The sequence below is a fragment of the Protopterus annectens genome, chromosome 4.part0, assembly GCF_019279795.1.
Source record: "Protopterus annectens isolate FY-2018-M chromosome 4.part0, PAN1.0, whole genome shotgun sequence".
Lineage (NCBI taxonomy): Eukaryota > Metazoa > Chordata > Ceratodontiformes > Protopteridae > Protopterus > Protopterus annectens.
Genome location: NC_056733.1, coordinates 1718381088 through 1718453176, shown reverse-complemented (window position 1 = coordinate 1718453176; position 72089 = coordinate 1718381088).

Here is a 72089-nt window from a genome sequence, read left to right as displayed (position 1 = left end):
ACAGTACAGTGTGCTGATATAATTGTGGGTATATCCCAGCATGCCTGATGCAGTAAGGGTATGATTGTCTTGTACTGTTTTCTACACCCATGGTAAGTACCATAGTGTATCATCTGCACATGTTTGCATACAGGTAGTAAGGATGTCAACAGAAGGCCACATACATAGGTAGCACAGGGGATACGGTAATGAAAGTATTGGTATGCAATGATGGACATGTAAACTGAAAGTGGCATGTTGCCCACACTGGACTCTGCAATGCGGATGTATGAGGATGTTGATATGTGTGCAGTACTACACAACTGGTACAGGACACACAGGAGCATCCTAGCACTGCAAGCTCACACCTCATACCATGCTAGACAGCCCCAACACACAAAACTAACTTTCACAGGAGGGAGAGTCCCCATAAATGTCAGGGATACTGTGATGGCTGGACAGGTAGCATACATCCTACTAAGTATGGAACCAGTGAGTGAAGGCCCAGGGTCTGTTATTTGACATGTGTATTAGTGCAGGTATGAGCACCTGGGTTTCCGTCCGGTTATTGTACATCCTGATGGTACATGGTCTGTACACTTGTGTGCGCTGAGACTGGACCCTGGCCATCTGACATGTGTATTTCCATGTACATGTGTATAGTGCCTACATATTTGCACTGTTACCTACTGGAAGTGGTACAGCTTGTTTGTTGTACAATGGACTACATGCAGCCCTGCTTACTGTAGCTTTGTTTGCATGCATGTTTGCTTGCATTTACCCTGGAACACTGATTCCACCTGCAATGCAGATTTACGGAGCCTCTGTGGATTCCTAGTGACATCTGCATAGCTTACTATATGTATGTTCATGTCTCACTTGACAGAACGTCACTGTTTGTCCTGTTTGCATGTACGTTGCCTGTGACACATTGCATATGACTTACCTGGCATTTGACCACGTGAGCAGTCATATATGCCAGCGCTAACTAATCACAGGCACTACACCCTCACATACTCACCTTCTGTACCTTGTTCCCCATTGGCCCTATGTGCTGTTAATCACCATGGCAATCACAATACTATGGTAGCATGTGCAAAGGTCACTTGTCAGTCACCTCTATGGTACAGTTGTGGAATATGTGAGTCATGTGGCAATGTCACAGCTGCCACATGTACACAGTCAACCCTCTCTCCTACCCATGAACGTACAACACATGTGTGAGATGCAACCACATAGCCAAACTGGGGACTAAGCACTCTGAACCCAGTACTGGCATAACCTGTCAGGTGGCATGAAATACTACAGTGACTACAATACCAGTCTGATGTAGACCTACACTGACAGCAATCCAAACACATGAACACACTGGGGCATTCTTGGAGCCTCAGAATAGCATCCTGCCTGAGCAGCAGACACCTCTGTAGCTGGCACACAGGCATACGTTAAGCCGGAACACAGCACGTGCAACCCATAGCACACAAATCCTGTGTGCCAAACAGTCACAGTCTGTACGGCTAGACAACACACCTGCTACAGTTGTGTTGGGTACCTTTATTGTCCGGTACAGTGAGGTCCCGCTCACCAGGCTGGGCAAGGTGAAGGTCACAGTGATATGCCCGTGGGGCACTATGGTCCACTGCATAACACAAGCATACAGGTCAGTCAGAGGCATGGACACATATGAGTCAGTCATTGTCCGTGCCACTATGGCTGACCTGTGATGTACCTCCCTGGACTACATGATAGGGAACATAGAAGGGCTCTCTGGGCATGTGGCATAGGCTGGTACGACCCTGACCTTGGTTGGCATCATACTCTCACCAAAAATGTTGCAGTATTACTGAATGCTAATGAATTACTGTAGCTACAACACTCTAGCTGAAAGGTTCCTAGCATGTAGTCACTGCATTGCTATGGAACAACTTGTTACCACTCCCACAACAGGTGAAAACATCAACCTGTTCATCAACAACATGTAGACTATATGCCCCAGACCAGATGTGTATCCCTCGATGCTAGGATGATACCATATACAACTCACACTGTATATACACATACCACATGCAGCACCTGCACAGAAAACCACAGTCATAATGTTATCCAGTGCAAATACCATGTATTCACATGTAGCAGGCGTCAGACATGGGAACTATTGAAGGTCACAGGTATATATGTGTAGTTGGCACACACATCATATGTGTGCATTGCCATTACTGATTTAATTGATGTCATGCATTATTGTGAACAACCCACACACATGGGCATTCTGTGTGACAAAAACACGTGGCATTTGTGGAATTCAAAGCCATAACTAACTGTGCTATGACAGTAGTGAGAGGTGCAGTAGCAGAGCGTGCTATTTGCATTATTGTGAGATTTGCCCTCTTCTGCTGTACTTGTAGGGTGCTGACATCATCTCTGTTTAGAGATTAGAATATGCAGCAGCTGGTGTGTTGTACTGGTTGCCAAAAGGGTCAGTTCTCTCACACATATAATTGCACACACCCTACTTCCACTGCCCCCACACTTGCAGGATTCAAACCCCTACCTAACTATGTTATGACACTAGGACAAGCTGCAGTAGCCAAGTGCGCTATTTGCATTACTGGGAGGATTTTCTTCTCCGGCTGTACTTATAGGGTGCTGACATTATCAGTGTTTAGAAAGAGGAATGTGCATCATGTAGTGTGTTCTCCTAGTTACCAAAAGGGACATTTCTGTCATACAGAATTGCACACACACTAACCCCCATCTACACACACTAAGCATTTGCAGGATTCAAACCCCTACCTAATTATGTTATGGCACTCAAGATGGACACATTAGCAGAGCGCGCTATTTGCATTATTGGGAGGTTTGTCTTCTCCTGCTATACTTATAGGGTGCTGACATCATCAGTGTTTAGAAAGGGGAATGTGCATCCTGTAGTGTGTTCTCCTAGTTGCCAAAAGGGACATTTCTCTCACACAGAACTGTACACACACTAACCCCCCTCATCTCAACACACATACTGAGCATTTGCATGATTCAAACCCCTACCAAACTATGTTATGACACTTGAGACAGACGCATTAGCAGAGCGCGCTATTCACATTATTGGAAGGTTTCTTTTCTCCAGCTGTACTTATAGGGTGCTGACATCATCAGTGTTTAGAAAGGGGAATGTGCATCCTGTAGTGTGTTCTCCTATTTGACAAAAGGGACATTTTTCTCACATAGAACTGTACACACACCAACCCTGCTCACCCACACTGAGCATTTGCAGGATTCAAACCCCTACCTAACTATATTATGACACTTGAGGGAGACGCATTAGCGGAGCGCACTATTCAACTTACTGGGCATCTGTTCTGCACCTGCAGTATTTATAGGGTGCTGACATCATTATTTCTACAGAGGTATGTACATCTATTACTACCTGTCAGGTGGGGGATAGCATATATATATGCAATTGCAGCCACCTACTTCAGGGTCAGATATGCACATCAGCACTGGCAGGTTATGTTTTATACCATGCTTCGTGACCACAGGACCTGTAACACACAACACAACCAGTTCAGACTACCCCTCCCACATCCAGGACACACACTTTACTTCCCTGGGAACAGTGCCAAGATATGAAGGTGTTCACATACACCATTCCAGTTGTTAACATCAGGTACAGGTATATTGTGTGTGGGAACTACTCAGGCTTCTACAACATTACCCTATAGCCACTACAATTTGTGTGTCCATGTGCTATGTCAGGACCACTCACCACAGCCACAAGGGGGAATACATATTGCACCTGACCATCTGCAACATGGGTACTCACTGTTCCACACCAGAGGTAGACCACCATTGTTGGTATCTGACCATACCCACCTTTCCCTGGACATCCATATCCCATCCCCATCCCCAGGCAAGGTTGTCACTGCAAACAAAGTGTATTTATCAAAAGCAGACTTTGCACTTGTGAAGACTGGGGTGGAAGGCTTCAAAGGACCCATGCTGGGGGAGTATACAGGCCACTCTGCATAATCCTTGACAATTGCATTCTATGAGCATGTGGAAGGTTTGCATTGATCATGCTATCCCAAATATACCCATGACTCCTCCACAACAGGACACCTGTCAAGTGTATACCAGCCATATATGAGCTGTCCAACAGACGGAGTGAGCTAATACATTGCAGAGCAGTTGCCACAGAGGGAGGACATCTCTGAACAGTACTGGCACGACACTTCAATCCCTCATAATGATCTCGACAAAGTGTTGACAGTGAAATTGTCCAGACACTGCAGATAAGGCTCCCCTCAGTCTGTTATTGACGCCCACTTACTGTTAGAGGTCCTCACCAACCCTCTTCCAGCAAACACCAGCTACATGGATGTGGCATAGCAAATTCAACACCTGGGATCTCCACTGTGTCCCTGCTTGACGGAGGCACAGCACACTAGCCTCAAACGGTGCCTTATGTGACATACTTTACAGTGGCACAGTAGCCTACTGTACTGGGGAGGCAGACGCCAAGCACACTCTGGCTAATCTTTCATTCCCTACGGCAAACAGCCTAGTATTGACCTCTACACCCATATGTTTAATTGTCAGATGCACAATATTTGTTGCTGATAGACTGTTTGCAGGTCATTATTGCCATAGTATTCCCTGTTTCTATGAACAACTTGTGTATCTGTGGAAGATGTTTGAATATAAGAGGGATCCACTATATCACTTATGTCTCTGTAGTCATTTAACTGTGTGCACTGGGCAGATTGCTGTAATGTTCCTGGAATAACACGTACAAATACCAGATATGTGTGTCCAACTGCTAAACTGAGATATGGCCTAAGTGTGTGAGCATGCCCAGTTCAGGCTTTCCATGGCATGTTGTCTGACATATGTCTCATTTATCAAAGTGTGCGAGCATGCCCAGTGTGAGCTTTCCATATGTTGAAATCTGCAGTCCACCACATTTGTGGATGAGTGTGAACTTCAACAATATCTCACATTTATGGTTGTGTGTTGGGTGTCATGTTGTATACTTACTGGCCAACTGCTTTGTGTCTGAACACAACAGGGATTATACTGTGCTTGCAGGGTTTGCATGGGATACTTTGCATACAGTTGTCAACATCCTTTCATACTGACCAAACACTGTAGTACCGTATAGTGTACTGGTTCAGTACTTTCACTGAGGTGGACAGTATCCTGGGCTTTAGTCCTATCACTGCTTTAAATTTTCATAGTGAGCAAAACAGACTGGTTAGGGGCCAGTTGTCCACATATGACCATGTTGCATTACGTTCAGATATGGACTGCTTACACCAGGCTTGTCCAACATTGGTAGTGTATTCCACAACAGAGGTGGACATTGGCAAACACTAGTGATGTGCCCTAGGCCATTTCTAATGCTAGTCAGAGAGTGTGTTTGTCCTTCGACACACATTGTAACTGGAGTTTGCCATGACATATGTCATGGTTAGTATACTGTGCCTCCATCTACCCGTGACATAACAGTGATACCCAGGGTAAACCTACCATCTCCCATCCACTCATCAAGATTCCTCTTGAGGAGAGTCAATGAGTGACTCTCTGGCTAACCTGTACTGGGAGTTTACGCAAGAGTGGGGGTGGCTTCTGTGTTATGGTTCAATCAGTACAGCATGTCTTATGTATGTCAGTGCTGGGGTTCAGGTCTCTCATGTGCATAGCTCACTGCCATTCAGATTGTACAAGGTGCAGCATGTTCATTGATTCCAGCTTGGACATGGCTTTATACATCAGGCACAGCTTGCCTCTAGGCGGTCAGTATGGCACTGTGTGGAGCTGCAGTTTGTTTAATCAGGCAACACATGGCATCTGTTCAAGCTCTTTGATACTCCTGGTGAGGTACTTTTGGGGTCTTTCCGGTTGATGGAGGTGTCTGCTGAGGTACATCCCACAGGGGCCATTGTACTCAATTGTGAGGCTGATGAAGGATGACTGCAGAGCCACAATGACCTCCCCTGATCTAGATCTGACTACCTTCATGATTAGGTGGGTATATGGTATGTTTCTGTAACCACTACAGCCACATGCTTGTCCAATGCAAGATATCTATCTACCTGTGTCCCCAGGTCTCCTATTACATCTTAAGTACTTAATGGGTTAACACATATGTGGTAATTGGTGGGCACTTACTGTATATCCACAGGGGTTGACTATACACTTTTCTGCAATTAGCTTGCTGACATGGCTATGGCACCAGTTGTCTGTTTCTATGTGGCCCTTTTGTGGGATGCTTGTGTCAGCTGGAGGGTCAGATATGGTGGCCAGTTTGTAGTCCTCTGCAAACTTGTTCAGACACAGTCCTTCCATGTTGGCCTGCACCTATGGGACATATATACCAAACAAGGGAGGTCCCAGGACCGAGCCTTGTGGGATGCCAGTTGTATCTGGTTTGTAGTCTGACATGGCTGCAGCATTTCTGATAATGTCAGTTCTATCCTTGGTCTGGTTTGCAACCCCTCTACTGACATAGGGGTTTATATTTAAGCTGGTGAGCTTATCTATAATGAACACGTGGGGTATTGTATGGAAGCCTTTTGCAAAGACCAGCTAGGCTGTGTGGACCACATTCCCCTCATCAATGGCCTTAATGACTGTTTCAAATGAGTCAGACATGTTTAAGGGGCAGGACCTGCACTTAAGAAAGCCACACTGGGAAGGGTCTAGTGTCAGTAGGTCCCCAATATCTTTATGTCTGAGGTACATGCTGATCCTTTCCATAGCTTTGCAGACCAAGCTTGTCAGGATTCTGAGGTGGTAGTTTGCAGTATCCATTCAGGCAACACCTTTGTGGAGAAGGACCACTGTTGTTGTACACTGCTCTTTGGGTGCATATCCTGTGGTAAGGCTGACATTGAGCAGTAGTGTTATTTGGCGTTCCATTCTTCTTGGAGTCCATGTTGGACTCAGGCCAGGACACCATCTCATACCATTGATGCTGTGTGTTTTGCTTTGTAGATGCTGGCTGTTACCTCAGCATCTGCAATGTCAGGGGGCCAGCACTCTGCTGGGATAGATATTTGGCATTTTGGGGGGGGGGGGTTGCACTGCACCTGTCAGGTTGGATGTTGGCAATGTGTGTGTGTTTGGTATATTGTTTGTAATATTTGAGTGATTCAGAGCATATCTGTGAATTCCCAACAAGGTTCCTACCATCAGTTAAGAAAGCCTTGTGATTATCCTTAGTGTCCTGTACAATTTGTATCTTCATAGGTTCATAGGTTCATACTAGGCTATCCACCCTAGGGCATTTATAAGCCTAGCCAGAGTGTGTGTGGCTTTCGCCACCCCTTGCTATGTGAATATTATGGCCATTTAGGATTTACTTTACTGTGCCTCTGTCTGGACGTGACACAGTGAAGACCCCCAGTGTACATGCACGATCACCCATCCACTTGGCAAGATTCCTGTTGAAGCGAGTCAGTGAGGGGCTCTGCCTAACATGGAGTGGGATTCCATTCCAGGGTGTAGGGAGCCTCTGGGTTATGTATCTGTCCCTCCAGCACATCCTATTTCATTATGTGTTGAGGTTGACATCTCTTGCTCACACAGCTCTGATGGATTAGGGTTTTCTGGGGTGGAGCATGTCCATTAATCCTGTGTTGGACATGGCCTTGTACAACAGGCATACAACCCCTCTGTGTAGGCAGTATGTGACTGCATACAGCTAGGGTGTCTACAGCCAGGCAGCATATGACATATATTTGAGACCCTTTATCCTCTTGGTGAGGTACCTTTGAGGTCTTTCTAACTGCTGCAGGTGTCAGGTAAGGTACATCCCAAATGGGGCATTGTACTAAATTATGGGCCTGATAAGAGAACAGTATAGGGGCACAATGACCTCTGTTGACGTAGATGTGAATCCTTTCATGATAAGGTGGCCAATATAGAAGGTCTTCCTAGCCACATTGTCAATGTGAGTGTCACATGACAGGTTAATGTCCACTTGTGTCCCTAGGTCCCTGATTACTCCTTCCATACGTAATGGATTACCACCTATGTGGTAATTTGTGAGTACCTTGTTTGGTATTTGGTGAGACATTCATACTGTCCAGTGTCTTCAGGACGGCTGAGTGGGGTTCCTGTGTGTGAGAGTGTAGTCTGTAGCATGCTACAGACAGTACAGTAGTTTCGTCTATGGTTAGTTGCACATGGGTGGTCTCCGATGCTTCGTGCATTGTCAGTTACCTGGACGTGTGGGTATCTTTGCTGAATATGGATACTCCCCCTCCTTTTATGGTTTGGTCCAGGTTTTGGGGCCATAACGCATGATATGAGGTATAACCTGGTAGTGCTGGTGTGCTCTCAGGAGCCTTGCTGCAGGTTTCTGTCACTGCATGGACACCGATGTTCCCCATACTGGGGAGGGCCTCGGGAGCATGCATGTTGAGGTTTAGACAACTAGCATTGGGCAGCATTACCTTTATGTTTCTTTCCAGTTATGTTTTCTAGGGAGGTGGGTTTGTCTTTTCAGCCTTGCCTACAAAAGGCTCTATGGAGGTGGCAAGAGCCTTAGCCAATATCCAGACGCCCAGGGGTAACAGGTGCAAGCCATCCCTGGCAAAGCAGTGTGGCTTGTCAAGCATGACATCCCAAGCAGACAGACATTGGATCCCCTTGGAATGACACCAGTAATTGTGCCACTTGTTAAAGCTGATCATTCTGTATTTTTACTGTGGCATCATTCTTGGTGAGGGTAGGATGCTGCACAAGGTCAGTGTCATACCGGCCTGGACTACATAATCAGAGAGCTCATCTATGTCTCTTTTCATGTAGTCCGGGGAGGTACGTCTCAGGTCATTCACACCAGCATGGACAATGACTGCATCATATTTGTACTTGCTTTGGGGTGACCTGCGTACTTGTGTTATGTGGCATATTGTAGCAGCCTACAGGCAGCTTACTGTACCCTTTCCCTTGTTCAGTCTGGTGAGCGGGACAGCAGTGTGTCTGCCTATGGAGTCACCTATTACGACTGTATCAGGCATGTTGTTTCTCCTTCTGGCCTGTGACTGTTTGGCACACCAGCTTTGTGTACTATGTGTTGCATGCACTATGTTTGGAGGTAGTGGTTGCTTGGGTGTCTGCTTTGGAGGCCTCTGTTGATGTGGTGTGTTTGTAATTAGAGCCTCCGGGAATGTTTTTCTGTGTTTATGTCTTTGGTTTTCAGTTGTGATATGTCTATGTGAGACTGGGTTTATGGTGTGCGTGGTTACCTTCTCCTCCTGACTAGTTTTGACAGTACTGTGTTGAGAGATCTCAGCCTCCGGTTTGGATAAATGGTTGCATCTCTCACATATATTTGTATTTCTTGGGGGGAGGAGAGGGTTGTCTGTGTACATGTGGCAGGTGTAACATTGCCTCAAGATTCACAGATTCAACTTATTGTAGCTGGCCTTAGTGGATTGTATGAGTGGACATATTTTATTGCCATAATACTGATCAGGGATTACTTCCATTTATAGGTTTGCTCTATCATGTAGTAGCTTCCTCATTCTCTTGCATGGTTTGGTAATGGCTGGGGTCCGCCATGCCAGATGCCATCGTGTATGGCATTGTGTCTTGGTTTTATTTGGGATTGGATAAACCATGCATTCCTGGCAGTGTTCATGGAATGCCTGTATAATGGGTTCTGAGGTGTAGCCCATATTTTGCACATGCACAGGGCCTTTAATGGATTCCACATCAGTTTGGAGGAGTGCAACATTTGCTTTACACATGTTTTTCACTGTGGTTTTCTGGCCAGGGACTGTGGTCAGGATGTGTATATCCGGTGTGATTACTCTGTGGTCTGATCTTACCAGTGAGGGATACACTTCTCATCTTGCCATCCAGTACCCATATTGCTGATTATCACATCCAGTATGCTTACCCCTCTTGTGGGAGTGGTACGTTGTTCCTAAGCATTTTGGTTTATGGATTCTAGGAACCTTTGTCCTAGGGTGTTGGAGCTAGAATAATGCTCCCAGTCTATGTTTGGGTATTTTCAGTACCCCAATATAATGTGGTTTGGAGAGCTTGATATATTCATGTATTCCAACATAGGCCAAGTGCAGTTCCTGGTGTTGGGACGGTAGTCTGTAGCAGGCTGTAAACTGGGAGGCAGTTTTAGCCACTGTTACTTGACCATGGCTAGTCCATGCTGCTTCTTGTTGTGGTACCAACATGGGGGTGTGGTTATCCTTGACAATTATTGCTAGTCACCCTTTTTTGTAGCTTGTTCCATGTTTTGGGGCTATACAGTACAGTATGAGGTGTAACCTGGTAGTGTTAGGGTGCTGTTGTGAGCCTTTACCCAGTTCTCTGTTACAAAACAGATATCAACATTATCCATGCTGGGGCAGTTTAGACTGCATGCATCTTACTGTTTAGACTTCTGGCATTGGGTAGCATTACATCTAGGTTCTTATCCCTTGTGATACCTATGGAGGTGGGTTTGTGTTTTGAGCCTTACATATTCAACGCACGCTGGGGGTAACAACAGTCTTTGCCAGTATCCATAAGGCCAGGACTGATAGGTGCATGCCACCCCTAGCAGTTGGAGCATCATGTCATGCTCAGCATGTCATCCCAGGCTGGCACACATTGGATCCCCTTTAACTAGCAGCAATACTTCAGCCAATTATTGCAATTGATTATCTCATCTTCATATTGTGGCATCATGCTTGGTGAGGGTAGGATGTTAGTCAGGGTCATCAAGTTTGCATATACTACATGGTGTTACATTGCTGAACACATGGCAAGCATGCCTCAGGTGGTGCTGCAGGGCTGCCTATGTTGGATGCACATACTACACTCCCTCTACATGTTTGAAAGCAGGTTGTGTCAACTTAGGCATCCCTTTTACTATATGTGTGAGTTGGAGAGAAGTTTCATTTCCAGGGTCCCTACTGAGCCAGTGTATGTGCTATGCGTTGCCACTTTGCCAAGGCCAAGGCATACTGGGCACGCCTCCTTCTGCCTACTGGGGCAGGCTCAAGTTGTTTCTCCTCCAAGTCACGCTCTGCCTGTGATTGACTTGGCAATGGTGGAGGGCTGTTTGGCCCAGCTTTATGGTGATCCTGCTGCAGCTGTTTTCACAGAATCATATTATGTAGCATAGCACATACCATGACAATTTGGGTACATGTAGTTGGTGAGTACTGCAAGGCTCCACCAGATGTATCCAGGCACCAGAACCATGACTTGAGCAGCCCAAACACATGCTCGATTACATTTCGTGTTTGTGCATGTGCCTCATTATGGTGTTCCTGTTCAGGTGTGTGTGCATTTCTGATGGGTGTCATCAGCCACGGCTCCAGTGCATATCCAGCATCCCCCACTAAGTGACCATGCGGGATGTCCCCACTGGAAAATGTCTGGTACAGCTGCATCAGATGCCAGATATGGGAATCATGGTAGCTTCCAGGGCAGCCAGCACACACATTCATTATTATGCCCTGGGCATCACACACGACCTGGCAGTTGATGGAGGGGAAGCCCTTGCAGTTAATGTAGGCTCTACCCCACTCACTGGCTGGTGCTTTGATGCGTATGTGCGTGCAGTCTATTGCACCCACTACCTCAGGGTATTCTGCTATTTGCTGGAAGAGACGCATATTGCTGGCCAATACCTCACGGGCATTGGGAAAATATAAATGATCACTGACATGTGCTGACATGGCATCCAGGAACTGATGCACTACCCTGGAGGCTGATGCCTGTGTTATCCCCATCATATCACCAGTTGGTCTCTGGAAGGTACCTGTTGCTAGTATTCTTAGGCCAACACATACCTTGGTTTCCACTTGGATGGGTTCCCCTCTGTTGGTTCTGTGTGTGAGGCTTGGCCTGCACAGCTCAACAATTTGCTGCAGGAGGTTTCTGTCCACTCTATAGTGCTCCACTATCTCCACCTCATGTAACCCCTGGTAGGTGACCCTGGGCCTGTACACTCTTCTCCGTCTCCTCACTGTGGGTTGTCTGGCAGCATTTGCATTGTCACCACCCTCAGCAAGTTGCCTAAGTCTCCTTATGACAGCTATGGCAGCCCCTAGCATTTCTGCTCTGAGTGAAGCTTTTTCAGTTTTCACTTCTAATAACCTACACCTGTCTTGCAGTGTCTCTTGAGAGAAACATCCTGCACTGCTGTTTGCAGAGTCTGAAGTGCTGGGCTGGGCTAGTAATTTGCCTGTGTAATTGCCTGCTTCTAATTGTTTTCACCTGTTAGCTCCAGCAGTATTCCCTGCTAGCTTCCTACTATTTCTGTTGCTTCCTTTTTCCTTTCTGTTTCCTCAGGGGGGAGCAACGCGCATACCAGCGGAAACACACTCACAGTGGCTTACACGCACGCACACATTCTTACACAGTTCAGAATCTACTTATTCAGGTTAAAACACGCTCACACCAGCGCAAACAGTCTTACAAGTCTGCCAACAGGCTCTCACATGCTCCATCTGCCTTACACGCATGCACACTGCCCTACTCGCGCCTCCTGGCATGCACACGTGCACATGCACACCCAGCAAGAAACTTTGGTGTTGGCTACAGTGTACACCTTCCATTTCTTGACTTTCCCATGCTTATCTTGTGGCACTCCTCTTTCCATGATATGTGTCTGATATTTGTCACGTAACACTGTCCTCCAATGAACTGCATTTCCTTCTGCCATTCCCTCCAGTGATGTCACCTATCTCCTACTCTATTCCTTCCCCTTATGTAACTCTTACACTACTCGGAATGTGCTCATTTGCTATGTGACAGTGGGATTTAGTATCCTAACACTCATTTACATAAGATTGCCTACTAATGCTTAGTTACATGTCTTAGACTCAGCTTCCCCCCTTAGCAACCACTAAACGGAGGCCATGTTGTTTTTGCTCTGCTGGTCCCTGCATTGTAAATACATGTATTGCATAAAACCCACATTTGTGGGTTTATAACCTTCATTTTTATGTTTTATATAGCGCAGCCCATTTGCACGGGGCTGTGCTGCATTTAAACATTGGCGGTCGCCGAAAAAAAAATACATTTTTATCATATTTGCATCGGGGTACCTTGCCAATGGCCACATATTTGGCCATTGGCATGCTGCCTGACACATATGCACCCTTTATTTGGAGCTGACATGGCTCCATTGTGTTATTTGCAGAAACGTACTCAGTTATCAACTGAGTACATTTCTGCAGCTAACATGACACTTACATGGGCTGGTTTGAGCTTCGTGGATCGCTAATCTACCTAATTTGCATGCCTTTCGGCTGCAAGTGAGGTGATTAGCATATCCACGCCCAGTCCATGTAAGAGACCTTTTAGCTGGTCTCTTACATGGAATTTTGGGCTGTTCCTGGATTGCGAGGGCTGCATGGAGTCTTACACTACTCTTAGACTCCGTGCAAGCCTTCGTGAATCCTGCCTTGTGTGTGTTTAATTTAATTGAGAGCACAGTAGCCTACAGATACAAGGTTATGCTGTGTTTCCACCTTTTAAAGTGTTAAGAAATTAGTTACAGCTCCACAGCAGTTCTCGGTCAGTGTTGATTGTTTTTCTTAAACACAAACTTGTCTTTGCTGAATCTTGGCTCATTAACAGCAGTACAAAAGCACTCCCAGCCCACACTCTTGTTTCCCCCTCCCCCTTCCCTGTTTATTACCTTAAACTAATCCCAAAGCTAATAAATATTACCTGTGGCAGGCACCAATTTTAGATTTTACACAGCTGGACTGGGTCTGAAGCACTAATAGCTCCCTTCCAATCAATATCTTAGAAAACCTTTATTACCTGATTTAGCTTACTAAGTCCTTTGCTACCTATTAAAGAGTACCTCAGTGGAAAACTGCTCAAGAAAGCTTAATGCTTTATGTGTGAGCTCTTGAACACAAAATGTCTTACCAGGGCATAAAAGTGAAATTTACTCTCATAGCCATAAAACTATAAAACGTAACAAACAAGACTTTTTAGACAAATTGTTATAAAAAGGAGTAGAGGAACCTAATAGAAAGTAAGAAAGAACCTACTTTTAGCTCCAGTGCACTCATGCAGTATACACAGACCCTTACTACCTTGTGGTCTGGTTTGGCCCTGCTCCGCTCACCCTCACTGTGCTTGGGCTTGCTCCACACCCCACCCTACCCCCAAATTCCACCTGCCCCCAGTGGTGCTAAATATATAGTGCTACAACCACACCCCCTCTTTCTTCAACCAACCAGCTATATCCATGTCATCAATAGGCTCTCCAGTACTTAACATTTCTATCCTAGCTTAAAACGTTTAAAATGGGGACAAGTCAACCTCAATAATCCCAATGTCGCTTCCAATGAAACCACTTAAAATACTACCACTGTACTCTCTGCTACCATTTCTGCTTGTCCCATATCTTCTTACTGCCTATGAATATAATATATACCCAGGTGTCCACTAACCAAAAGGCCAAACCTCCACTTTTATAGCTCCACACAAGCTTGAACACTTAACACATCCCCTCCCATCTATCTCCTTACTTACTAGGTATCAGCATCCCATTAGAACAAGATGTGCCAACCCTAAAACCAAAAGATACCAAAGTCTATTAATTAAAATCTAGAAGCTCACAATCAGATTACAATGCAACTTAAAAATGTATGGAGATATCCACCGAAATCCTGGCTCATCCTCATCCACTGGCTTTAGGTCCTTTACTAACTGTCCCACTACTACACAAATCTTAGACAAATTCCCAAACTCACTCTTGATCAGTCACCTAAATATCAGATGTATAAACAATAAGATTCAGCACCTACATGCCCTTGTTAATGCTCTTTCCCCAGACATACTATGTCTTACTGAAACCTGGCTAAAATGTTCTACTTCAGATAAAGAATTTATACCACCAGGCTATAACATCCTAAGGCTTGATCGAACAAAAAGAAAGGGAGGTGGGGTAGCTGTTCTGCACAAATCCATGCATGAAGTGTCCAATAATGCCCTGCAAACATCCCTGTTTGGTAATGCTGAAATTCTTATCACTGAGCTCCACATTAATAAGAACAAATGTATACATCTTATCTGTGTGTATATTCCCTCAGGCAATAACACAAATACCCTTAAAGATATCTTACATTGGTTATCCAGCAATTACCCCCAAGAAACCACTTTACTTGGGGACTTCAACATAGACTGGAACATGTGTTCCTCAAAACCCCCCACTCACCACATAAACCTTCACAGATTTTCACAGATCATATCCTCCCCCACTAGGATCATTAAACCCAACAATAAAGCAAGTATTCTGGATTGGATTCTTGTTAACACTCATCCCCTCAAATACAAGAGTGGGACCCTGCCTGATGACATAAGTGACCACCTCCTCACCTATTTAATCAGGCAAAAACTGATATCCACAACCAGTCCATTTTTAAAACAATAAGGAACAATAAGAATTTCAACTGCACAAATTTCCAAAATGAACTCAAATCTTGCAATTAGTCACTTCTGAAACAATTACCACTTGAAGAAGCAGTAAATTACTTTAATAGCAAATTCCTATCCTTCCTTGCCACCCATGCACCAGCACGGACTATTAGAACCAAAACAAAAGTTGCTCCTTGGCTCTCAAAAAATAATCAGACATAAAATGTTACTTAGAAATAGGGCTTGGGCCACTTCAAAGACAACAAAGAAACTCATAGATCAACTTAGATACAGACAGCTAAGAAAAGAAATAAAAAATATACACCACATTAGACAAGAAAAAACTATTACTGTCATCTACATGAAAAACACCAAAATAAGCCACAAAAGTTTTGGGTAGGTATAAACAAACTCCTTAGCCAGGACAGTCCTCCACTACTACCCCTTTGGATTCTGACCAAACCCCCCCTAGCAGAAATTGCCAATACCTTTAACACCTTCTTTACAACAACCATCCAGAACCTAGCTAACCAATTATCCCCTTGGTGCCCATACTCTCCAGCCACTAAACCCTGGTCCCAACTCCCCTTTAACTTCAAGCCAGTTTGCACATCTTTGGTCCTAAAATTACTTAAAAAACTAAAGTCTACCACCTTGTCAGCTGATCTCCTCCCTGCAGAATATCTACAAAAAGCTGCAGATGCCATAGCATACCCCATTACTATCCTGATCAATAGAACTATAACTGAAGCATCCATTCCCTCCATCTGGAAGATATCCCATGTCATCCCACTCCATAAAGGGGGAAGCTCTACTGAACTTTCAAACTATAGACCAATAATTATTATGTCACCCTTGGCTAAAATTATAGAAAATGCATCCACAATCAACTTCTGAACTATCTTATCCATAATAATCTTCTAGCCAACACCCAACATGACTTTAGACCATTCCATAGTACAATCTCAGCCCTCCTCTCTTTCTCTAATGTCATTAACCAACACTGAAACAATAAAAAACTTTCCTCTGCTATCTTTCTCAATCTTTCAAAAGCCTTTGATATGGTAAACCACCAAATACTCATAAACACTTTGAAATCCATCTCCGTAGAGGACCAGGCCATCCATTGTTTTCAATACTATCTCAGTGCTAGACAACAGGCTGTCCTATGGCAGAGCAAACTATCCACCCTTTTACTCATCACCCTTGGAGTACTCCAAGGCTTCATATTAGGTCCACTATTATTTTCCATTTTCATCAATGATTTGTATAAGGTCATCCCAAATGCAACATACATTCAATATGTGGATGACTCCATTTAGTATGCTCTGACATTCACCTACAAAGTTGCAGATTCTATCCCAAAATACTTTTAACACAGTTGAAAATTGGCTTCTTAACTGTCATCTCATGTTAAATACCAATAAAATCAAACTGCTGCTTTTCTCCCCTACTCACAGGTCTGCCCCTATAACTTTTACATTTAAATCCAACAGTGGCACCATTATTTCCCCAGATTCATCAACCAAACTGTTAGGTGTTATAATAGATAATAACCTTAAGTTTGATCTGCATATCAATAAAACTATTAAAACAGTTAATAAAAAATGCGGCTCACTATATAGGATTAAGCCCTTCCTAACACCATTAGCCAAAACTGTAATTGCTCGTACACATCTACTCTCCTCCCTCCTCTATGCTTCCCCTCTATTTACAAACCTCAGCAAAACTTTCTAACAGCTACAATCACATTGCTAGATTTGCTACTGGTGCAGCCTACAGAACTCATCACTTTCATAACCGAAATCTACTAGGGTGGCTTGAACTGCCTTACCTACTTCAGGTTAACCAACTAATAGTTGCAGACAAGATCCTGTACCAACCAGATAATACACCCATACTTAAAAACCTCATCACCCCCTACAGTGACCTTAGTGCACTCTGTTCATCTGAAAGACTACTAGTTCAAACTCTCAAATCCAACAACACAGCTGGTAAATCTCTATTTGCTAACTCTGTTGGCAAAACTTGAAATTCTCTTCCTGCTAATCTTACATCTGAACTCTCTCTACCTCAATTCAAGAAAAGTCTGGTTCAGTACTTTAAAAAACGATGACTATGTCCTTTTCCTAATCCAGACTAATGATAACCATCACTCATGAGCACATGGAGCACATATATATATATATATATATATATATATATATATATATATGATAAATATTGAGGTACGGTAAAAAAGACAAAAGAGAAAAAGACTGTATAAATGAAGGAATAAAATGTTACCAAGAAAAAAAGCATTTTTTGTGGAAAATAAAAATGATGATATAGAAAAATATAGAAAAGTATGGTATAAAGATGTAATGATAAAGCATTAGTATGTAAAACCATGGGAAAATCCAATAGATGAAAAAAAAGCATTAAAAATAAGAAGCAAGTGGTGTTATCAGAAAGTAGAATGTCAAGATTTTTTGTGGAGACTAGTAATAGATAATTGCCAATAAAAGGAAATATGCCATATAAGAAGAAAAGTAAGTATGTTTTCATTGTCAAGAAGAAGAAACTACGGAACATGTATTTTTGAAATGTAAAACAGTAAAAATGTTATGAGGAAAATGAAAGAATATTGTTTTGAAGATATAAAAGACGTGTATAAAATAAAAATGGATATGATTAAATATGGATATTATAAGAACCGAAGTAAAGAATATGTTAAAAGTACAGATAAAAAGTTATTTTATGTTATATGAGTTATATTGATGAAAGAATTAATGAAACTATTTTTAATGGCAAATGGATTTTAGAAATAATATTATGAAAAATGAGATGGTAGTTAAGGAACAAGGAGTGTTGGCCTAATAGGGATAAAAATTTAGTATGAGTGTGAAAAAGAATTGTATATCTATATATATTTTACATTTGTAAATATTTCTAAATTTGTAAATATTTTGTAAATAAGAGTTATTTCTGTATATAAATAAAAGACCCCTATACTTTAGTCATATTACATTTCACAGTTCATACAATATTGCCTATATTCTTTCTATTACATTAGTGTCAAATTACCTGCTTTCTTTATGAGGAACATATTTTTCTAAATATGCATGGACTCCCTTAATATTAGATATAAAAATGTATTAAAAAAGAGAGAATTCTTTTGTTTGTAATGTTTTGCTACAAAATGCTGTGAACATTAAGGTCATGTTGTAAGTATTATGAGAAATACCTTCTGAAATGTGACATATATTTTAGTTACTTTTCTATGAAATCAGGATGACTTATTTTTTTTCTTTTGGATTTAAATAGAATATTAATCAATTGTTACAATATCAAACTAGTGTTTTATTCAGTATAAACAACTCAATAGAATGGGATGATGAATCTACAATATAATTTTCAAATAAGCAATGAAATGGTCAAGAAACATCAGAAAGAAAAACAAATTTATTAGTAGTTACTGGAATAGATAGTACTGATGCAGATGACTTACCTAGCATGGCATATATGACATTATAGAGTTCATTAGTGCATCAATACTGAGGGTAACGGATACTCCATTATTTGAAAATGTTTCTCTTTTTTAACACTTTCACCCTTGTTTTTCTCTCATTTCCATCTACAGTCCATTTGTCTGTCCTTTTGAAGTGTTAAATTTTATCAAGGGAGAAAAGAAAGCAGCACCTCTCTGCAATATATTTTACAGACAGCAGAAGTATATTACAAACTTGAAATTTGCAATTCATAATGGATAAAATACATTCTCAACATGAAGTTAATCACCCTGGTCATAGGGTCATAGCAGATTACTAGGCTATTGACCTGGAGGTCATTTTAAGCATCCCAATGTTATAACATGAAAATGCTAGTCAATACCCGAGATTGCATTTGGTGATGACTGCCCATGTCCAGAAAGGTTGTGGGTGCCATCCCCAGTAAGAATTTACAGTGCCTCATCCACTTGTCCATGTTCCTCTTGAACAAAAGAATCATTTAAAAGGCAGTGGGAAAAGCTTCAAAATGTATTTCATGTATAATTCATGAACATTTTACCTCCTGAATTTTCATTAAGACTATTTCTTATTTAATAACAATATCCTACTTATGCTGTGAATCAAATATTAACCACCAGTTCTTTTCATTTGGGAGAATTATGGGAAAATCATTACCGGGAGATACAACAATATTCCCTTGCTCTGCAAACAGGAACAATTTGCTAAGCTGTGGTACTTTTCACCTCTTTACCGTTAAGGAAGTGATCGTTTAAATTATTTTAGGACACAATAAACTCAGTCAGCAATTAGCGTAGCTTGTGGGGAATTTTCAACATTTAGGACAGATTCTGCAATTTTTGATGTGAGAGGAGGAAAAGCTGTAGTGCTCAGATCATGTATCTTCTGATAGCTTGTTAGTATTTCTGACTGATGGTTTGTGCCTTACTGTGTGCTTTATGTTCTAATGTATTGTATGTTTTTGTGCCTGTTTGAGTGGAGTTACATCACTCTATGCTATATGGCAATGTTATTAATTATATAATTTCAGCAAAATGTGAAGTTTATGCTCATTATTAAGTTTGTTATAATTATTTCCTACTGCTAAGAAGTTATGGTCATGTTTAATATACATCAGCCATAACTTCTTTACTCTTATTTTCCAGCATATCCCTATCATATGCTCTATCAACAAAATTCAAAATCAATTTATCCATCTGATTATTTAAAATAAAATTATTAGTATTATATGTGGATGTGCATGGCATTTGACACTTTGCTATGTTCTTAAACATAAGGGCAGGTACATGCTTCTTCTTGCATATACATATTCTTCTTTACCTCTTTCCTACCTACCCTAGTATTTAACCCATTCAACTCTGTTTTACTAAAGAAAAAAATGTAAGAAATTAATTTCTCCTTCTAACAAACTGCCCTTCCATGTCCTGTTGTTGATCTATAAGATAATCCAAACACAAAAACAGATAAATTCACAGGTAAACAAGTCTAAAACTTAAAACAAATTTCCCATTTAAGTAACTAACAAAATGTATCCAATTCTAGCTCTGTACCTTTCCAGAAAAATAAAATGCAATTTTCAAAATGTTTATAAAACAAAATGCACTTATATAACTGGATAAATAGATTAAAAGGTCCCTCAGGTTGTGTTCTAAATAAATGGAAATAAGTTGAGTGACTTACCTTCTAGCTGGCATCAAAGCTCTGATGAGTGGGTGCTACAAATAATTCTTAGGAATTTTCTGAATACTATAATATACTGATATTACAGCTTGTGAGACAGGAATTAATTGAACACATCTGAAGACCATTCTAAAACATCCCATATATATCAGCATTAACTTTACTATTAGGATGTTTTGTCATTTAAAAGATGATCTATTTTTTCATCATAAAAACAGAATGTCCATAATGATGATACATCCTTCTTTATCTGCCTGCTGATTTAATTACACTATTAGAATTGCTAACTAAATTAGCTAATGCTTTACTTTCATCTCTACTCATATTGTAATATTGATTTTAGTTTTTACTTTTTTACTTGGAAAAAAATCATAAATGTTATTTTGAAATGCATTTAGACAAGCTTGAACTGAAATATTACTAACTAGAATAAATGTACTTGGTTTCTTACCTTTTTTGATATCACATAAATCATTATTCAGAAACAATGATTTCAAATTCAAATGTCATGCTACGACTGACTTGATCTGCTGCATGTCATAGGCCCCTGGTAACCTTGATTGTGTCCTTGCATTCTATCCGTTGGTCTGCTCCTGCTCCATTACCTCCTCTGTGGTAGTAGTAAAGGGGTTGTCTACTGAATAGCTAAAAAAAATCCAGTGAGTCTAAAGCCGACACAATATTTGCATCTACTCTAATCAGTGGTTCAATGTCATTTTGGGTAATGTCTTCTGAGTTTGCTTTAGGCACTTCAGTATACCCCATTTCATTCATAGCATTATTTTGGCTGTGACACTCACTATGTTGTTGACCATGTGCACAGTTCCTCAGCCAGGAAAACATATTCTTATTCTAAATAATTTCATATCTTTATGAAGAGTACACTTTTTAATTGCAATTACTCATTGTCAAAAGCTAGGATTCTATTAAGCATATCTTCATAGTTATTTTTATCTGCAGCAGGTGCACCACCATTAATTATTTGCAGTTGCATATCAGTCACTTATACAAAAAAAAAATTCATCAGTTTCATATATTCCAACCCAATCTTTATATTTATTAGCTACCACTTTCAAAGAAGCTCTGAATAGCTGTTTCCATAAGTCATGTTAAACATATGCAGACCTATTCGAACTTTCTTCATCTGCATAATTTATTTATTTATTTATTTATTGATATTTGTTGACTGGGAACGTCTGACTGGGACAGGAGCCCATTTTCAGTGGAGGTCCTGGGAGAAAAGCTCCACAAACATATTATGATTGCACAGTATTTTACAAGGATTTAAGAAATTACAGTACAATACAGTACAATATAATGAAGTGAGAATCAGACTAATAAATTGTGGGAAGTTACAATATCAAAGCGGAAAACAGAGTAATTTACAAGATAAACACACACACACACACACACACACACACACACACACACACACACACACACACACACACACACAATCACTATCTAAAATGTCTTGCTTTCAATACAGGTTTTAAACTGACAGTACATTCAGTCATGGAAATCAGTCCACTCTCACCATATTTATCCATTTATATTCCTTGTTATCTAAACTTAATTTCATGTCACCCCCCCCCTTTCTTTTTCATACAAAATATCTACAACAGCAAATTGGAATGTATGCTGTTCATCAATCTCCCTCAGATTTGTATTATGCACTGATTACAATCTACCTCCTTATATCAGATAAACAATCTCCTATACATATATGATTATAGAACATATGCAGACTATGATACAAGATACATAGTATTCATTGCAAAACACCAATAATGTCCAACATTTAATGTAGGAATGATGACATGAATGCCGAAATAATGTACAAGGAATCATTTACCTGATATTATGAGGCACACTGTAACCAATGCATTATATAAACAAGTGAAGGAGACCAATGAATATTCATAGACAGTGCAGATAGTCTTAACGCGTCCATGTAATGATTATGAAAGCCATCTTTAAAGTCAAATGTAGCTATTAATAACGTGAAGGCTCTCTTTGCTGCATGTACTGGCCCATACAAGTCGAAGTACAAACCAGTCCATGGTACTTTTGAGTATACAGGTATTTCAGTCAGAAACTCTTCAGCTTGCTTTGCATCTACCTGGCACAGGAAACAATCTATATTTATCTCAGATCCTTTCTTTTTTTTTCAACTCACATTCCAGAAATATGTGCTTACTGTCCTTTGCTATATTATCTTTTTATCACTTTCAGTTTCTGCCATGTACATGAGATAGATGTTTTTCTTTTTCTCTGCCTTTTATAATTGCATCTTCAAAACAGTTAAATAGGTGATATTCTTTAATTGTCTTTATGTATAATTGTGAAAAGGCAAATCGAATAATAAAAATGCTGCTTATACAATAACAATGGGGTAGTTTTTCTGACATGGAACCATCAAATAAAGCAAATTTAATTGTTCAGTCAAATGCAACATAAACTAAAAATAAAATAAACTGAAACTCTATTAAAATGCAGTACAATGCTACCTAATTTTCATATCTTAGAAACAGACCCCTGGATTTACTAATCTTCAATGCAGGACTAGTCTAGTCCTGCATGGAAGCGACTGTTTAGGAGCAGGATGGCAGCATGCCATGCATATTAATGAAGGCACGCTGCCCAAGCTCCCAGGCTTACATGGAGTGTGTATGATTGCAGGGGGCATGTCTGAGAGCAGAGCTCTCAGATTAAACACGCCCCTGCAGTGTTGAACAGCAGAAAGTGGAAATAAATAAGTGAGACCGCTCATAGGTGTCCATATATTCCCACCAACAGTCCCCCATGTGTACAACAGCAACAGGACATAAAAATCAAAAGAAGAAACCCCTGTATTGTCCTCTAAAACCCCGAGTACAGCTAACAGTAGGTGCGTGTGTGTGCCCATTGCTTAGCTATGGTTAAAGAAGCTGACAAGGCTGAAGAGGATAACAAGGAAGATATATGCAAATGAAGCATCTCAGCAATAGTGTAGTGGGCAGAGCGGTCGCCTAACAAGCAGGCAGTGCCAGTTCGGGTCCACTGCAGTGCAGTCTATTTTACATGGCAAAGCATGGTATAAGCAGTGGTTGTATTGCAAATCCCACTAAATAACATATATTTATGAACTGGAGTACTGCAGGAAATGCACATGTGAAAAGTCAATATCATAATGAATAAGGCAGCAGTAAGCAGGGGTAAGCACAAATAATCAGTAGTAAACATATGTAAGCACTAGTAAGCATGTGTAAGTGCGTTTGCACGGGGGTGAACACTGCCTACACAGATTAAGCAAAGGAGAAGCTAACTGGGTGTAAGAAACTGTGGCCGGAATTTAGCAGTGCTTACCTCCACGCAAACCCATGCAAACCTGCTTACAACTGCTTTAAAGTTGCTTAATCACTCTGTATTCAATGGCCGGTGTCTGCCCAGCAACAAAACAAACAGCTTCTGCAAGGCTGGAAGCCAGGACCATGCACACCATACACAAAATTATTTACCACTAAGCCATGCCAGATATGCATAAATCGTATGTTGTCAGAAACATAACTCCAGCCCAGTCATGCAACAGTACAGAGAATGTATACCTACATCTAGATGGACATGTGTGTGCAAATATATTACTATCTAAATGGATACATAATATCTATAGATGCAGTCACACACACATATATATATATATATATATATATATATATATATATATATATATATATATAAATATCCAGAAATATATACATATATATACAAATATATGAACATTTATACATGCAAATGCCGACATCAACACATATATATGTCAGCACCTATATGTCCACATATACACAGCAAGTTACATATATGTACGCAGATATATGTCTCCGTTGGTATATACAGACATATTTAGAAATATGTAAGCAAATATATATACCCATAGCGGTATATATAGCCAGACATTTGTAGATAGCAATGGTAGATTAACAGAAACATATATGTCCACATGCACCATTAATGGGCTTGAGAGGCCCCAAACAATATATGTCTTGTACGAATTGGCATACCCACCCATCCAAACACGTCCACCCTGCAATACACTGCCAAGCTCATTGTACTGTATGTGTTTCATTTAAATAGGGAATTAAATTAGCCCTCTCTTATGTTTCACATGTTGACATCACATTCCCCTCTCCTCCTCCCACTAGGCAGGCCGACCAGTACAGGCTCATCCAACCCAGGCTATCCTTACCCTATACATTCATTACCCACAGTTCCATTCCCCCCACTGCACACATGCAGCCACAATCTCTTCCCTGGTTACCAGCTTGTAGCTGCCACACCACCACATATTGCCCTCCCTCTACCCCCACCTCGGGACCCATCCTGTATGCTGTCCCGACCTAAGTACTCTAGGTCTGGCAGGGTCTATGTTAAATGTTCGAACATCCAAAATGTTGAACATTATATGGCCGAGACCAAATGTTCGACATTTGGATGTTTGAACATCAAAAAAAAAAAGTAAAAACAGAAAAAAACAGTTTAACAGTGCGCCACCCCCCCCCCCCCACTTAAATATACCAACTCTGAGACCACACTTCAGTGCAGAAAAGGGAAATTTTCCCTATCTGCACCATATGGTGCTGTTGAAAGTCTATCTTCGAGCACTCAAAATTTTGAATGTTTGGTCTCGACCATGTAATGTTTGAAATTCTGAGCGTTTAAAATTTGACAGGTACCTGTCTGGGACATGCTGTAGTCCACGAACATAGCCATGGGTACCTTTGTAACTCTGGTTTTAGATGAAAGTTGAATGTCCACTTTTTGGGTTGTCCTGCATGGGATGAATGTTTCCCTGGTACCAACAATAGATTTCACGTGTGACTCTGTTTACACTAATGGTTTTATTTGTAGGTATCGCAAAGTATAGGTGGCACACAAGGTTGGCCGGTATGCACACGAAACACAGTATCCAGCAATACCAGTCTACATTACAGGACATGTAGCTAAATATGTAGTGGTGTGTGTGTGTGTGTGTGTGTGTGTGTGTGTGTGTGTGTGTGTGTGTGTATATATATATATATATATATATATATATATATATATATATATATATATATATATATATATATACCCATAACTAAATAGATATATACCTCTCCCTCACTGTAGTACATATGTATACATATATAGACATACATATATATATAAATACCCACATATAGATATATACATATGCAGAGAACCATACATCCACTTGTTGTTAGATATATATAGATATATATATATATATATATATATATATGTATATATATATATATATATATATATATATATATATATATATATATATATATATATATATATACATATGTGTGTGTGTATACACAGATATATATATATCTATGATATGATACAGCTCATAAGAATGGCATATGATCACAGGCCATGCCAATGGGGGTGAGTGGCCCAATCAACATACATGTAACACATAGCATTACCCCTCCAGCCAGACAGGGGAAACATACAAACATGCAAACAAAGTGAACAATCCACTGGTCCCCAAACCACAGGCAGGAAACAACCAGTGGGTGGAACAGTGTGGACCTGCCAAGTCTAATCTTGCAACAGAGACAGGAACGTCCCTTGCAGGACACCCCAACAATTTATGATGATCGGAGTCCTGTCCGTGCAATGATGATTTAGCAAGGCAGGGCATGTATACACTTGGACTAAAAGGGTGGGAAAGCCTGATGACCCATGGGTCAAGACAACATACAAGATGGGTCCTGAGAAGTGGAGAGTGGGCATTTTGCAGTGGTGTGTTTAGACCCAACCTGCACCCAGAGTAAGGATGAGTGCTGTAGAGGAGGGCCAGGGGGGGACTACGGGTATGAAATTATGGGCCGAGGTGTTGGATAGAGCTGTTCTTTTTGGACCACTCCAGCGATGTAAGCAATAGTATGAATTGGGCAGAGCTGCCAATCCCGGTACGAGTCCCACTGCAGCACTGTCTATTTTACATGGCAAAGTACGGTATAATCAGATGTGTTGTTGCAAAACCCACTACATAACACCAAAGAACACATGGTTGCAACACCACACTGTAGGCATGTAAGCCGATCTAATTGGCATCACAACTTATTATTGTAGTCCTCACCCCCACCCAGGGGTTTGAGTGTCCAAATCAACCTCCAAATGCTGTGTATATGCAAAGCTGTTGTTGTAGAAGAAATGGCCAGCTATGTACCTTCCCTTCAGCCTTCCTGCACATCCCTGGATAATTCCCATACCATCGCTCCCTCTTTGTGCCCCATGAACACCACTTACCTATCAACCTCTTTTTTATTTCTATTAATGTTTAAAGTTACAAGTAGATGACACCCTCTTCCCCAACTATATTGGCAGAATCTGGAACCCCCTACCCAAATGTATTACCTCAGCTGTCCCACAGGACACATGTAAATAACACATGAAGGAACACCACAAACACACTTGGATAAGAACATGCTCACCACCTGGTGAAATCCACCCCCAACTTATACTCTATACCCCTACATCAACTAGTGAAACCAACACCTCCTGTCCTGCCTCACCTACAAATCCCAACATCCATCAAACCTTCCCTATTTCTCCTCTACCAATTATTCCAACAGCCTACTATACAGTTACAATGTCTTCCCCTCTACCTACCTACTCCTTCACTATTTTCTTCTACTATACCACAGAGGTATGGAATAACTAAACCTAACCCAAATATCTGAGTGTAACCTATTCAGAACTGTTAAACTGGACTCCAACTGCACCTTAAACTAACCTTTGTTAACAGTCATACCTGACATGTAAACCTGACCTAAGCATGTATAATACCGACATGTTAATGTAAACTAAGCATGAAGAATGTGGTATGTAGCTATGTTAAGTCTGTTACTCTCTATGAATGTGAACACCTCAGTATTACTTGTAATGAGTAGCTGGGGTTTACTGTGGAGCACTACTCTCCGGGCCACTGCTGAGAATGGACAAGCATCTAGTCAGATTGTCCCAGTCAAGAAATGTAAACTAAATACATGAAGTAGTGCAGGGGTATGCGGGAGCAAGTGGGTTTAAGCCTGCTTGGGTGGTGGTAAGCAATGCCCACACTGGTTAAACAATGCAGAAGCTAACTCAGTGTAAGACTGAGCAACCGTAGGTCAGCAATGCTGAGCCTCCCGCAAACCAGAGCATACCCACCTACAATTGCCATGGGGCTGTGTGGGCATGCTTCATGCACAGAATGTTACACCTTGGGCATATGTTCCGCGGAACAAGGAGATGAGGCTGGCCAGGTGTGTGAGCAAACCGCTGTTTCTCAAACCCCTGCAGGATGCTACCAGTGGGAGAAACAGTGTAGACCAGCTAAGTCTACTCTTGACACAATAACAGGTCCATCCCTGGCGAGATGAACCAAAAGTTGTGGGTCACATTGATGTTTCCAACAGTATTGGAGGGGGATCTAGGGATGGCTCATACATGCATGGACTAAATGGATGAAGAGCCTGCGGACGCTTGAGTCGAAACAGTATACTGGACGAGTACCAAGATGTGCAGAGAGGGAAATGTGTGGAGGTGTGGTATGGCTGGGCTAGCAACTGGAGAATGGATGGATGCTGTGTATGTGGAGCTAGGGGGCCAGGGGAAGGGAACATGGGTATGACATTATGGTAGAAATATGCAAATGACACAGAACAGCAATAGTGTAGTGGGCAGAGCATCCACTTAACGAGCATGCATTCCTGGTTCGTGTCCCACTACAGCATATTCTATTTTCCATGTAAAATCTGTATATGAACATCATTTTGCTGTATAACCTACTAAATAACATTTAAATGTGAACTGGAGTACTGCATTAAATGCACATGTGAAGTGTTAGTGTCATAATGAATAAGGCATTAGTAAGCAGGTGTAATCACAGATAAGCAGTAGTAAGCATAGATAAGCATTAGTAAGCATGTTTAAGTGTGTTTGTGTGGGGATAAGCATTGTCTACACAGATTAAGCAAAGTAGAAGCTAACTGAGTGTAAGAAACTGAACTCGGAGGTTAGCATTGCTTAGCTACGCACAAACCTGTGCACATCCGCTTACAACTGCTCAAAAGTCCATTAATCACTCTGTATCCAATGGCCGGTGTTCTGCCCAGCAACAAAATATACAGCCTCTGCAAGGCCCGAACCTAGGACCCTGCACATCATACACAAAGTGATTTACCAGTAAGCTATGGCAGATGTACGAAACCCTGTTATTTTCACAAATGTATCATCCAGCACAATCAGTCAACAGTACAGGAAATGTAGTAATATCATACCACACAACCTCTTAATGCAAGAATTCCAGACAAAATGTGCCAAAATGTGGGTACAAGTAGGGATATCTGCCAAATACTGCTCTAATACACTTAAAGCATTGCTAGTTACACAGTTATATGTACTAGAACACATATATTGAAGGAGATGAAGTCTGAAACACAAACGTGTCGGCACAAGAGACTGACTTCAATCCTATGATCATCCATGTCAATTGCCAAGAGAATGAGGTACAGGCCAAAAATATAAGCCGAATATACATGAATATATGGACAGATATATATCTGTAAATATAGACAGACAGACAGCTATAGGTTTATATATATAAATATATATATATATATATATATATATATATATATATATATATATATATAGATATAGATATATATATATATATATATATATATATGTGTGTGTGTGTATGACTCACAAATAATCATATAACATCAATTGTACATAGATAAATATGTTCATTGTAGATATATATATATATATATATATATATATATATATATATATATATATATATATGGTTCCCTATCAGAAGCCTGAAACACTATAAGCCTGAAAATCAAAATCCTGAAATCAAAAGCCTGAAAACTCAAAATCCTGAAAACCCAAAATCCTGAAACTCAAAATCCTGAAAACACAAATAATGCTAATATGCCAATACAAACACACTAATATCTACCGACTGACCTTAACCCTAACCCTAACTTTAAGGTCCATCACTATCACACACTCACCTAACCCGCGCCCTAACCCTAACTCACTTAAACCGCCGCTAACCCTAATTTTTGTCACTATTGCATACATGCCTAACCTGCGCCCTAACCCTAACTCACTTATACCGCCCCTAACCCTAACATAAAACCAACCGCACACTTACCTGAACCCAACGCCTGACCTAACACCACAGGGCTAACAATAGCAAAGCCACAATGACGTCAGTATGTCTATTTTGTGTTTTCAGGATTTTGAGTTTCAGGATTTTGGGTTTTCAGGATTTTGAGTTTTCAGGCTTTTGGTTTCAGGATTTTGATTTTCAGGCTTATAGTGTTTCAGGCTTCTGATAGGGAACCATATATATATATATATATATATATATATATATATATATATATATATATATATACACACACACATATATCTATATCTATATCTATAAAAGTTCAACTAGAAAAGAAAAATCATCAAATGCACTGTGTGCAAAATTCCGTCTCTGTGTCTTGGAAATTCACCTCTATCCAATGCTCATAACAGTCCACAACATCTTCAATGAAACCAGGTAGAAGTGAATAAAAGTTTATTGTAATGCCAACAAACAAAGAATGGTTAAGCGCTTTCACTTAAATAAAACAAGCTTCCTCAGAACACCATAGCTTGCATCACAGTTGTTTAAATAACTTTTTTGGCGCCAAAATTCAGTTTGAAATTTTAAAGCTATACACACATCCTATAACCATTGTTCTCTGTTCATAAAATCTTAAATAATATTCATATTATTTCTAAAATCAATGTTACATATAATATATGTTGATAAAATGAACAAGTTAAAAAAGTGAAAAAATGTTAACAAAAACATTTACATCTAGATCATATCAAAACATGTTTAAAAACATATGACAATGTACCTTATAAATAGTTCATTTTAAGGCCAGTAGTGGTTTGACAGATACAGTGTCATTTAAACCTGGTATAGTCGAAGCACCCGTGTATATTTGCCACCAAAATTCTTTATATAATAATAAATTATTAAAGTCACCCCCTCTGTTATTGGTGTGCACAATGTCCACTATACCAAAATTAAAATAATGTTTGTCACCATGTTGTTTAATATGTTTATACAAAGCATTTTTTTCATCCTTCCTTCTGATGCTATAAAGGTGAGGGTATATTCGTTTATTTAAACTCCTTTGAGTCTTACCTATATAGAATCCTGAACATGTTCCACAAATGGCAATATACACCACCATTTTAGTTGTACAGTTGCCCCCACAGAATTTAATTCTAGTGTGTTTGTAATTATCCAATTTCACACTGTCTCCCTGAAATATGGTGTGACATTGTTTACATGCCCCACATTTTGCAGTTTTCATGTATTCAGTCTTCTTAATAAAGATACCCTTCTCTAAAATTGATTTTATGTTGGCCCCTACCTTGTAAACAAACCTTGGGCATTCACCGTATGTGGGTGCTATATCTTGATCAGCAGATATTATATGCCAGTTATTCATCAGAATCTTCTTGACTTTACCTGAATATATGCCAAATTCCAAAATGCAAGACTTACCAAAAACGCAAGTTTCAGACTTCATATCATGCAATATATCCACAGTCGAAACAGTAGCTGTCCTATATTTTTCACCCAACAAAGGCTTGTACTGGTTACCCCATTTCCTCACAACATAATTACTTACATTTTCCATGACTCTAACGTTATACCCTCTGTCCTTAAATAAGGACGTTATAAATTTCACCTCATCCAACATGTCCTCATACCGTGAGGTCATCCTAACTGCTCTAATAAGCTGACCCTTATATATATTTGTGAATTGTTTCTTCGGATGGTAGCTAGAATATTCCAAATAACTATTCGAAAAAGTGTTCTTTCTATAAATTTTGGATTTAAACTCATCCCCTGTTTTTGACACAAATGTGTCTAAATAAGCCACACCTTCGTGACTACTAGAGGAGGTAAATTTAAAAAAATTACTGCTACTGTTAATGTATTGTAAAAAAATGCTAGCTGTTGTTCTCCACCATCCCAAATCAAATATATGTCATCTAGGTATCTGACGTAATATTTTATGTAAGTCATAAAGTGACTATCTAAAATAGTCCTCTCTTCCCATTCAAGCATGACCAAGTTGGCGTATATGGGAGCACAGGATCAATAATGACATCTATACTTATATCAAGGTTGAACATCCTGTATTAGCTTCTATAGTGGGTATTCCTAAAATTCACAAGAATATAGATGAACCACCCTTTAGACCCATTATATCAGGGAGTAGGTCTAAGACGTTCAATATAGGTAAGGTTATTGATACCTACTTGAAATACATATACGCCACTATTCCACATATAGCTAAGGACCAATGGGATTTTCTGAAACAGTATCCTATTTACCTATCTAGTTCAGATCTGATATTTGTGACTATTGATGTCATAGACTTATTTTCTTGTATACCTAAAGAAGATGGTCATTCAGCTTTTGCTACGAGTATAAGAAAACATACAGATATCCAATGGGACACCATCTGTCTTCTCACTGATATGATGTCCCTGGTTCTCGAGCATAATTACATTATATTTGAGGGAGAATATTACAAGCAGACCAAAGGCATAGCTATGGGAGCAGCTTGTGCTCCCATATATGCCAACTTGGTCATGCTTGAATCGGAAGAGAGGACTATTTTAGATAGTCACTTTATGACATACATAAAATATTACGTCAGATACCTAGATGACATATATTTGATTTGGGATGGTGGAGAACAACAGCTAGCATTATTTTTACAATACATTAACAGTAGCAGTAATTTTTTAAAATTTACCTCCTCTAGTAGTCACGAAGGTGTGGCTTATTTAGACACATTTGTGTCAAAAACGGGATGAGTTTAAATCCAAAATTTATAGAAAGAACACTTTTTCGAATAGTTATTTGGAATATTCTAGCTACCATCCGAAGAAATAATTCACGAATATATATAAGGGTCAGCTTATTAGAGCAGTTAGGATGACCTCACGGTATGAGATCATGTTGGATGAGGTGAAATTTATAACGTCCTTATTTAAGGACAGAGGGTATGACATTAGAGTCATGGAAAATGTAAGTAATTATGTTGTGAGGAAATGGGGTAACCAGTACAAGCCTTTGTTGGGTGAAAAATATAGGACAGCTACTGTTTCGACTGTGGATATATTGCATGATATGAAGTCTGAAACTTGCATTTTTGGTAAATCTTGCATTTTGGAATTTGGCATGTATTCAGGTAAAGTCAAGAAGATTCTGATGAATAACTGGCATATAATATCTGCTGATCAAGATATAGCACCCACATACGGTGAATGCCCAAGGTTTGTTTACAAGGTAGGGCCAACATAAAATCAATTTTAGAGAAGGGTATCTTTATTAAGAAGACTGAATACATGAAAACTGCAAAATGTGGGGCTTGTAAACAATGTCACACCATATTTCAGGGAGACAGTGTGAAATTGGATAATTACAAACACACTAGAATTAAATTCTGTGGGGGCAACTGTACAACTAAAATGGTGGTGTATATTGTCATCTGTAGAACATGTTCAGGATTCTATATAGGTAAGACTCAAAGGAGTTTAAATAAACGTATATACTCTCACCTTTATAGCATCAGAAGGAAGGATGAAAAAAATGCTTTGTATAAACATATTAAACAACATGGTGACAAACATTATTTTAATTTTGGTATAGTGGACATTGTGCACACCAATAACACAGGGGGTGACTTTAATAATTTATTATTATATAAAGAATTTTGGTGGCAAATATACACGGATGCTTCGACTATACCAGGTTTAAATGACACTGTATCTGTCAAACCACTACTGGCCTTAAAATGAACTATTTATAAAGTACATTGTCATATGTTTTTAAACATGTTTTGATATGATCTAGATGTAAATGTTTTTGTTAACATTCTTTCATTTTTTTAACTTGTTCATTTTATCAACATATATTATATGTAACATTGATTTTAGAAATAATATGAATATTATTTAAGATTTTATGAACAGAGAACAATGGTTATAGGATGTGTGTATAGCTTTAAAATTTCAAACTGAATTTTGGCGCCAAAAAAGTTATTTAAACAACTATGATGCAAGCTATGGTGTTCTGAGGAAGCTTGTTTTATTCAAGTGAAAGCGCTTAACCATTCTTTGTTTGTTGGCATTACAATAAACTTTTATTCACGTCTACCTGGTTTCATTGAAGGTGTTGTGGACTGTTATGAGCATTGAATAGAGGTGAATTTCCAAGACACAGAGACGGAATTTTGCACACAGTGCATTTGCTGCTTTTTCTTTTCTAGTTGAACTTTTATGGTTGCTGCGCTGTTTGCTTCAGTTGATATCTATATCTATATATATGGGGGTTTCATATATATATCTATAATTATGTATATATATATATATATATATATATATATATATATATATATATATATATATATATATATATATATATATATATATATATATATATATATAGATATATATACAGATAGAAATGTGTATAGCATTTTCACATGGGAACAAAATCTTGAACCACTCATTACAACATAGGCCATAAGCACTGTTAATGGGGGTAGGGGCTCAAATGAGGGACACCTGGTAATTAGCGCTATGTTACCTCCCCCATCCCTAACGGATATGCTGTGCAATCCAATATCTAGCACATTCAGTACTTGACTTCAGGACCCTCCACAACACAGCTATAGTGCTTTAACAGTTATCCAATTCACCTGTACATGTCAGGGCAATATCTGTAACATATCATGAAACGTCATTCTACCATAGGGAATGTACAATGTGGAAGGGGTACATATTACAATGGTACAGATATGCACACACATCTATACATTGACAAATATGTACAGGTGTGTATATATATATATATATATATATATATATATATATATATATATATATATATAGATATATATATAGATATATATATATATATATATATATATATATAATATATAGGTACATGCACATATACACAGACAAAAGGTATTAGTAGCCACACATATGTAAAAGTAGTGTGAAAGTACTGGGTGCAAAGTATATCCATCAGCCACAAGTCCTGTAACTGGTACCTGTGACATGTGTAGTGTGGCAACCATTCCCACAAATGAGAATACTTACATTAAACATCTACCCTCTCACAATTCAAAGGACATGGACCGACACACAGGTGTGCATACACAGAAAACCTTTATTTGTGTACTATGCAATAATGTATGCCATTGCCTACAGCACATAGCATTTGAAATATTTAATCAGTGAAGAATGCATGGCCCACACAAAACAGTAGGTGCGAGCAATGTGGATATATAAATTACTATGCTGTCCAGGCCAAGGCCTTCAATTAGTACAACAGTAGACAAAGGATTTGCCTTCAAGATAAGTAATAATCAACAATTACAGATGTAGTTCAGCGGCCTCCAATTACACCCTGTAGTCAAGCCCTAGGGGGAAATGTATTAGTTGTGGTAATGTCTATGTATCTATCACATGTATGGACCCTGACCAACAAATTTTGCTGGAGTCCACGATATGACTGGGATGATAGCAGGAATGCTAGCAGTAAATAATGATAGGCCATTACCTAACTACCCCTAACTGTATAACAGCAGGACAAAGCCTGCCATATATGTGGAGGACAGAGGCAAAAACTCAGGGCCATACTTGCAATATTGCTGTTACACACCCTGGAAATTGCTGGTGCTGCAGGATTTGTTGCAACATACCCTTATGCAGGAATAAGACATCAGAAACACAAATGTATGCAGCCATGTACTGATAACATGCAACAGACAGATTACCGGTGATATATCTAGGACAAGACCTGTGTGGTGCACAGATAAAAGCAAACAGACAATCCACTGGCCATCATGTGGATTGGCCCACAGTTGAGAGCTATGCAGACAGACTGCATTCCATCCTAAACTGCTATGTATATGGAAACAATGCAAGACCAGTAATATACAATGCATATAGTAACACTACTCACTCTGTCTGTAGGTCTGGGACCTCATACAAATGTGTAGTTGGCCTGTGTCTGCAAGTCCTGCTGTAAGAGGTATTGCAACCTGCTGTCTACAACACTACTGCCCTCATACAGGAAGGATGTCCTCCATACTGGAAAGGTTAAGGGACAATGCCCACATGAGTCAGTAATTTATAGTACTGGGTTGCCATGACAGTGGTTATCTGAAGTACTACACAGCAGGCTGCATGCAGTTAGCAACTGTTGCACACTGATTGATGCACAGCCCATCACCTGATCATGTGCATAACCTACAAAAGCCATGCTGCAAATCATTCAAACCAGCTCAACCACTCTAGTGGAGAGAGAGAGAGAGACAGAGACAGACAGACAGACACACACACACACACACACACACACACACACACACACACACACACACACACACACACACACACACACACACATACACACACACACACCCATACACAGAAAAAAAAAAACACCAACAGAAAGGTGTCACAGCTATCAGAAAAAAAAGGTATGTAAAACATAAATGTATGTAATTGAATGTAGTATGTGGTCTACGTTAATAGGATATATGATGTGGAATGTTTTATATGTGCCATCTGTAGTTGTCCCTGTAATGATGTTTTGCTGAACAACTGCTCTGGACAATACTTTCTGTCCCTGTAGGCAGTGGGACATACCTGCCAACTGTGCAGATCAGCAATGAATGACAAAGATGTAAGCCATAATATCCATGTTTGGTATGTTAGTGTGGGCAATAGCTGGTGGTGGAAGTACTGCCGTCAAGATAGACACATGGGTGTCAAAGCACACTACTTGCAGGACACTCATGTTAATGTGTAATGTAGCATGCACAAATGCCATAGGTGTATAATAGGCTTACCAACAATCTCTCACCATATATACCACCCTAATGTTAGTCTGTGTTCACATGTGACACCTGTCTGTGTTGCAGCAAGGCAGAACAGTGCAGCTGTGAATGAAAGGCAGTTACAGAATGTGGACCAGATGTCTGCATGCACCCCACATATAGATAAATATCTGTGTGCTATATAATGAGACATGTATGTCTACAGCTACACAGACACTTATATAGATATAGGTTTATCAACAACCTACAAGATATATCTACACATATATGTACACACACACACACACACACACATATATATATATATATATATATATATATATATATATATATATATATATATATATATATATATATATATATATATATATATGTATAGTTGTATAGTGGCACTGACAATGGCATGCAAGTGAAATAGTTTGTAACAAGCCAGCAAAGATAGTGTCCCCACAGCGAACATGGCTACAAACACATAGAACAAAGTGTGACACAAATACATAGCATAAAGCTTGGTACAATACAACATATGTCCTAATGGTAGGTAAGCAGCCGACATACCAATTGTATTCTGTGAATGGTTTGTTGTAGCTAATATGGTGGGGGGAGACAAACATGTGTATTAAGAACTATAGTAACCCTGCTGTATGAGTTGCTCAGACCTGTTTCCATCTTTATGTATTCCAGGGAAGATGGCTCACACCAATTTGCCAGCTTACAGTGCTGCTGAAACAGAAGTCATCATTGAACATTTGGTACAGCACTATGAACTGCTGTTTAGCCAGACAGCTCATGATCAGCAGGAGAGGAATGCCCTGTGGAATGAGCTAGTCCACTGGGTCAATGATGTCAGACTTCAGAACCACAACTATGAGCAGGTCCTGCATTGCACCGACCTGCTTCACCATGTATGTCGGCGTGCAGCTGCTGTATGGGGGGACCCCCTCACAACAGGGGGGGCAAGCCAACCATCCACCCCTCATCCGTGTGGAGGAGCTTCTCAGCAGCTCTGTGGAACCTGCCTGCCTGCAGCACAAACAACCAGCAGGGCACATTGTGGAGATGGGTGCCACCGACACACCAGCTGAGGACTGTGCAGGTAAGGCCCCAGGGCACATCAGTACACCACTCTTGTGTAGACATCTGCATCTGTACAGGTACATCATGCAAATCTGAGATGTCATATACATAGTCTGTTGCTGTGTAGTAGTAATAAACAATTGTGCCTAAGCTGCAGTGTTGTGGACTTCTACTGTTGATGTAAGATAATGCTACACTCACCCTTTATGAATGCCAAAGCTGTGGCCACTGACATCAACTATCTCACACTCTTATGTAGGTCCCTCCAGGATACAACCACGGCAGCAGCCTGTAGCCGGTGAGTATGGTTCATGCTCATGCATGACAATACACTGGGCATGCAATAGCTATGGGATATTCCATGCACACATTTAACACACCTACCCATACTGCGTGTTGTACACATTCACATTTTGTTGCTATGAAATGCACTTCATCACAGTAGAGACCATGCTGGGATATCAGAAGGGTACAACAGACACATGCAAGATAACTAACATCCTGTCATTGTGCAATGTGTCCATAGGGATGAGAAGCATGGCAGGACACATGGCCTACAGTAGGGCATGTGTGAAACAACACACTCATGGCTGTATCTGCACACAATCAGGTTAAGTAACTGTGACAGATGGAACCCTGACCTCACAGCAATAGTAACAGCAGTGTGTGCACTCCAAGGGATGTGCACATGAGTAGACCTTGCAAACATGCAGAGTTCTGCGACATGTGTAGGACACCCCCCCCCAGCCATGGTAAGGTCTGGTGGCTGTCAGTGTAATAGTCTTGTACTGGGCTTACATGCACTGCTGATGTTGTGATCTGTAAAGCAGACATCAGGCATTCACAAATGATATCTGTTCACATATCATCACAGGTATGAGTTGCTCTAACACATAGGGACTGTAAGCATTGAAGTTGACATAACTAACACAGTACTACATATGTAGCAATGGTTTGTACACCTGTGAGGTATGGTGCACAGTTCAAGGCAGGGTGCAGAACAGTAACACTTTGTGCATGGGTGCAGTGTTAACAAGAGGAAGGGCCATCACCTACTAACACAACCCATGCATCACACACATGTATACTGCCACTAGCATGAAGTCACTATAGTTACACTGCATGCTGTTGAGCACCATGTGTCATGCATGCAGACAGAAAGGTAATGGGAGGACTGTGTGTTCAAACGTTGTGCAACCCCACATGTAGGTGTGTGTGGGGGTGTGGGGGTGTTGATTGTGTCTGTAAGTGCAATATGGTGGAGTGGAGTGTGCTCAATGCATGTCAGATGTGTGTGTACATGTGTGTCTGTTTTTGTGGGTGTCCATGTATGCACAGGCGATAGTGGGACTGATCACATGGCAGTACTTCTCCTTAGATCCTTGGGATTGTGCTGTACATGTGCATGGAATGACGCATGATACACCAGGACAACCTGTCTGATATGTGAACACAGGACAGCTGATAGTGTAACAAGGTCTGTAGCATGGAACATGCATTGGAAGGGAAAGTACATACCAGGTGTACACATCATATTGCCAGTAGCAGATAGATAACCAGCTACCCACGTATGCAGCACTACTAATGCAATGATGAATTACTAGAGCACATCAGTGAGTGTATCCAGGTATCACTGTTGTCCGCATGATAGGTTGATCGTGCAGCAGATGTGGCGTGGATGGGGCAAGACTGCAGTATGAGACTCCGGTGTGTGACATATGTAGTGAATGCAGCAGCCCAACCATATAGGAGCCATGTATATCATGACTGGACATACCCAGGGTAATACTGGATGACAGCAGTAAGGCCATGTACAACCTACTCCACCCAAGTCGGGGAGGTGATGGAGTAACAGGTCATGTGCTGTGATCACTCATGTAGGCATGAAGAGGAATGATATGTCAATGGATAGTATTAATGAATGTATGTTAGTAAGTGATATGCAGGATGGGGAACATATGTAACTGAATGTGGGACTGTCTGCAAACCCAGGGAAAGGGAGGTAGTAAGGTGGACTGTCAGTGTGTGTGTGTGTGTGTGTGTGTGTGTGTGTGTGTGTGTGTGTGTGTGTGTGTGTATGTGTGTGTGTATGTATGTGTGTGTAAATGTGTGTACTGTTATGCAATGCTGTACAGGTCTTAAAGTGTGTGTTTGTTTCCCTCCTGGATGCAAACTGAGGTAGATGTCCATACATACACTGATGATGATGATGGTACTGTTGAGGCACAGGTGGGGTTGTCAGAGGCCAACACTGTGCAATCATGTGTCATCACCCTCCTAGCAATCCCAAGCCTGCACACAGTTACAGTGGCCCTACAAACCCCATCACAAGTGGACGCAGCAGAGGGACCGTTGGCGGTTGGTGCCAATGACCAAGAAAGTGCGGTGTCCAATGCCAACTGTGTAAGGTCACAGTCAGCATATCCAAATGCCCGACAGGTCACCACATCAACAGATGTTCCGTGGTGCTCATGGGGGAGCTGCTGGTCATCATGCCCCAGACTGGTACCACCAGGAGCATGTTTCAGGCTGTAATGGAGGCACAGGCATGTATGGAAATGTACAACCAGACAGGGCCTGAGGCTGCATAGGGCTGATTTCTCATCTTTAAGAGGCAACCTCCATGAACTTGCTGCTGCCCTCAGTGAACAGACCGAGGTCATGGATAGATGGTAAGGTGAGATGGTGGGCCTCCTCGATTATGGTATGTTCATGCTTGAACGTGTGGTGGGAGTGGTGCTATGGCTGCGTGGATGTTGGCCAGAAACACCAGCATCTGGCGGTCAACGTGGATGTGCCAGGATGCCAAGCTGCTCCCGCAGTGGCAGTACCAGCTCCAGCACACCACTGAGAGTGGTGTTCACACCACACCACAGCAGGCCTCGTGCACATGGCTCTGACTAGCCCCAGGCAGGACATGGTACCAGCAGACATCTGTCATCATCAGGGGAGAGTAGCACCTCAAGGTCTGTACCTGCATGTCCCCATGGAACCCCTGGTAGGCACAGTCAGTGTGTCCATGGCCAGAGGCAGTGAACTGCACACCCTGCCATGTATGGTCTGCAGCTGTCCAACAACATCCGTATAGGGCAACCACATGACAGAACTGTGTGCATGCATACCCATACACTATGCAACCACACCTAGTGTGACCCCATACCAACACACACCACATCACCACATCCCAATCAATGAACCAAACCCCTCACCCACACCCATGGTGACACATGTATGGACCATCCACGGCATCTGGCAAACCAGCAACACACTCTGTGCATATGATGATACCTGTGCCACATCCCTATCATCCATAACATCAATGCAGGGACAGGCTAATATGGTTTTGATGGACATGGTGACTGTAACAGAATGCTGCAATGTACTGCAGTGTAAGATGTTGTCAGGGATAATGTGTAATGCATACATGTCAGGTAGTGTAGCCATGCAGCTATGATGCATTTCAGCTGTTAGTAACACTGATTGTTATCTCCATAATGTTATCTATTTGTGTTGTAGGTGTACATGTGTCAGCAGGAGGATAGTTTGCAGTCATATTCCACAAAGGTATGGCACTGTGGTGCCACCATGGCCATGACATGTCTGGTGTACAGTTGCACACATGTCACCGGTTTGTATAACAGTTATTGCTAGTGCCACTTTGACAGGTGGCCTGCTGGTACATGTATAATCTGCACCCTTATGTCAACCCATCCACATACACATACATCCTTACTTGCCAACACTGTGACTAGACCCCTACCTAGGTATGTAGTGCTACTGAACTGTGTGGCTTTCATTGTACACAAGACACCACGTTTAGGGTGATGTGTGTACCAGGTCACATGTTACATGCAGAACATCCACAGACATGTACAATATGGTAATGGGGGATTTAATGTTTGTATATGGAGAATACATAGTGTGTCATACCATCATATACACATTAACTGACACATAACATGCAGACACACATCTTAGAGACCTGGGTGTATTGTTGCTAACAAACTAGTCCATGTGTCCAGTGTGTTAAAGGTAGGCTGCACACAGCACATGTGTAACTGGGCTGTGTCCTGTTATCAGTTATCTGTATGGGTGATGGTGTCAGTGGTAACCAGAGAGTGGTACGTGGGGATATATACTGGGTGTACCATGGTGTAATGACAGTGTACACAGCACCCATATCTCCCAATGGATATTGTACACACTGGAACCCATCTTGATTCTCTGACATACCCACTATTACACATTGACCATGATGCCAATACAACCCATTGCATATCACAACAGTGGTACCACAGGTATATGCATGTAATGCACATGCCACGCGCATAGTAGGGTGTTGCATTGCGATGCCATACCTATGGGTCATGACAACACTATCTGTACTACTGTGTGGCAATGTGTAGTGTTATAGGAGCATGTGGCCTTAGAATGGTGTACCCTACAGATATGCAGACATGCACACATACACACACGTGGCAGACCTCAATGGGATTCCCATGCCTATTGACCCATTTGTACAACACTGCTGTGCTGGTACTGTAAGGCACATGTAGCTGTTAGGGAGAAGAGTGTAACAGGCTACATGTCATGTCCAATACAGCAGTGGCCACATCTGACTATGGCAGTGGGAGTGGAGGTGGTTGTGAAGGCTATCATGGAATTTCCAACTACAAGCGTACTAACACACAAACAATGCTATCCTCAGTAATGCACACATACATGTGTCAATACCATGGTGTACTGCTGTGGGTGGTCATAGCTGTGTACCTGGCTATTGTCCATGGGGGGACTGGATATGTAGGGGGTGTGTGTACATTGGTATCATGCCACCTGCCATGTGCCAGCAGACAATCTATCTACAGACACCGTGTTAGTGACTGGCAGGGTGAGAGTGACATGCATCAGCCAATCTTCTGGGTGCCTTCTGCACATGGCCACTGAGGTGATCCAGTTGACATGTGTGCAAAATGTATTACAATACATGGTTAGTGTCTGTGATGGAGACCTGTACCCAAGCATGTTCAGTTGACTGTGGCAGTGTAGTGTAGGTACCCGTGCCATGTGGCCCGTACAGGGTGATGTCTCCTATATGTGACAGGTAGTGCATAGCTTGCCACACATGATGTCAATCAAGCATAGGTTGTCTGTACATATCCAAGCTGGAGACCAGCCATCTGCACATCTTTAAAGAGAGTGACAGACACCAGTGTGGTGAATAGCTATGCAGTAGGATGAATGTGTGAACAGATGGATGTTTGACAACAATAAGTATGCCATTACTACATGTTGTAAGCCCTCACTAACATGTGCTGTACTGACAGTACTTTACAGTTACATTCCACATGTCTGATTATTATCCAGTAGGAGATATATATGGTGACACAGCCCACACACCAGGAACATGACAGTGAGCCCTCAGAGTGCAGCTATGCCTGTAGGTGTGCTTGTTGTCAGTAGTAATGTTATCACTCCACCCTTCCCTGGGACAGCACTGTCGACAGTAGTAATGCCATGTTACACTGCACGCCTGTGTGACAGCATGTACCCTGGGTTGCTACCCCTGCATGTCACACATTCACATGGATAACAGTGCTGTGCAGGCCTCATATACTTGTGTGTCCCAGGCATGACACTCAATACCCTTTGCTACTGTAATGACAGCACATAGACGTATGTACTGCACATGGCAGTGCATACACGTATTACACATGTCATTTTCCAGGGTTTGACATAGCCTTGTATGTGACCCAGAGATAGTCTCTGTGTAGACAAAATGCCACAAAGTATAGCTGGAGAATGTCTAGATGGTCAGCATAGGCCATCTGTTTCATGCCTGTGATTCTTATAGTGAGGTATTTCCACTGCATTCCCTGCTGTTGCAGCTGTCTTGCGAGGTACATACAAAATGGGGCATTGTACTCTATACAGAGTGTAATGAGGGATGAGTACAGTGGGAAAATTACCCCATTTTTCTGGATGTAAAGCCCTCAGTGATGAGGTGTGTCACATAGAAGGATTTCTTTACTGTTGTGGCTATGTGGTTAATGAAGGTGAGACCACTGTCCACCTGTGTCCCTATGTCTGTCAGCACATTTTCGGTGTTTAGTGTAGTGTACTGCCACCTATGTGGTAATTCATGGGTACATGGTATGTCCAAAGGGGATAACTATACATTGCCTGGCATTAAGCTTGAGCCCATGGCTCTGGCACCAAGCATCTGTTTCTGTAAAGCCATATTGTAGAATATCCACATAATTTGGGGATGCAATAATGGTTCCCAGTTTGCAATCATCTGTGAACTTTGTTAGCCAGAGTTCCATAGTGCTGGCCTGTACTTCAGAGAAGTAGATGCCAAGCAAAAGAGCTGTGCCAGGACCGACCCTGATGTACTCCAATTGTCAGTTGTCTGGAGCAGGGATTGGACAAGGCTATGTTTACAGTCTGTGTTCCGTTGGTAAGCCAGTTGGCAACCCATCGAGTGACACAGGTGTTTATGGCCAGCTTCGCATGTTTAACTATGTCTCTAGAGTGGGCAATGTTGTTGAAGGCCTTGACCAAGTCCAGATAGGCTGTGTGCACTGCCTTACCCTCCTCTACAGCTCCGGAGACTGAATCAAAGTAGTCAAACAGGTTCAGGAGGCAAAACTGGCCCTGCACGAGCCCAACCAGGGTGGGGTCCTGTGTTTGCTGGTTGCCGATGTCTTTGTTAATAAGTTGCATGATAATGCATTCCATGCCCTTGCAGAACAGGCTCACCAGACTGATGGGACGGTAGTTCCTGGGATCCAAGTTGGATTACCCCATGTGGAGTGTGATAACTGTAGTGGTGTGCCACTCAGTGGGATAGAAGGCTGAGGTGAGGCTATGATTACACATGGCACTTAGGTGGGATGCAGGGTTATGTAGTAGTTCATGTACTACACAGCCCGGGATGTCAGCTGATCCTATGGATTTTGTATTCCTAGCAGTGGAGTCGGCGGTTTCCACCTGTGTGCCCATGATTACTGGAATTTGGCAACCTTTTGTTTCTGAGATAGGCCCTTTAGAGAGGGAGGGAGGGAGGCTGAATGTGGCACTAAATCAGTGTGCCCAGATATTGTAACACTCCTTTGAATAAGTATATTTAATGCCAATCTGTTGTAGCACAAGAGCAGTTCTGAGCATTGCCGTATAGATCCTGGACATAACTAAAGAAAGCCTTGTGGTTGTCTTTGAAATCTATGGCAGTTATATTTATGTAACAAGCTGTGGCAGATTTTTGAGGTATAGCAGCTTCTTACTGAGGCTGGCAAGGGAGAAGTTTGAATTTTGGGATTATCCTTTTAACTGCAGCAGTGTCTTCCTTCTGTTGTATATATAGTTCATGGCAGTGGAGCACAAGATTGGCTACCTTGTTTGGAGGACAGTGTTTTGGTTATATGTGGGATGGCACAGTTCATGCATGAGTGGATGTGCCCATACAGTGCCTTAGTGTAGGATTCACCAGTTCCACTTTCAACTCCCATCTCCATGGGTGTCATGAGGTTTGTCACTTCTGACTTGAATAGCATGGTGTTGGCTTTGCAGAGGGTATTTATGGAGGATCCTTAGTGGTGGGTGGGGGTAGGATGTGGATGTCAATGGTGATTACCATATGGACAGACCTGACCTATGAGGTATGACCACTGGTGTGGACCATCTGACTCCCATGTTGGTAATGACCAGGTCTAGGATATTGGAGACCCTGGTTGGACAATGGATTAGTTGATCCAGGGGGGTTGGAATGTATGAGTTCCCGGAACCGTTGGTAAAGGGTGGTGGTACATGAGTTGTTGTCCTAGTTAATGGCAGAGTATTTGGAATCACCCAGTAATATGGTGCTTGGTTGTATCTTAATATTGTCCAGTATGTTTATAATGGTGTACTGAGAACCTTGGCCCATGGAGGGGGATCAGTAGCCAGCTACAATTTGGATTGCAGTCTTACCTAGTGTTAGTTGCATCTGGTGATTCCCAGATGCACTGTGTTGGACACTAGGCTGGAGGTGTGAATGACCTTGGTGAATATGGACACTCCTCCACCTGTAATCTTGTGGTCTTGGTTTGTTGCCCAACATGTGTGATAAGGGTTGTAGGCAGGTATTACAGGCGTGCTCTCTAGAGTGTTGCACCAGGTCTCAGTCACTGTACAGATATCAATATTACCCATTTGTAGGTGTGGCTAAAGAGAGTGCCTTTTTATGTTTAGACTTCTAGCACTGAGTCACATTACTGTCAGTTTTGCATGCTTGTATCTGTTACAGTGGTAGTTTTGTCCTTTGAACTTTGCCTAGATAAGGTGCTATGGGAGTGCCAGGAGCTGTAACCAGTAACCTGAATCCCAGGGGCAACACGTGCAGACCATCTCTGCCAGAGCATCGTGATTTGTACATCATGTTGCCCCAGGCAGACAGATACTGGATCCCCTTTGAATGACATCAGATGCTTAGCCACTTGTTGAAGTCATTGCTGTGTATATGTATATGTGCGGTATTTATATGTATATGTGTACATATATATCCCCATATATGTATGTGGATATGTATATGTGTATATATCTACATAGATATGTGGATATATGTGCACACATATCTGTTTACCATATGTCCAGAACATGGAGTAAAGTCCTACCTTAATACCAATAGCCCCAACACCGCAGTGCGAGGGGATGTCATGGATGTATAGTGGGTATATATGTAGACTGTTGCCACTGTCATAAGGGCATCTTAACAGACATGTTGGGTGTGGGAGGGCACATCTGCTGTAGACATGTGCACCATTGCCTATGGAAAGACATCCTAGGGGCAGCATAGTACGGACCCACTGCTAGCACAGAAATGATCCTGTGGACTACAGCAGGGATATGACCACTATATGTGGACAGTGTGGCACTCTGTGGTCAGTCTAGAAGGGTACACATTCCCCCTTCATGTGAGACATGTGGACCATGCCTCCCAATGTGGATGTTACTAGCCATGTACATGGGTATAGCACAACAATACTGGGGTACATATGCCCACACAGTGTATGCACGCACACATGCCAGTCTGTCCAGACACATAATATCTGGTGCTGCTGAGTTCACATGGCCACATACTACCCAGTAAAGAATGACATACATCTGTACAGCATACCACTGCTTTGTCAAAAATACACAACAGTTATGCTGGCCTGGTAGCAGTATGTCCTGCAAATAACTGGACATAGCACACTAAGTATTTACAGTAGGCTGCTAGACATGTCACAAAACACTGGGCAAACTACAGGCAGACTGCCACAATACTGGAATACATATTGTATGGGGGAATACACATGTACCTGCAATTATAGTGGGCTCGACACGCAGGTAACAGCACAGCATAGCAGACACCTGTGAGAAAATGCATACCCACATCCAATGTCAATGCAGCCACAGCCACATATGATACACAAACTTAACACTGGAGTGGCATGTAACATCAGAAAGAACAGGACAGAGAACAATGGCATCTACCACAGTCTGTACAGAGCCCATGTTTTGTAAGTGCAATACACATATAGTTGTCAATCATCCTAACCAAGGGGTCTGCAACCTGTGGATCTGGAGCCACATGTGTCTCTTCAACCCTGCTGTAGTGGCTCCTTATACCTCTGAGGATTAATGGCCACACTACCACACACACACACACACACACACACACACACACACACACACACACACACACACACACACACACACACACACACACACACAACAATCCCAGCACAGGAACACAAGTATGGACACATGTTAGGTATTGTTCTTATACACTTAGCTATGTTATATTTAGTATAACAATATATGAAACTGTATATACTCTGCTATCTTCATTGTAGGAGTCAAATAGCTATTGCGCTTCCAGATGACATTAGTTCAGTGGGTGAGGGGTCAGGAAAGGCTCTTTTGATAGTGAAGGCCGCAGACCCCTGCCATATGTACACAGACCACAGTACTGTACACACAAACACAGAATGTCCAGGTAATGTCCTTGGAAACAGCCCCTACTACACACAACATGTCCAACAGTCTGTTATCTGACTGGCTGGTTATCAGATATGCTGTCAAAAAGTAATGGTGTACAGACGATATTCACCATATATATGTGGTCTTCATTTGCACAATGCATGTGTGCACCTCTGCAGTCTAGAGGTCAGTGTATGTAACAGTGTGCTATGCCCCTGTAAGGCAGTGTATGGGGGTATGCACCATAAGTATCCCAGGGTGTTACAACATGTGAGGACCACCAGTAGTAAGCTTCCTTAAGGTATGCGGATGTACATTACCATACATTTCACCTAGTGAACATTGCTGGCCTACTGCTTACTGCCATCAGTGTGATTGTGATGATTACAGTTATGCATTGCTATGTGACAGATACCACCCATAGTGTCAACCCAGATCCCCCCCCCAGGGATTGCAAGAAAAGTGTATTTAGAGACCACTGGGCTATACATCTGCATGACATACTGTGGATAGTTTGTTGTGCTGTGGCCATGTCAGTCTTTTCGTTTGGAGTACCTGAAGGCCTTGGCATGGACACCAACAGATGTGATGTTTTCGGACTACTGTAATAAAGGATATGTTTGAGTGTTGCATTACTCTATTTGTATGTATATCAAAGCATAATCAGCTATATGATATGGCATATACAACTGTAATAGTGCACAAGTGAACCTTTCCTATGTATACCGACCTGTGTGTTGTGTTACATCCATTGACTTCTCTGTGGGTATATGTGTCAGACAACACTTGTCTGTGGTATGGGTGACTCATACAATGTCCATTAGATGAGGTTGCAACTGTAGGGATACTGGCTGTTCAGTATGGTGTGCACCCTCTGATGATGTATCTTCCTAGACATACCTCTGTGTGTGTATGTGTAGTTACATATATATGTATATATATATATATATATATATATATATATATATATATATATATATATATATATATATATATATATATATAGGTTTATAGGTTCTTAGGTAGGTACTAGGCTATTGGCCCTAGGGCCTATATAATCCTAGCCAAAAAGGTACCCTGGCTTTTGCCACCCAAGAAAATTAATTTCCTATGCCCCTGTCGAGCAGAGCCACAGAAGTGATCCTCGGGGTGAATTTCCTATTTCTCATCCAATCATCAAGATTTTTCTTGAAGAGTGCTAATTTGGAGCTCTGTTTGACATAGATAGGTAGTCTGCTCAAGAGTATGGGAAGTCTCTGGGATAGGAATCTATCCCTCCATATATGCACACACAAACATACATCTAGATATTAAAGTACATTTTCTGTACTGTTGAACGATTGTGCTGGATGACAGGTTTCTGAAGCGATCAGATGTATATATGTTTGTCATGGCTTAGTGGAAATTCACATTGTTTATGTTGTGTAGAGTCCTGGGTTTGAGCCTTGCAGAGACTGTTTATTTTGTTGCTGTGCAGAACACGGGCCAATGGGTGCAGAGTGATTAAGGCACTTTAAAGCAGTTCTAAGTGGGTGTGGATGAGTTTGCGTGGAGCTAAGCACTGCTAACTTGTGGTTACAATGCCATACACTCAATTGGCTTCTATATTACTTAACCTGTGTAGGCACTGCTTACCCCCGCACAAACCCGCTTACAACTGCTCAAAAATGCGTTAATCACACTGTTTCCAATGGACCGTGTTCTGCCCAGCAACAAAATAAACAGCTCTGGCAGGGCTCAAACCCAGAACACTGCACACCATAGACAAGGTGATATACCACTAGGCCATGCCAAATATGATTAAATCTGATGTTTTCAGAAACATATAATCCAGTCCAGTCATGCAACAGTACAGAGAATGTATACCAACATCTAGATGTATGTCTGTGTAAATATATTAATATCTAAACAGATACAACATATCTGTATATGTAGATATATATATATATTTCTGAAAATATATACATATATATCAATATATATGAACATATATATATATATATATATATATATATATATATATATATATATATATATATATATATATATATATATATATATATATATATATATATATAAAAAGTCTCCGGCACAATAAAGTTTATCCTTCTATTAGTAAAGCAGGCAGGCCACTCGATAGGGACCAAATAACTTTAATCCAAAAACTCACTTCATTAGACAAAAACAAAGTCCATAACACAGTAGCCAGGATCGATTAAGCGCTTTCGTCTCCTTACAACGGAGACTTCATCAGAATAATTTATGTAACTCAAATGCGCTTTTTATACACTCACCATATTCACAAGTAGTGGAATTCCATGCGCCCAGAGCAGCCCGAAGGACCCAAGGAGTGGACGTACAACTAACGGCTCGAACGAGCAGCCTAGTCGAGAGAGGCAAGGAAGTTATGGGGCAGCCAACGGCAGAAAACAACAAAGGACAGTCCCTAATTTGACTACAGAAACGGGCGATTTTCAAGGCGAGGACCATGGTTTTGAGGAAGCGTACAAAAATATAGACTTTGTGACTTGGTTAAACAAAACATTCCAGGGGCATACTGGTGAAAATGACATGCCTAGAGCCAAGGAGAGCAACAATGACTATACTTATAAGGACAAATGTAAGCTTCTTAAAAAACTTTTATCAAAATACAAGTCCTTGTCCATTGAAAATTGGTACTTTGAACTTTGTATTAAGGACAATATTGTACCGAAAGGCCTAAGGTTGAATAGGTTCCCCAATAGTGTATATGGGGACCAGGTATTTTTTAAAGAAATTTGTAAAATTTTAAATAGTTGTGGACTGTCTATTATCAAAGCAATGACGGAGCATAATTCTAAAACCATGCATGATATTAAAAAAGAGATTGACCAGTTACAGGCTGATATTAGTTGTGATTTGTTGTTTGCGATGGATGAGTACAAGCATATGTATTACCGAGTGCTGCATGATATTGATGTGTATATTAATTCTAACATTAAGAGAAAATTAAAAAAGCTTAATAGGGACCTTAATGAATACAATGCAGGGACAGCATATATTCATAGTGAAAATTTTAATTCCAATTTTAACGCTAGAAACTCTAATATGCCTAGATACAGGCAACGCTCGTTTAAACCACAGGGTCAAACGGTTGATGGGTTTGCACAAACCAATGGAACATATTTTAGGGGTGGATATGCACAGGGGCAGCAGGGGAGATACAATGGATATAATAGGCATTATTCTAACAAGGGACACTATGAGGACAGGGGAAACAGTTTGTTAGACGATGATTTCCCCATTCTAGATGGTGAGCGAGGTGCAAGTAGAATGGGCTCACCCGAGATGGTTGATGAGGTGAGAAGGTCCGAGAGACTAAGAAACAGGAACCAGCAGTCTTATGCACAAGCTACAAATAGGGGGAATTTTGTTGGAAGGAAAAAGGGTGATGAACAGGTTTTTTAACTACTGTGGACTATGACATGGAGCAGTGTGAATTAACAACAGTGGATAATTCTAATAGTGCAAAGCAGATTATTTACACACATAATAAATTTAATATTTTTAATTACACAGGTATTGAAATTAAGCCGTGTCATTTCGAATTATTTACTAAAGGATTTTCTTTTGTACCAGCCAAACAACCTAGTGTGGAGAAACTTATGCTTGATGTAAAATTATTTACAAGAAAATTAAACCTCCAACATATTAATTGTGAGGCTATGAATCAGAATAACAACAATTTTAATGGTAATAAAAACAAGTTTGTTAGGCACAGTGTTTGGAACCCACCATTACATGAAATTTTAAATTTTGAACAATGTGCTATGGACAGAATTAGGAGAGAATATAGGGCCCATGCCTCGAAAAATAGTAATTTAAGTAAAGAAGAAGAAAAGCTTTTACATGATTTGAGCAAGAATAGGGAGTTAAGGGTGATGAAGCCTGATAAGGGAGGGGATGTGGTTTTGATGGAAACCTGGGATTATATTAGAAAAATGAAGGAGATTTTGGACAAGGATGAGAATTACTGTCTCATTTCTAAAAATGAGATTAATATACAGTACCAAAAGATGGATATTATTTTGGAGGATAATTTATTGACTGGTTTAATAGACATGCCATTATATAATTATTTTAAAGTAAAAAAAAACAGTTATACAGGGTATATTTGGAATACCCAAGGTACACAAATCCACACTGGACCCTCCACTTAGGCCCATAGTTGCCTCCCATGGATCCAAAACCCAACCCATGGCAATATATGTGGATGCCATGACTAAGCCTATATATTCTAAATGGAAACATATTCTTAAGGATTCATGGGATTTCCTAAGTAAAATTGGAAAATGTATATATTTGGAAAGCGTGTTTTTTATTACTATTGATGTTAAAGAATTATTTTCTGTTATCCCTCAGGGCATTGGGATGGAGTGGTTTGAAAAGATATTAGTGGAAATGGACTGGCTCTCACCCTTGGATTTTAGAAATGTCTTATTGAATATGGAACTTGTTTTAAAATATAATTTTATCTACTTTGAGGGTGATTATTATCACCAGAAGGAAGGGGTGGCCATGGGGTCAGCTTGTGCCCCAATCTTTGCAAACACCATCATGTTATACTGGGAAAGACACTTTATTTTTAACACTGAATATAATCAACATATTGTTGATTATTACAGGTTTTTGGATGATATTTTTATCCTTTGGAAAGGTACAATAAAGGAAATAGAAGTGTTTGTAGAGTATATTAACAGTACAACGTCATTTTTGAAATTCACACACAATATTGATATTGATGAGACACATTTTTTGGATATTAGGCTGATTAAGGATAAGATTAATAAATGTTACAAATCCCACATATACAGGAAGGAACATTTTTCGAATGCCTACTTGCATTACAATAGTGACTATCCTAGGCAGTTAAAGAAAAACATAGTTAAGGGCCAGATGATTAGGATGGCCAGAATGATTTCTGACAATGATGAATTTATCAAGGAGATCTCTTTTCTTGAAGGTTTGTTTAAGGAAAGAGGGTATCCGATACAGCTTGTCTCCTCAGTGAAGGAATATGTGGTCTTAGGAAGAAATACAAGAAAATACATTCCACTTTTAAATTCAGAAACTGAGGTTACTGAAAATTATGTTGAAAATGTTAATACTATGATGGGTGAAGAAATTAAGTATACCCCCATATTTAACTACAACCTATTTTTACGGTACAGGGTGGTTTAGAAGAAGTATGAATGTGATCTGGGACATGTTTAAACATGTAGCCACTAGAACTGAGGTTTTTAAGAATAGTTTGAAATTTAGTTTTAGAAGAAATTTTAACATTAAGAATATAGTGGAAAGAAAAGGGGCTTGTACAGATGGGGCCAGTAGGAAACAAGGAACTTTTAAGTGTGGGAGGTGTGCCCAATGTTCATACATTCACGAGAGCAAAGAAGTTAATATATCCAGTATCCCTCTCAAGTTAACATCGAAGCATTACAGTAGTTGTTACACAAAAGGAGTAGTGTATTTAGTGTTCTGTAAAGAATGTGAAAGCTATTACGTTGGAAAAACGGAAAGAAAATTAAAAAACAGAATTTATGAACACATTAGAGATATTAACAGACGTAATGAGAATAATGCTTTATACAGGCATGTGATGAAATGTGAAAAAGCTGACTTTAAATTTTGGGTTCTTGAGGTGGTAGGACCCTTAGAGAGAGGAGGTGACTGGGAAACTAAGGTCGAATACAGAGAAATGATTTGGCAGCTAAAATTGAATGCATGCTGTGACAAAGGTTTAAATGACCACATTTCTATCACCCCAGCACTTAAGCTATTGGCCGCAGATCCCAAAATCACTAAATAAAACTACACAATACAATAATATTAACAACATAACAAAATTAAGTGAACTGCACAAATACTATATACAAGTCCATTTTTTCTGGTATTTTTTCTGGTATATTTTTTATCCATGTAGTATTTTAATATTGGTATGTATATATTTATTTATATATTTATACAGTGGTATACTTATTATATATTTATGTATTTATGATTATGTTTTTATATATTCATATATTTACATATTTATAGTTATTTATTTATATAATCCATATATTTAATATTTATTAAATACTAATATATTTATGAATTTAATTATATAAATATTGTTTAAGCATTCATAACTATGAGTATTATGTATTGTTTACTTTTATATGCTTAATCAATTGATGGCTCGGTAGTTCCGTTGAATATTATGATATTATTATTGAATATAACAGGTTCCATTTTAACTGATTTTTTGCACTCAAGAGTTTTAGGTTCCCCTGATTTAGATGATTGGAAATTATAGTTCATAGGTCCCTTTTAAGTTTCTCAGCTATATGTTATTTATGGGTTTGTTTAGGAATGTTTAGGAACTCAGACCGATTAGGTTAAAGTAGTATGAGACTTTGTACCTGTATCTTAATGCAAACGTTTTTAGAAAAACTCAGCCTGTGACTGATATATATGCTGTTTGTTTCTGTTTTTGTATTTTGGTCCTGTTTTTGTTTTTTGTTTTTGATTTTATGGGAAGGTTAATGTGCTTCGTTAGGAATTAACATCTTATATTAAGTGTGTCTTTTAAATGAACACTACCTTTTATATGAAATCCATCTATTAACAACATTTTTTAGAAGGGCTATGACTTTAAGGCTGATTAGTGTTCAGTATTTTGATTGTTAATTAATGAATATGGTGAGTGTATAAAAAGCGCATTTGAGTTACATAAATTATTCTGATGAAGTCTCCGTTGTAAGGAGACGAAAGCGCTTAATCGATCCTGGCTACTGTGTTATGGACTTTGTTTTTGTCTAATGAAGTGAGTTTTTGGATTAAAGTTATTTGGTACCTATCGAGTGGCCTGCCTGCTTTACTAATAGAAGGATAACCTTTATTGTGCCGGAGACTTTTTCGTTTGTATCTGTTGGTGTTCTGCTTTTGATATATATATATATATATATATATATATATATATATATATATATATATATGCAAATGCCTACATCGACACATATATGTATCTACACCTATATGTCTATGTATACACAGCAAGTTGCATATGTGTACGTAGATATATATCTATGTAGGTAGATATGGACATAGTTATATATATTTTAGTAGAGATATATATATATATATATATATATATATATATATATATATATATATATATATATATATATATATATATATATACGGGTGTATATGGCCATACATCTGTAGATAGCAATGGCAGATTAACAAATGACACATATGTTCTCATGCACCGTTAATGGGGTTGAGAGGCCCTACGTCTTGTATGAATAGGCATCTCCCCACAGCCAAACATGTCCACCCTGCAATACACTACCAAGTGTTGCAGATCCCATAACCAAGACCTGACACAACATGGGCACACAATCTTACCAGTACTGCATCCCATCTGTATGGGATCAGGCTGGTATTGGTAACATATCATGCAGTACAGTCTGCCTCCCATAGGAAATGAAATATGTGGAAGCCATCAGCATCTCCAGGATACACAGACACAGGTATGCAGATACAGATATACATATTTTATATATATATATATATATATATATATATATATATATATATATATATATATGACCACACATACACACGCAGTTATATGTGCAGTAAGATACATACGTAGAAGGCGCACACAATATGGAACAGCCACTATGCCTACAGTTAACCTCTGAATGACTGGACACTGTATGGGCCACCCATACAAATGACAATCGTTGCCTGCAACATATACCCATAGAGAGGTCATAGGAAAAACACCACACACAGGTTTGCGGACATGGAAACCTTTAATCGTGTACTACTCCAGTTCTATATGCCATGTCATATAGCTGTTCAGACACTGACAACCATATAAACAGAGTAATGCAACTGTGAAACAGTTACAGTAATACAGCAGTCTGCAAAGGTTCACAGCTGTTGCTGTCCAGGTCTAGCCCTTCAAATTGTACAATAGTGAAATCAAACTGGGCTACAGGATTCCAAACAATCAACAGTATGTAATGCAGGTGTATAGTTCAGCAGCTTCTGTCTACAAACTGTACAAAGCCAGTAGGTGGTAAAGACATCATGTGACCACATGGGTTGTAAACTGCTACATAACAAGGCATAACTGACACCATTACAAGCACACAGACAAACAGAACAGTCTGTATGGCAGGGGACAGTAGGCTTGCATTAACCAAATCCATGTCAGTAATGTAAATATAGGTAAAGGATATGGTAATGTACATCCAGATACATAAAAGCAGCTCACCCCTGGTACCCCCACATTTTCTAACAGCCTAGGTAATTTATGGTGTTCCCCCCAGATTCAATACTACAGGGCCATATACCACTGTTACATACACTGGCCTCTGGAGTGCATAAGGGCACGCATTTATTGTGTAGGTGATGCCCACACATATATGGCCCCAGTCCCACTGTATGTGTGGTGGATACAACAGCAGTGGACTGATGGCAGCAATGGCAGTGTTATATACTCACAGCCCACTTCAGAACAACCACTGACAGCATGACATATGCACAAAGCTTGGTATTTACGTGATGGACAGAGGCTGGAATACAGGCACATATGTGGACAACTGTTGGCATACACTAAGCAAGGTGTTGGTGTTACAGGATAGTCTGCAACATACCCTTAGTCAGGGAATTGAGGTTAGAAACATACATGGATGTAACTTTGAACCGATAGCACTCAACACACACACTGCCAGTGTAAAATCTGACACAGGACCTGTTTGGTGGACAGACAAGATATGATAGGCATACCTCTGGCCAGCAAGAGGATAGGCCCACAGTTATGAGCTATGCAGACAGACTGCATTCCAAGGTAAACTAGTATGTACACACACACCCTGTAACACCAGTACTATACAAAGCATAACACAACTCTACTCACAGTCCGTCTGTAGTTCTTGTTCCTCCTACAAATATGTGGCTGTCCTGAGTGTGCCATTTCTCCTGTAAGAGGTATTGCTACCTGCTGTCGGTAACACTGATGCAAATACACCGGATGGGTGCCCACCACACAGGAAATGTAAAGGGACCACTCCCACATGATGTGGGGATTTATAGTGGGTGGTTGCCATAACAGTGGTAATTGGGAGTAGTACACATGTGTAATCATATATATATATATATATATATATATATATATATATATATATATATATATATATGACTATCTGGATAGGTATATGTACATATATTTCCACCATATGTCCTGGACATGGAGTGTATCCCAACCCCAGCCCCTATGATCCCAATGTCATAGTTGAGGGGGATGTGAGGTATGTATAGCATGTATACTAGTAGACTATTGCTACTGTCATTTGGATTGTCTTCACAGACATGGTGTGTGTGGGTGGTCACATCTGCTTATAACATGTGTGCCATTGGCTACTGACAGACATCCTAAAGCCATCATTATACAGTATCACTGCTAGCACGTAATGCCACTGTGGACTGCAGCAGAGATATTGGCCAATATATGTGGAAAGTCTGACACACTCTGTACAGTCCAGAGGTATACACATATGCCCTTAGTGCTAAACATGTGTACCATGCCTGACAATATGGATGTAGACAGCCATGTAGATGGGTATAACACATAACGACTGGTATACATTTGCCACCATAGGTTATGCATTCACACACCCATGTCTGGCCTGACACATAATGACCACTGGTACAGGGGTGTCATGGCCACATACTACCCACTAGATATTGACATACATTTGCACAGCATCCCACTGCTCGTTCTGACATACATGCTTTTTAAGGGAGGCCTGCCAGCGGTACATCTGGCAAGTATCTGCACATGACATCTCACTGGGAAAGTACACTAAGCTGCTAGGCATGTAACAATGCACTGTGCAGGCTGCAGGCAGACTGGTTCAACACTGGCCTACATCTCCTATAGGGGAATTCACATGTACCTGCATATAAAGCAGGCTCAACAGGCATGTCACACCATAGAGTAAGATACACCTGTGTGAAAGTGCACAACCACAACCAATGTGAACACTAGCCACAGCCACATATGGTTAGCTAGCATGATATTACAGTTTATGGACTATCTGTTCTACACCTTCCTCATATGTGCCACTTACAGACTGACCCTACATATACTAGGATGCTACACAGTTTGGTCTGATGGCTGTCTGTGCTATGGGACACGTGTGTATGGCCCTACAAACATGTACAACAATACAGTACCATACAGTAGAGCAGCATGTGACATCAGATAGGAGGGGAACTAGAACAATGATATCTACCACAGTCTGTACACAGGCTAAAGTACATATCAACAATACACACACTGTCAACATTCACCATAGGTACACAGACGTCAGTACTGTACAAACATCCACAGAATATCCAGGTTATGTCATGAAATATAACTACCACTGTACATAACATGTGTAGCAGAGGGATATATCACTGGCTTGTTGTCAGATATGATTACACTAATTATGGTGTACAGCACATATGCACCACTTCATGCACGACATATGTACAAAGGTTGACAGAGGTGTGGTTGGAAGCACATACACAGGGCCAATATTGACATGTTGCTGTGATAACCGCATACCTTTACTTTTGTAACAAGGTTTGTTGCAACATATATCCTATGAGGGATATGACATCAGTGACTATCACAGCTTTCAGCATCTACAGACTGCAATCCTCACACTACCTTCTGCAGTCCACAGATAGCTGCTCCGTGGGTGACACATGAAACCAAATACACAACACTGCCCAATCCGCAGATGACATGGAACTGACATGGCAGATATTGAGACATGTACGACAGCCATATCCACACAAACACTGTTAAACCAACACTACTCCAAATGCAGTATAGCAGCACTTACAGTCTGTAGTCAGGTCAGGCACATCCCTCTCCTGTTTGTTGCCATCTTTCCACAGTGTATATTGTTAGAGGTAAACCCCAATTCATCTGAGATGTTGTTTGCCAAATGACAGATTTAGTTCCTGCTCACAGTGGATTAAAAGGGCCAACACCACCATGATGTTCCTAGATAGTGGAGTGTGTTTCCATGCAATTGGCTATGGGAATGTTACCACAGCTGTTTCACATGCAATCAGCTAGGGGAGGGCTGCAATTCATGCAGAGGCCATCAGCTGATCATGAGCATCACTTAAAATACACATGCTGCCACCTAAGCAAAGCAGGTGTAGGTGTCCACATCCACCAGAGAGGGGGTGGGAGAGGCAGACAGAGGCAAAGACATGTCAGGGAGGGGTGGGAGAGTAAAACTGAAGCATATTTGTGTCATACACTTACCAGCACTGCGTATCAAACCCCTGACAACTATGTAGTGCTTTCACATCTCGATGCAGTTATTGAATGCGCCACATGGGTCATCTGTTGTAGAGCACTCAAAACATATATGTGATGGTGAATGACATGTGCAACAGGGATATGGTAGCTATACAGTAGGTGACTTACATGTGCCTGTCCACATGAACAGGTGCCAGCGTCAACACAGCCACACTCTCACAGGGACACACACACATTGACTCACTTGGCAGGGCCAGGAGTACAACTCATCAGTAGTAGGATTGCCACATCACATCACTGTGCAGGTATCACATGCACCACACGGGTCATACGGGGGTTGCATGGGCAAAGGGTTTTGGGAGGTGTCTGACATCAGACAGCATGCTGCAGTATGCCCATGGTGGAGGGGAGTGCGGATGTGAACATATGCACCATACAACACACACACAAACACACAGGGTGCCAGTACTGACATGCATGGGTTCATGTCTGCACGGGTGTGTGGTGTCAATTGTGGCAGACAGCTGTACAAGGCTAGGCAATGGGTGTACCATGGCATCAGGCCACATGACAATGGTCTGCATTGTGGCTCAGGGCTGTAGTGTCTGCATTAGCCCACACAGGTGGGTATTGTATCTCCCATCCAGTCACCTGGGTGACTATTGTGTGTGGCCAATGCTGTGCATCACTTGCTATGTATGTGTTCCTTAGTCCATGACATGGATGGTGTCTGGGATGTGCATACCTCCCACATGCATGTACAGTGACATGTGGATCTGTACCTGGGGTGTCTGGCCCATGTTGTGAACACAGATTGTCATCAGATGTGCCAGTCCTGCCCACTTGTTGCGGGAACTGGTAATGACCAGCAGGTGTAGCCTGAACCTACATTGAGAGCATGCTAACAGCATTCCTTGGTGTCATTGGCATCTGTCCATACAGGGCATGTTGTCAGGCATGGTATGTCCATCGTGGGTCACGTGAGATGGCACCACAGTTGGTGCAGGTGTCCATTGGGGAACATGGAGGAGGTGCACTGTCTGCATGCACATGCATATTGGACAGATGAACAGGGTGACAATGCCCTCTGTAGCCCACTTCTGTCACTTCATAGTTACTATCAGTGGCCAATATGCAGTGTACTACCCACATATTGGCTATTGCCTAGGCATGTGTGTGTGTGTGTGTGTGTGTGTGTGTGTGTGTGTGTGTGTGTGTGTATGAGACATGGGCTGAGAGTGTGCTCTGGGTAATACTGGGGTTGCTAACTCTGATTGCCTGGCCTTGATGTCACATGTATGGGTATGGCTTTGCACCCCAGCCTCTCAGCCATTTCACATCTGTTATCCCTGTATGGTGGACATTGTGATATATAGTAGGGCCACCATATAAGAAATATGCAAAACCTACTCCACATTAGCCACAACCACCACTACACAAGATATAAGTTACACACAAACACACACACACACACACCTGTGATGTCTGGAAGCAGAACCCCTATCTAACTAGTTTATTTTACTACAGCACTATGCAGTTATAGTACATGCCACAGACATTACTGGAGTGTTCCTCTCCCAAATGTGTATTTCATAATGAGTAGGGCATTTGAAATTTAGTGAAGGTGACTAGCCTAAAATGCATTGCTCCCTACACAGACAGTGAGACACACACAAAATATCCACAACTGACATGTGTGGGTAGAGAACCCCTAACAGAGTTCTATATTACATTACAGCATGGCGTTGTTATAGGACGCACCACAAGGATTATTGAAATGCTCCTTACCCAAAGGTATATTTCACAATGAATGACATCAGCAGGGTTGCCAAGGTAGGGCATTTGAAATGCACTGTGCGTGACTAGCCTAAAAACCATTGCTCCCTACACAGACAGTGACACACACAAAACATCCAGAACTGCCACGGGTGATGATTGAACCCTACCATGGTTCTAATTCACACTATAGCAGTATGCAGTTACAGGATGTGCTACAGAGATTACTGGGCTACAGCATTCCAAGAGGTGTATTTCTAGGTGGGTGACAGCAGCCTTGCCAAAGGTAGGTATGTGAATTGTAAAGGGTGTGAGTACCCTGAAAAGCACTGCTCTCTACACAGTCAGACATGCATACAGTTGGCAGGCCTGGGGTTAGTACTCACACCTAAATCCTTTACCACACTATAACAGTATGTAGTTACAGGACATGCTACAGAGATTGCTAGGCTTCAAACTTCTCAGAGGTGTATTTCTAGGTGGATGACATCAGCAGCCTTGCCAAAGGTGGGTATATAAATTGTAAGGAGTGTGAGTAGCCTAAAAGGCATTTTTATCTACACAGTCAGACACACACAGACAGTTGCCAAGTTGAGGTTTGACCTCCTACTTAACTACTTTATCACACTATAACAGCACATAGTTACAGGATGTGCTACAGAGATCACTGGGTACAGCCTTCCCAGAGGTGTATTTCTAAGGGGTTGACATCAGCAGCCTTGACAAAGGTGAGTATATGACTTGTAAGGAGTGTGAGTAGCCTAAAAGGAATTGCTCTCTACACACACAGACATGCACACTGGCACACACTCACACAGTTGCCAGGTCTGGGGTTAAAGCTCCTACCTGACTAGTTTATCACACTACAGCAGTACAGTTATGGGATGTGCCACAGAAATGAATGAGCTACAGCTCTCTCAATGGTGTATTTCACATTGGATGACCTCAGCAGGCTTGTCATAGTAGTGCTATGGGGTGGGCGGTGTGTGCATGGGCCATAACCCAGTCATCTAGGGGTGACATGCCACATGCAGCCACACACGGGGTCATATGTCACAGATACGTGTATATAGCTACTAGATGACTACTTCCTTGTACAGTCATGTTGCACAGCTGGCACATGCACCACATAGTCTGAGGTGCTGAAAGGTACTGGTCACTAGTATCTGCAGTGAGTGACATCTGCACCTCATGTGTTTGGGGTCCTTTGGCTGTGTGCTGGGTAGGACAGGCCTGGATGGCTCCTTGTCATGGTCACCCTCTTCTGCACATCTATGCCCATCTATATTTGGCTTATTATAGTGTGTTGTCCTAACGGGGCGGCCACAGTGGTGCAGTGGTTAGCATTGCTGCCTCACAGCAAGAGGTTCTCCGGTTCGATCCTCGGCTGGGGTGCCTTCTGTGCGGAGTCTGCATGTCCTCCCTGTGGTCGCGTGGGTTTCCTCCGGGTGCTCCGGTTTCCTCCCACATCCCAAAGACATGCTGCAGGTGGATTGGACACTCTAAAATTGGCCCTAGGTGTGTGTGTGAGTGTGCCTTCTGTGGAAGGTTGAGCGCCGGGCTGGCAACTCGACACCGTAAAACTCCACTGCCATTCAATGTGCAGACAAGGTGATCCGCTGTGGCGACCCCTAACCGGCAAAAGCCGAAAGAAGAAGAAGAAGAAGAAGATAGTGTGTTGTCCTAACATATATGTCTGCATTCCTATCCACTGTGTGTGCAAGGCATGAGTGGTGCATACTGACAAGTGTCTGCACTAACAACTGCAATTGCCAGATATGTCTGGTCCACTGGTGTTTGCAGACATGATCTTCATGTGTTTAAAGTGCATGCGCATGCCCAGAATGACCTTTCAGTATGTTGCTGACTGACATTACCTTCATTTCTCTAAGTGTGTGAGCATGCCCAGTAAATCCATCTGTATTGCATGTGTGGATCAAGTCCAGCTAGTTTGTACTGCAGTGCTACCTTTTATATTGTACACCGACAGGTAGCATGCTGTGTCTGCAGGGTATCCATCGATCATTTGGCATTGACTGTTGCTACATTTCTGCATAGTGGTGGGGGGAGCACTTGACTATTTCTATGTTTCTACACAGGATTGGGGAGGGGGCACACCTGACTGTTACTATATTTCTATGTAGGAAGGGGGGAGGGCACACCTGACTATTTCTACATTTCTACATAGGAGTGGGGTTCACACCTGACTGTTACTTTATGTCTACGTAGGATGTGGGGCATACCTGACACTTGTTCACATTTGCTAGGACTGTACTGGTATGTCAAGTACTCCATTTCAGTCTGTAGTCTTACCTATAGCATATCAATGTACTTCAGTTCTTAGCTTTTACTTACCTGCATATTAGTTCCTGACTTCCTAGCCTTCATGACTGACATCCCACTACCTGGCCTGCTATAGTCTGGCTGTGTAGGCTTGGGGGGTGGTTACCCATAGCCCTCATTCAGAGGCCATAGTACAACATTTGTTTGTGTTTGTCTACACCTGTCCTGCTGGCTGTGACTGTTGTTGGGTATGTGACCCCCCCTCCTGACTGGCATGTGTGAGTCCCTTATCTTGTGGGTGCCCCAGTATTGAGGGTGGTGCTGCAGGGCTGCCTATGTCAGGTGCACATAGTACACTCCATACATATGGTTAGGCACAGGTAGTGTAATATTTGGCATCCCTTTTACTGTATGTGAGAGTCAGAGAGAGGTGTTATTCCCTTGTTCCCTCCTGTGTCAGTGTATGTGCTATGCGTTGCTTCTTTGCCAGGGCCAGGGCATACTGGGCACACCTCCTTCTGCTTATTGGGGCAGGCTTATGTTGTTCCTTTGCCAAGTCACTCTGTGCCTGTGCAAGCCTTGGCAATGTTGGGGGGCTGTGTGGTCCTGCCCCATACTGTTCCTGCTGCAGCTGTTTCTGCAGGATCATATTGTGTAGCATGGCACATACAAGGACAATTTGGGTATATGTAGTTGGTGAGTACTGCAAGGCTTCACCGGATGTGTCCAGGCACCGGAACTGTGACTTGAGCATCCCAAACACATGCTCTGTTATGATTCTTGTTTGTGCGTGTGCCTCATTATGGAGTGCATGTTCAGGTGTGTGTGTTTCTGATAGGTGTCATCAGCCATGGCTCCAGTGCATATCCAGCATCCCTCGCTAGGTGACTGTGTGGGATGTTCCCATTGGCAAATTTCTGGTACAGCTGTGTCAGATGCCAGATGTGGGAATCATGATAGCTTCCAGGGCAGCCAGCACACACATTCAGTATAATGCCCTGGGCATGGCACATGACCTGGCAGTTGATGGAGGGGAAGCCCTTGTGGTTTATGTAGACCCTATACCGCTCACCGGGTGGTGCTTTGATGCATATGTGCATGCAGTCTTTTGGTCTGATTTAGGTTGGTACATTTTAAATGCTGAGGCAAGGGAGGGGCAGAGAGAGGGACTGAAAATGAGTTTATAAGCAAGGATTAATTGAGAATAGATAAGGCAGTTGGGCATCTTTAGCCAGTTTAGATTATGGAGGGCAATACAGTGGTGAGTGGAGGATTTGTGTCCAGTGGTGAATTTGGCAATTATTTTGTAGCAAGAAGAGAGTTTTGTTTTAATAGATGATTGTAGGTTGGTTAGAAGTAGGGCACCATAAAGGAGAGAAGAGATGAAATATGTGGTAGTGAGGAGGAATCATGTAGATGGAGTAAGGTAGTGAATGTGGCAGTAGAACATGCCAAGTTTCTGTTGTGTTTTTTTATATTTATATGTATATGGGTATCGAATTTGAGCTGGTTGTTGATGAGTACCCCTAAGAGTTTTGCATTGGATACTACCTCAAGAGAAGTGTTATTCTGACTGGTTATGGAGAATTAATTAATGTTGATAGTTGTAGTTTTGGAAGGGGTGAATATCATGAGTTTGGCTTTTGATGTATTAAGTGCCAGGCGGTTTTCTAGCATCCATTGTTCAGTGGATGAGAAGGCATCTTGGGTTAGTTTTATGAGGGTGGGAGTGGAGTTATCAGAACATATCATTTTTGAATTGTCTGCGTATTGGATGATTTGTGCATTAGAGATGGCAAGGTGGAAGTCATTTATGAAAATATTGAACAATAGGGGACCTAAAATGGAACCCTGGGGTACACCAGTAGGAGTGTTGAGGAATGGGGAATGGCTTTCTTCCATTTGACTGCTTGTTGCCTATTGGAAAGGTAGCTGGTAAACCAGTTGATAGTAAGGAGTGATATATTTAGGTTAGAGAGTTTGGATAAGAGCAGGGTGTGAGAGATGGTATCAAAAGCTTTGGAAATGTCTAGAAGGAGGGAGGATACAATATATCTGGAGTCACGGGCTTTGTTCACCGTTTCAAGGAAGGAGAGCAGTGTGGTAGTAGTATTGTGACCAGGCCGGAATCCATGTTGTGTGGGAGTTAATAGGTGATTGTCAATGAGGTAGGGTAATAGTTGTAGGTGGATACACTTTTCAAGTAGTTTAGAGATGGGAGATAAGATGGCGATAGGCCTAAAATTGGAGATGTTATTATTGTTTCCTCCATTGTGGAGGGGAATAATGTAGGCTTTTTTCCAGAGTTGGGGTATGTAGCCTTCTTGGATTGTCTGGTTTATAAGAATACAGATAGGGAAGGCAATGGCATCTGCAGCTGTCTTTAGGAAGAATGAAGGGATATTGTTGGGGGCATTGGAACATGGTTTTAATTTCTGAATTAGTTTTTTCATAGTTGATACTGGGATGGGTTTTAGAGTGAAGTGAGGAAGGTGGGAGGTGGAAGTATCTGAGGATGAGGAGATAGTGGAATGTGTGGATGAGTAAGAAGGGTTTTTTGAGAAGGATGATGTCAATTTGGTTATGGAATCAATGAAGAAGTTGTTAAATTGGGAAGCTAAGTTGATATCAGAAGCACTGTGGTCAGGGCAAGGGTTCTCTTTTTTGCCTGGGTTTAAGAGAGTGGAGATACTATCCCAGAATTTTCTAGGGTTTGCCTTGTGATTATTTTGGAGTGTGGTATAGTTGGATTTGCGATCTAAAGTGACGAGCTTCATAACTTTGTTGCAGAGCATTTTGTATTCATTTAGGGTGACTAGGGATTTATTTTTATGGTGGTGTTTCAAGGCTTTATCACGGAGGTGCATAACTGCTAATGTGTCTTTAGATAGCCAGGGGGAAGTGTTGCTTTTAATTCTTTTAGATTTCAAGGAGGCAAAGGTGTCTAGGAGGTTTAGAAATGTTGTTTTAAAGTAGGTGATGGCCTCATCAAGGGGGAGAATTATTTGAGGATTCCAGATAAATTGTTTCAGGAGGTCAGAGAAGGTGTTGGGGTTAAAATGTTTTAATGAGCGTATAGAGATGGTGGTATGAGACAGCTGTAGGGAGGGAGAGTGACGATGAGCAAAAATGGGAAAGTGATCACTGAGGGAGTCAGGGAGGATACCGCTACTGGAGATAAGATGTGGGTGGGATACCAGAATCCAGTCAAGAATACCTCCAGAGGAATAATCTATTGATGGTCTGGTTGTGGTGTTGATAAGCTGGTGGAAGTTGTAGAGGTTTATGTTTAAGGAGTCGGTGGGGGATTGAATAAAGGACCAATTAATATTTACGTCACCTAAGATTATAGTCTCATTGGTTATGTTGGTGGAGAACCAAGAGAGAATATCCTCAAGGATAGGGGTATTGTCTACAGGAGGGATATAGAGGGAGGCTATGCATATGGATTTATGCTTGTTCAATTTGAGTGTAGCTACTATTAGCTCAGCATTGGCAATTTGGGGGATGGGCTTATTATATGGAGTAACTGAAAGGGAGGAAGAGTAGAGGAGAGCAACCCCACCACCTTTTTTGTGGGTTCTGTCTTTCCTAATGATACTGTAGTTTGGGGGGGGGTTATTTCAGAATCTTTTATAGAGGGCTTTAACCATGTTTCAGAGACTGACAATATGTCAGGTTGGTTACGGAGAAGCCAGGCATGGAGGGTGGGGATTTTGTTACATATACTTTGCGCATTCAGTGCTGCAAAGGAGAGGGTTTTTCCTGACAGAGGGGGTGTAAAGGGCAATGCTGCAAAGGAGAGGATTTTTTTCCTGATGGAGGGGGTTTAGAGGGCAGGGTAGAAGTGTGAACTGGAGAGGGACCAGGGTTGGGGTGTATATCATTGGAGAGAAGGGTGGTAATAAGTTGGAGAATATGGAGGTACAGGTATTTAGACTGTTTGGTGTCTTGCTTGAGGGATAGATATTTTATCTGTGTAGTGGTAATTAGGGTTGAACTGGTGCACTTATAGGTGGGAATGAGTTTAAAGGGGAAGAGTAGGGTGAAGCTGAAGTTGTATAAATAAGGTTTTATGCAGGTAAAAGAGAATGTGTGATGATTAGGGATTGAGTTTGTAGTATAAAAATGGGGAAGTGAATGGTAATAAGGGGGTATTGTGAGGTAGGTTAGATAGAATAAACTAAATAGTAGTAGTGTGTGGGTTATAAGCGAGGTTGGTTTTGTAAGCATGATGATGATATAGGGTTTGGGTGGGGGAGTATGATGAATGAGTGGCAGTTGGGTTGGCTGGAATGGGTGTGGGTAGGTGTTATGATCTGATCTATGGGGTGGGACAGAGGGATTTGATTAGTGGACTAGGTGGAGAAGGTGTGGCAGCTGGGTGAGACAGAGATTCGATTATTGGACTAGGTGGAGAATTTGATTAGTGGGCTAGGTGGAGAAGGTGGGGCAGGTGGGTGGGACAGGGAGATTAGTTTATTGGACTAGGTGGAGAAGGTGTGACAGCTAGGGTATAAATCTAGATGCAGTGGGGGCAGGTGGAAATTGGGGGCAGGGTAGAGGAGCAGAGTGAGCCCACAGGGTGAACAGAGCGGAAATAGCCAAGAAGAAGGAAGAAGATGGAAACAATCAGTGAGGGCAGGAGTGGAAGCACAGAGGTAAGGAGGCACAGGGGATAGACACAGGGCACTATGTGTATGAGTGGGAGAAAACAGAGAATATACAGGGATATGGAGGTATATATTCAGGTAGAATAGTGCAGGTGAAGGTAAACTGAAAAGTTCTGTTCATAAAAAATGAGGTGAGAAAAATTTCTTAGAGAGTGGATGCTGCCACCTATTGGCCACACTGAGTAATTACAGTATTAGGCACAGCACTTAGAGGGGTAGGATGGGATGGAGCTAATGGAGCAAAGGGAGCCTAGGTCCGAGGTGGGCTGCTGGCTAGCGCACGCAGAGTAAAAAAACAACATGTAAGTGATAAGATAAGTACACAATTGGTACATGCACTCTTTTATATTCTGGTTCTTGGGAGGAAGCAGAGTAGTTTCCAAAAGCACCGCAGGATTCCTTGAGATAGTTCTTTCAAGAGGGGAAGCCAAGGTACTATGTAGTAACAGTGGGACGTCCGGGGTAGCTTAACGTAGTAAAAGCAAGATGTAAAGGAACAAAAAGAGGTTAATTGGTACTATTGAACTAAAGAGTAGTAAAGGCCTCTGAGAGAGAGGACTGTAGGTAGATAGTGTAGTTTGTATAATAATGGGTAGCCTAAGGGTAGGGAGAAGTGAGGGTGCATGTTTGTAGGAACTATGGAGTAAGGGAAGACGATGGAGGAGGATAGGAATAATAAAATTAGTTAATCTGGAACAGATAGGTAATACAAGACAGTAGCACTTTAAATCTGGGCTGGAGACTGTGTATCATTGTAATGTAGAAAACAATCAATGATGCCTAAAGCATCTACCAACTGATTGTATTTAAACACAAACTAGGGCAACATCTAACAACTAAATGCATTAACACACAGAGTAGGGCAGAATTCACATTGCAAGTACATTAGATGTTAACAGATAACCAGCAGTTTGGGATCCAAACCCAGAGTGGGGCAGCAATGTCAATTGTAGAAACAATATATTACAATATAGACAAAATTAGGACAAACAAATGATTACTGAACCCTCTCCTCTCTCTTACACTATTAATTAAAGAAATAAATCAATTGTACGTATAGGCTTACAGTTACAATAATATAATTACAGCAGTGTGAACAGTGGAGTTAGAGGCTGAAACACAGTAACTGGTGAGCATAACGTAAATCAGGGCAGTAGTGACACAACACGTGCAGCAGAAGAATAGAATAAAATTAAAATGTCCGGTCACAGTGTTAGGTAGAGAAATGCTAACATGAGAGAGGGGCAGCCCACTTTTATGGCATGGTTATAATGCAGAAAAAGCGGAGCAATGTGGAAGCCACTAAAAGTGTCTAATAGGATATCGGGCCTGTGAACTCTCATTAATTAAAGCAGCAGGTAGGGAAACTAGCCATTAAACTCATTAGAAGGGAATACCCAGCCTGTGAACGCTTGTCATAAGCAGCAATTAGGGAAGCTAGCTGATATGCTTACGGATGGAATACCCAGTAAGTGAACGCTCCAATCAAGCCACCTATAACACTGTTAATTACATAAATAAATCGACTAGCGGTTGGAGTAACTGCTCACTCTGCCTGCAGATGGGATGCCCAGCATGGGAACACTTCACTGGAGCAGCCTGTGGACGCTATTAGATACATAAGGAAATGAAACAGCATATATCTCAAGCTGCTGATGTTATACACATACACAGACCCTCTAAAAGAGTCATATAATTTTTATTCAACAGTGATCATGCAGTGGCGCTGTACTTTCATGTGTACATGCTTCCGTCTTATCACTACCTCAGAAACACATTCCCTTTATGCTAAAAGTTCGAATGTTTAATTGTACGTAAAGAGAAGAAAGCAATGGCCACAGAATACTTTTTTCATCCCCTGGCTCTTGTACCTCTGTGTGCAAAACCTTTTCCCCCACTAGACATGCGAATGACTATTTTACATCAATCATGTGATTATACTTTACTTTCCTTAAAGGATTGTTCCCTCTCAAACAGGCAGCCACTTCTGGCAATTACCTTACATGTGAGATTCCAAAAAGCAGTAAAATAACCACTGTAATGTATTTCCACCTTCTGCTATAGGCACCCCACCCCACATTGACTCCAATAAAAATTAGAAACCATGTGTTCAATAAAATTTAATAATAATCTCTGGTGGTAAGCAGCTAACATCCCCTTCATAATCCTTACTGCCTTATGCCCCGTTGCTTTCAGCAGCACTTCTCCATGTGTACTGTTAGCACCCTTGCAAAAATAATAGCATTTACTATACACAATGTGTCTGGCCTAAAATTATCAGGATTTTCCAGACTCCCTTTCCACTTAAATATTGCTATCATTGCCATCTCAAGCATAGAAGAAGGCACCCACTGCTTAAAGATTCAACAGATTTTGGATGACAATTTGAAGGTTATTTTGGGTAACACAGATGTAGTCAAAGTAGTGGGGGATCAGCCTAGATTTTTTATAATAAGGGTTTAAATATTAAAGGGTTACTAGAAAAATACAATGTGAATAATTATGGTTTAGAATTTGTCAGGTTGGTACTGATTCATGTTTGAGCTGTAAATATTGCAGGTTCATAAATTTTACACATAGCATACATTTTAAACCTCTAAATAAAACCATTACAGCTAGAAATTGTTATAATTGTAAAATTGTAAAACTATAGGTGTTATTTATTTGGCTATCAGTTATAACTTTGGTAGTTTTTATGTAGAGAAGACTATTAGGATGCTTTCACAGAGGATATATGAACACAACACTGCTATTAAAAAAAAGATTTTACTAATGCATTAGCCAAACATGCATCGAGTTGTCCTGATTTTAAGATTTTTTTGTTTGTTTTAGTAGCTTTTGATCAGTTTCCCTTTGTCCAAAGCTTTAATAATGTTTACGAACTTAAAGTGTAGGCAAAGAGCCAGAGTTAAATGAATTTGTTACTACTAAATGTGTGTTAAAAAACAAATTAAGTTATTTTAAGTTGATTGTCACCAATTTTTTTATATTTATTAATGTATTCATGGTTGAGTCTTCACTGGGTGAGAGTGATGTCAACAACGTTTATGTCATGTATTTGAAGGTATTTAATTTAAGAATAGTTGTTGTTCATTGCTCAGGTGAAGTTTTCGATTTAATAAAGAACAAAAGCACTAAACTGTATATTGTTGTGGTGTTTTGGCAGTTCCATTCTCATACGTGACTTAATTCTCTAACATGGTAGCCAATGACTACTTTCCTTATGAAGCATTCTCTTGAATGACAGCAAATCTTCTGTCCCCCAGCTTTGCTCACTTCGCTGACAACTGTTGCGTAATTTCCCTTATTCCCCTCTCCATGCCTATCCCTCTACATGCCATAATACACCTAGTCCCTATAGTTACACCTTCCATTATGCCTACTTCTCGTAGGCACCCTCTCCTAATGACTGGTCTACCTTACTCTTCCCAAAATAGTTTTCTAATGTCCTTGTTTATCCCTCTCTTCCTCTTTTTAATTATTGATTATAACCATTAAACCTGTGTTTCAAACTGTCTACCAATTTGAAGTCATCCTTCTTTACTCAACACCCTGCTTGATAATTTTTCTAAACATCTAGAACTATTAGTTAATTTCATACCCAAAGAAGTAAATTAAGAAAAGTACACAACTGGTATATAAGTGATATTTCACTGCAATTGCAGTTAAGTTTAAATATTCACATGCACCAACCTGCTGTAACATTTCTCTACTTCTACTAAACCTTCACCATGCAAAAGTATTAAATCCTTCCCTCCACTTTAGTGGAGGACCCATTAGAGCATATTTACATTACTAATCTCATCACAGAAAGCCCTCTTCCCTTTTTCTCCCTACTTATGAGAAGGCTACCTTTGCTACTCTCACATTGAGGTCATCTATTCTCTTTGCATATCTGTTTCTCTTTGAGTTTGAGATTCTAGCACAACTTTCATATAGAAACAGTCAGTGAATTCCTGCTAATGTATTTATTCTAACATTGATACATCAATGAAAATAAAACCGGGATGTATATATACTAAAGAAGAAAGAAAAAAAGTAGATATAGAGAAAAAGAGAGCTCTAAACTTTATTGTATATCAGAATAAAACAAAGCTCATGGTATAAGTCTTAAATATCATCTGCAAATGTATTTTCCTTGTTTTTCTTATTGCACCAAACACCCACTTTCTTATCACGTGCTCATTTAGGCCAACGTCTGTCTTCTCTTCAGTGCAGTGAGGCAGTCAGGTTATTATTTCATACACCTCATACCTTCCATTTTGTTAGACTCACTACTGTTTAGTGACCTCATTTCATTATGATCCATTAATTCACTGCCTTCAAGCTGCCATCTCAAAAAAAAAAAAATATATATATATAT